The following is a 69441-nucleotide window of genomic DNA, read 5'->3' on the forward strand; positions in this document are numbered from 1 at the left end:
TTTTAGTTGTCGTTACTTGCATACAAATAAACTGCACGTTGCTTCCTCAAATGTCGTTTTTTATTTTCCCTATTTCATACGTGGTTGAAAACTTGAAAACGACGACCTTTAACGTTAAAGGTGTAGTCACAATTTTGTGGCAGTCATTTTCCGGGAAAGCCACCACTAAAATTCCCTAGGCGTAGTCACGCCGTGATGCTAATATTGATTATTGAACTACAGTTCTTTGTCAGCGTAATTTATCTACTAACAAAGAGTTCACACAAGTTATCTCACATATTCATGTCTGGTTCATTTTACCGATTCGAATTTTCAGTTTTAAGTTTCTACAGTAAAAAACTCTCAGAAAATATCACATCTAACTTTTTTTTGCTACAGTGAAAAGCTCTCAGAAAATGTCACATCTCAATTCAAATTAAAAATTCGAATCCGTGAAGTGAACGAGGCCTCAGTGATCGAATTAAAGGAAAGGTCTATTCTAAACTTGTCTTCTGTAAAGTTACAAGCAACGGTTTGTTATTTGCCAAAACCAATCCAATTACATTATTACGAGAATAATTCGATGAATTAGACCTAGAAGGCATACGTTCAATCTCCTCAGCCATGGCTTCTAATTCAACCCTACTAGCTGAAACAAAATTGGCACGTAGCAAGCATGGCCCCAACATTCCTACAAGGCTTTCGAAGCAACTTCACCTCACTGTCGTTCATCTCCTTGCCCATGCCCGTCAAGCTGGTTATCCCCATCTTCAGCTGCTCCATTTGCATCCCCATAATGGACCCATGGTAGCAATGATTCAAGCAGGACAGCTATTGCATTTCGGTTTGCAATGTTGCGAGGAGCGGGGATGCCGTTGTTTGCATTGGCAACCAGGCCCTCATTGGGCACAACGTCCCTCATCCTTGGGTCAACCATAAAATGTTGCAGATTTTCAGGTGGAAGGGTTGGCACTGAATGGGAGAAATCCAAAACCAATAAATGGCGATACCTAGGAAACAATAAGCAAAAGATCATTCTCCCTCGCAACTAAAATAGAAATTCCATACCTATGTACACCTTCAATCTAGTATTATGTAACAAAAATCATCGACACATATGTGGATTATGTAGTGAAAAACGAGATAAAGAATCAACTAGCCAGAGCAAAAGTAAGTGAAAATGAGTTCAAATTAAGATACTTACTCATTTTTCTCAGATGAAAAGGCTTCTTTTCTAACGCAAGCCCAATCATTCGCCTCACTACTATCATGTTTAAGTGTTTCAATAACCTCTTGGGCAGCATCCCTCAAAAGTTTTTGCAGATCCGGAAGCCTCCATATAAGATAACTTGTTTCAACGTACATGTTAATGAGGTGGTCCAAGGTTGGGATTCCAACTTGTTCTGATCGGAAAAATGCATGCTTAACGATACCCGTCCAAGCCTGGTCCTTCAAAGGTACCTTCTCAACCAACTTCTTTAAAACCGAGGGGTGAAGCATCAAAGCTTGCTTCATAAGATCAGTTGAGCTAGACTTTGTAGTAAATTCATGGGCACCTTCCGATGACTCGTGTTTCTCAAGATTAAAGCGGCAAATGGCAAGGGAATAAGAGAAATTTGGAAACAGCCATAAGGAGTTGTCACTTTGATAATCTTCAGAGAATTGTTCTAGCCATGCATACTCCTCCGCTCTCAACGATAAGTAGTCAATGTAGAACTTCGCCCCCATTGGATCATCCGAATCAAGAGAAAGCAATAACTTGCAAACTTCTAAAGCAGATCGATGGCATCCACGCCTATCCATATTCTTCATGTGAGCGAAGAGTGCCATAAATAGAGGTTTGTTCTTTTCATCGCTGAATTTCAATTGGAAATTACCCTGCAAGGGTGTGAACATAGGATGCCATGCGCATTCCAATGCATATAGACACTTTGAAATAGAATCTGTTGACATTTGGTGCTCACCCGCAAACTTAAAGTAATCCGCCATTGTTATAAGTGAATCTAAGTGATAAGGGTGGTACAACAAAATACTTGCAATACCGTTGAGGTCATGAATAGCTTTGGCAGCTTCAAACTCCCTCTGAGCTTGAGAATGGGATGATGAATGCACATATCTAAATCATGGCACAAAAATAAGTATAGATAAACAAGAGTTTTGGGGGTAGAAAAGACTTGGAAGAAAAAGAAGACGGCGCAACAAAGAAAAAAAAAAGAATGATTTTACCTAAAGTAATGGTACCCATCTTTCACTTCAAGAAATTCCATGGACAAAGAACCATCCCATCGAGGCCAATGTTCTGATGGAGTAACAAGAACAGTCTTTCTAGGATTATAACCTCCACGTCTTACACCACGAGCCTGTCTTGAACTGCCAGTTTGACTACTTTTCTCAAATGATTTTACCACCTTAGAACCAAATATTCTTCGGAGCTCATTTTCAGCATTCAGGAATTTTGGATCCACTTGTAATATTGAGGCTGCAGACTGTTTGACCAGGTTATCACGACGTCTTGAATCTGCCGCTTTGGTTTTTTCAGGAACATCGTGATGACTAGAATTGTTAACGTCTAAAGAAAAAGTTTCCAGAATCTCATCCAAGGACTCCTCAACTTTATGAGTACTTGCCGAGGAACCCTCCTTGTTGTTCTTCTTCTTTTTCTTCTTCTTTGATTTGTTATCAGATGTCAAAATTACGTCTATGGGACCTTTTGGCTCAGGCAAATTTTGTTTGTCTCTACTTCCCTGCAAGGAATCATCGGCAGTTTCTGACTCACCCTCCTGCACCAAAAACGACAATTAAAATCAATTGTATAATAGCACTACTAACCTTGTTATAACCATCAACAGTCTCAACACATGAAACATAGAACCCCAAACATGATACTCAATCTCAGTCGAAATCATTTGAACAATCTTGAATATCAAGCCATCAGAATCCTAGTACAAGGATGTGATCCGTGTAAGAAGGCTAAAGAAGTTTGAGTACGTCCAGTTTACTATTCTTCTCCCTTTTGAGGGCTACCACTTCGGATAAAATAGTTTATGACACCCTTATGCTTCCTAAGTAAATTTCTCGACTCCATATTATTATCAGCACATGAAACTCTTCTGTCAAGAGTTAGGAAATTGGGCCTAACGTATTAAGAGCAGGACAAATCCAAAGTAGTACAAGCATAAGGAGACTCGAGACATCATCTAACATCTAAACGATCTCTTTTTTCCGATACGACGCAAGAACAAGATGAATCTACGCCCTCCCAAAACTCACCCCACCCCACCCCCCATCAAAGTGAATTTGCTTCTTTTGAATATTGACAGCAAAAGGCCTTTGAAGCTTTCATTAGGTTGGAATGACAAAAGGAAACACAATGCTAAAATCCCCAAAAAGATAGTATAATCAACACGACACAACAAGAAATTCATTACAATAATCTTTAATCAATAATCTTATAAAGTATACAAATAACCAAGATAATAGAAATTTAATTCAAGTTCCAGATTGAAGATTTATGTGCAGATAACTGACAGTCTAAAACATCTCAAATACAGAGCTGAAGAATAAAGAAAACCCAAAATTCTCAAATAAAAAAGGTTACGGACCAAATAGCAGATAAGAGGAACGTGTTACACGTAGAAATTAGAATCAAATCCAAATCTTGGTCTTTTTAATATATATATATATACATGTATTAAAAAGAGAGAAAAAAAAAAAAAAGAAACCCATTAACTAGGAACTTCGTAATTACCGGCCAATGTGAAGTACAAAGGAAAAAAAAAATTAGGAACTAACAACAACAATGAACATGGAAAAGGAAATTTTCAAACAAAAAAAAGAATCGAGGTGCGGAGAGGTTGAAACCTGGTCACTGACACGGCCATCATCGTCATCAAGGAGGTCGAAAGGATTGATCGAAGAACCCGAATTGAGCTTCTGGTCCTCCTCGTCCCCGTCCACGTCCTCCTCTTCTTCCTCGGCAATATGTTGAGGGTCCTTTTGCTGAAGCTTTTGCTCTTGCTCTTTGAGAACTTTCTTCAGCAACCGAGCCGACATAGCCACCAAATCCCAAATTGATTGATGAGACGACGATTGATGTTTTAGGAATTCCGATGCAGATGCAATTCGATTCAAGAATGAAACCCTAACGTCAAGAAATGCGGTTTGGGTTCTTTCTAAGCAATAGATTCAAGAACCGTAAGGCGGTGGCGCGGCCAATACTGCCTCTTACTGGCTGCGCTTTCTCCCTGTTGGGCTGCGATTCTCGACGTTTTGGTCTTTCTCTTTCCGTAATTGCCACGTCAGTAGTCTTTTTTTTCCGATTAATTACAAAAATTCCCTGTGTGTGCCCCGCAATTTTTCATTTCACCTAATCTATGAAATAGTAAACAAGAAATCTCCCCGTTTTAGAATTTTTTTTATGTCAAATTGACATGCGGTAAATTGCACTTGTTGCACTCTACTTCATTTTTTACATAATTAGACCTTATACTCTCATTTCTTTTAAGTAAAATATGCCCTAAATTTTAAGATAATGGTATTTGAGATTCAATAGCTATGAACATTATCAAATTAATGATAGTCACGAGATTCGTATATGAAAAGTAAAGATCATCATTTTTCATACCATGTCGCGTGCAAATTTCATATTTTGAATTGTCAATTTGATAACATCATTAGTTATTAGACTTCAATTGTAACTGATTTTAAAGTTTATAGTACATTTTGCCTAATTAAGTGTAGGGTTCATAAAGCAAAATGCGAATAATTTGAGGTGCAATAATGCAATTTACTCACTAAAAACGTTCTTTTTTTTTTTAATAATAATCTCTTATTTCAGTTCCTTGAGACTGTCCAATAAGAGTTATTAAAGTAATTGTTCACAAAATTACTCCATAACCCTCATTCTTTGTGTGACGCATGTACTTTTGTTAAAAATTTTAATGAAAGGACTTTTTTCATAAATATTTCATAAATCACGAGGAATTATATTACATTTTACATATTAAGGACACAGTGTTACAACGAGTATAATTAAGATTTATAATAAATCTTAATTTATTTATTTATTTATTTATTTTGATTAGGGTATGTCTATATATAGAAACTAATAGAATTTGATACAAATCCACAATTCAAAACACAACATTATTAATTAATATTGTTTTTACTCATATCCTAACGTATAAACTTATTATTTTTGTTTCTTTTCTTATTTTATTATATGAAAATCAAATTTTTAACAGAAAGAAGTGATTTTTTTTTTCGTCTTTAGAATGTGTTGCCTCGCCTTATTGGTTGAGCGAGATTTTTTTAATTAATTTGGTTAAATTTTAACGATGTAATCCATGAACAGGAACATTTGTATACTATAGGATGTACTATTTTTGACTTAAAGCCTTATGGTTAAAATTTAATTTAATTATAAAAAAAACGTATCGGTAAAACAGCACAATTTTCTTCCATAAAGAAAAGCACAATTTTCCTTATTTTTTTATATGAAAAAGATTTTAATCTAGAAAAGCAACAAATCGTTTTCGCGTAAATTATCGATGAAATTTATTTGCTAATGATTTGTCGTTTTGTAGTTATAACGACAGCAAACTTATACGACGAACTCCATGTAGCCCTCGCAATAAATGGCACCAAAGGCATGCAGAAAAATAATTGATCGTTTATTTACGAAAATTCAGCACAAAAATTACATATCGTATTAAACCAGACGGTGTCGTTTTCACTAAAAAATATATCATGTTAAAGCGCTCAAAACGATGCGTCTTTTATTGACCCAAACGACAGGGAACTTGATATAATGACAGACAGACAAAAGGACATGTCATTTTTTCATTAACGACAAAGTTTGAGATGGACGCGGCTTCTACTTTGCAGGCACACAAATTGGAATTTTAAAGAGCAAAACAAGTCGTTTTTCTTTTTTTTCTTTTGAGTGAAAGATGAACTTCAATAAAAAAAAAACGATTAAATTTATCTTTTATTTTATACTAAATTAAAAAATTATTTTTATTTTTATTTTTTATTTTTATTACACCAAACGTTATTTTATAAATATTTTTATTTTTTATTTTTATTACACCAACGTTATTTTATAAATATTTTTATTTTTTTTTAAACATAAAAAATAAAAACAGAATCATTTTCCAACAGACCGTGACTTCACAAATCGTCAATAACAAAACATCAGAGGTTCTTGACTATAGAAGGCAACAACAGTCAATCATTGTAAATAATTTATCATTATTGTGGATTGAGTCAATTGCCTAATTCTAAGAATTAGAATAAAGTGTAAATAGCTGTCAACTAGCTACTGATTGTAAGAATTAGCAACCAGCTGTCAATTCTTAATTCCAGGAGATTAGTATTGATTTGCTAAAGATTGACTCCATCACAATTGTATATATTTACTTCTCGGAATTAATGGAAAGCTGCCATTGCTCCACTATTCACAATATTGACGTCGGTCAACAAACAACACCAATTATCTTAACCGCATCCGACTCAACAACCCAATTACTAAAACCATTTTTCATTACAAACTGAACACCTTCTCTAAGTGCTAAGCTTTCTGCCATATGGCGGCTGAATTGGGGTTAAAATTTCCAAATAATTTTAAATAGCTACTGCTACATCAACACTAACCTTCACAAAGCCGGGTTGTGGCTGGTTCCAACGGGGACAAAAATGATATTAACCTTCAAAAAGGCGGTTTTTTTTTTTTTTTTCAAAAGCCGTTTTTGTTGACACATCTGCCATGTTTGGTTACCAATAATATATCATTTAGAGGACGTTTGGTAAAGGAATTTGTACCCTGATTCGAATCATAATTCATGATTCACTACAGTATTTTTTCTCATAAAAAACACACGTAAATAAAAAATAATTCTAATCTATGAACCAAACGTCTCCTTAGTTGTTCTAAATGACAATAAAATTATTGTGATAAATTTCTTGTTGTTTCTTTAGATGAAAATAAGCTCTTTACAAAACATGTCATGTCGTTTCCTTCATGGCCGAAAATTTCTTTGGTATTTCTGATGAAATTTCTGTAATTCTAAGGTCCCAAAATATTTTTGAATGCTAAAGAACTTCTCCGATATTTACCGAAATTTAACGAAAAATTTGAGAGAAAATTCTTTTACACCCAAATGATATTTTGTGACTTTAAAAAAATTCTGAAATTTTGGTGGAAATCTCGAACATATCGGAAAATTTTCACAAACTTTATCAGAATATATCAGTAAAGTTATCAATATTATAGAGGTCCTATTGTATTATTTTTGTACAAATTTATTTATTTATGTATCTTTTTTATATTTAGCGTATTTTAGGATATCAAAAAGAAATATTAAGTATTAAAACAAGTATTCTAAGCTTCCATAATTTTTTTTTTTTGATATTTCCACTGATATCAATAATTTCTCTAAAATTTCTTTAAACTTAAAGCATTAATATTATAGAGGGTGAAATCTACTATTAAATTTGTTAGGAGGCCAATGAATGAATTCAAATTATTAGAGAGTTAATATCGTGATCGCAGAGAAAATAAATAGACAAAAAAAATATAAAGAAAGCGGGACACAAAGATTTAAAGTGGTTACTCTGATAACCCAAAGTACGTCCACTGAAGGAAAAGTGGTGGAAAAGCTCCTAGGAATGCAATGGTGTAGGTGGCGTGTAAGAACGTGTGTGATCATGTGTCTCCCTCCTTCCTTGGACGTGTATTCCTCCATTTATAGGCCTTGATTGCTGAATAAGTGATTTAAGGCAAGTTTCCCATTTGAATTTCAATTGAAGATCATTTTCTTGTAGAGAAATTGCTTAGGAAGCAAGCTTAGGTGAAGATTGATACAATGATGATCTCCCTAAATGTCGGGAGAATGCTATAGAAAATACTGAGAAGTATGTAAAAGTAGTGAAAAAGCTCATAGGAATGCTTGAAAATGGTGTAGGCATGAAAGAACGCGTGTGATCATGTGTCTCCCTCCTTCCTTGGACGTGTATTCCTCCATTTATAAGCCTTGATTGCTGAATAAATGATTTAAGGTAAGTTTCTCATTTGACTTTTAATTGAAGATCCTTTCCTTGTAGAGAAATTACTTAGAGAGCAAGCTTAGGTGAAAATTGACTTTTCCTTTTGCTATTTTGAGGCAATATCCCACGGAATATGGCTGTTGTGATGGTGGAATTGTTTGGGTATCAGACCACTGGACTGAACGTTCAGGCAGCTGACCCTGTTGACGACTAGCAGGTTATTTCTCGCAGCCGATTTCGTGATTTAATCCCATTCTTCAAGAGTGTGTTGACATGTCTATGATGAGAAATGAAATGCGAAATTTCACCTCAACAGATATTTTCATTGATATGGATATTTTCAGGTTTCCTTACAACAATGGAGCAAAAAAGTTTTTTGAAAAACTTCATGTCATTTATTTTATTGAAGTTACAATATTTGTATAACAAACGACATAGCTTTTATCGATTAAAACAAAATAAGGAACTGAAACGACAATGACGAACGGACGCAAGCAGCCAGGCAGACTTGTTGTATTCTACTCTTCTTTATAAACTACATAAATTCTTAAAAGGGACAACTTATTTCTATGAGACTTTATGTCGTTCTATTTTCATGATATGGACATTAAACTTGGGGAACGCCTTGTCGTTTATAAGATAAGCCCCTTGTTGATTTTTGCTACGACAAATACAGCTATTATGACTTAAAACGATATGCCATTTCTGTCATTTCAGACACGTCAAACATTTCAAGATACAATGACAATTCGTTTTTACCATTAAAACGATAGAATATTTGACGAATCAAAACATCGTGTAAGACGGATGCAAAGACATGACGTTCTCTTCATTAATTAATGAAATAAATTGCGAATGATGAACGACACATTGGTTGTTTTAGATGCTATCAATTTCTTTCCTAAAACACCACTGATAAAGTTTTTTAGTGTACACTGTAACTTATCGACGTGTAGATTTTTCAGGAAAAAAAAAATACTCTTATAAACATTACTACATTAGTTAGGTTTTTATGCATTCGCTAGTTCGAATCACAATTCAAGTTTTTATTACTGTATTTTCTCTTATAAAATTCAAACTCTACCTTTTCGTTACAGTATTTTTTCTCATATAAATTCACTTTTTAAATCAAATTCTTAACTCGGACGAGCGAAACGATCTAATTTCCCATAACTACAGAAAATAAATTCTAATCGTGTGTTGTTCGATAGTTCCACGCGGTAGCAAATTCATACAACAAGCACTTGTCGTTTTTGGAAACTAACGACGACTAACTGTTATCTTTAAATCAAAATATCGTTTATGTATAAAATGAAGCATCTTAAACATTGTGCTATACTTATAAGTTTGGTGGACAAATAAAATTTTTAATGGAAACAACTAGAATTAGAAAATCTTAAACCAAATTTTTAATATTTCGTTTAACCATCAGTTCACGTTCATAGGAGTATAGCCTGAATGAACTCTAAGCCTGGACATTCACTCTATTTAGTTGGTGGGATGGAGGACAAGAAGAATGAGGAGTTTGGAAGAATAGCGAGTAAGAAGGATAGAGAGGATAGTAGTTCTCTTTCATGTTGTTTAGCATATTGTTTAGTAAAATAGGAGGGAGAGAAATTAAGGCTCTCTTTAGAATTGATCCCGTTTTTGTTTTTTACGTTTTTTGAAAAAGAAAAAATAAAAACGTTTCTAAAATGACATTTGGTGCAATAAAGATAAAAAACAGAAATGAAAATGATTTTTTAGTTTAGTGTTAAATGAGAGAGAAATGAAAAATGACTTTTAGTCATGTTTTATTTTTTATTTTCGTTTCTCCTCTCTCGAGCAGAGAAAAACATTAATGAGTTTTTTTTATACTGAAAATAATATCTTAATAAAACTACCAAACACATTTTTAAAAATGATTTATGTTCGAGATTGAAAACGTTTTCATTTTCATTTTCATATAAAAAATAAAATTATTTTAGAACGAGTTCCAAACGTGTCTTTAAGTCTCCATTTTTTTTGGTTGGAATTGAAAAGAGAATAAAAAGGATGGATGGAAAATTTTACAAAATTAATACATTACCCATATCATCTATATTAACTGTGTAAACTTTTTTCAATGCTTTTTTCTTTTTAAAATAACCCAACGATCAACAAAGATTTATTTTCCCCAATTGTGGCTCTGAAATGGAAGTGGAAAATGCAAGAGGAGGACAGAACGTTAGGTTTCTATGGTGCAGTGGGTGAAAGGGGAATAGATATATAAAGAAGCTAACAAGAAAAGAACATACTGGAGGGCAAAACAAGCTTTTCCTACTAAAGAATTCCCTCCATTTTTTCACTACCATGATCTGTCCATTGAACGAGGGATGTATTTTGGTGGGCCCAGAAGGATAGGTCATCCCCCGACATCTCCTCCCTCTTCCTCTGTCCTTCCAATCAAACAACTGATTTAGCCTCTCCTTCTATTCCTCTCCATCCACCCATTAATCCCTCCCTCCAACTAAACGAAGGGTTCGATTTCGAGCTTGAGTCTACTAGAAGGATTCATCGGGTTATTCTTTTATAATAAAACTCAAAAAAAATTTAAATTTGAGTTACAATTTTATTTAAGTTCATATTTTTTTTGTAAAATTTGAGTTTGAACTTGAGTTTGAATTCGAGTTTGAACTAGAGTTTGCAGCTAAATTCGAGTTCAAGTTTCCCCTTTAATTCGAGTTTATAAACTCGAACTCAAGTTAATGAATAATATTTTTTCTATTCTTAAAAATGTCATAACTTTTTCGTTTTAATTGTGATTGAGATGATTTTTTTTCTATGCATTCACAACGAAAAGACGAATAAAACCTCACCCATATACCCTATTAAAATTTTTCATCATCATTGAGTTTTTATTAAAATACTATCTAAATACAAATTTAAGTTTTAACTCACCCAAACACAAACTTAAAAAGATTCTCAATTCAAATCATAACTCAAATGTGCACATATAAACACAAACTCAAGTTACAATTTCAACTCAAGTTATAACTCAAACTCAACTCATTATTATCACTCAAGTTACCATAACTCAAAAATGCAAAAGAACAACCCCAATTAATGAAACTTGAAACTTATAAGGAGCTTTCTACAGAATGTATCCTTATTAATTGTTGAAAAAAGTGTGTGTGTTGTCCCACGTGGAAAGTAAATGAGAATGTATAGTGATTTATATACATAGAAGGACTCAAGACCTAATAGATTAATCTTTTGAGGCAAGCTGAGCTCCTAAAGTGTGTTGAATCAGTTTCACATGTGGTGTCTCTCCAACATTAATAAGTACGTGTTTATAAACATTAAATATGATCAAATTATGTTAACATAAAAATATATAATTAATAAAATTTGATACATATCATTAGATATGACACATAATTAAGGAGTATAATTATAATAAAACATAAAATTTTCCAACTTATAGACTATCTCAGATTCTCAATAATATTCCCCCTATTGAGAAAATTGTAGAGCTTATTAATCAAAAGGATATTAAAAATAAAAAAATAAAGAGTAAGAGGTAAAAATTTAAATCAATGCACTTTAAGGAGCATTTGTTAAAAATCTTTCTTGAAATAGAGTCTATTTTTATTTTCAACCCTTAATATTAGTTCATATATTTATACATTTTATATTAGAACTAGTTAAGACATATAATTTTTTAAAATGAATACTTTTAACAAGTCATGTACTTAAAATATGTAGAATCTATAGGTGTGTTTATTTGTACAACTCAAGTTATGATTCAAATATTGCTACAATATTTTCTCTCACATAAATTTAAATTTAATTTTTTTATTACAATATTTTTTTTCTCACACGTATGACTCAAGTCATAACTTGAATTGTACAAATGAACAAATCCTATAATTTTCTCTTTTCTCTATCCTATTTGAGGGGAAAAAGTTGCACCTAGGGCCATATTTATTCTGCACTTGACATTACTAAAGGGTTGTTTAGTTGGGGGATTCGTACCCCGATTCGAATCATAGTTCATAATTCGCTACAGTATTTTTTCTCACAAAATATACACGTAAATCAAAAATAATTTTAATATTATGATTCTAATTCATGAACTAAACATATCCTAAGGCATTAAAATTACATGCTTGGAATTTCATGGCAATACCAACTCACGGCAAACAAAGGCAAAAGAGATTATTGAAACTTTCATTAATTTTTCGCCGACCTATATATGCATGCTAAGGAAAAGGAAGGAATATATATATTAACAGCGTCATCTCTAACGTAGACCACGCCTGCATGCGCTCTTACGTGCACAAAGTGAGCTTTCTTTTTCATTTTCTTTTATTATTTGTCTTGATCATAAAGTGCTCGTTTGAGGCAGCGGCTATTGATGTTGATCATGGCAGCACTGTTTGGTGTCAGGCTCTGTTTAATTCCTTTCTTCTGCGCAGATTGCGGAGACTCTCAAGGGTTTACAGCTATTGGGGGAAGGGCAAAAGGGTGGGCTCCAAAGGCAAAATCGTGCATATGAGGAAAAAATACGCGGATTGAGTTCTTGTGTCCCCACACTTCTGTTCTTTGCGTAACTTTTAATGCATTTAGAAGACGTTTAGTTCATAAATTAGAATTATGTGATTAAAATTATTTTTAATTTATATGTATTTTTTATGAAAAAAAATACTGTAATAAATTATGAATCATGATTCAGTTTAAATCATCCAACTAAATATCCTCTTAAATTAAAAAGAAAATATGTGGAGTCATCACTGGTACTAAATACCACTATTAATAAAACATAGACTCTATATGTAGATTTTACGCTACGAGACTTACGTTCTATTAGTGAATGGTGTTGAGCACTACCGGTATTATATAACAGGTCTGTTCAGTAAATAAGTTCAAAATTATAGTGGTTTGCACTTTTTTTTGTTTGAAATGAAAATTTGAAAAAACGTAGATTAAATTTCTAGTTTAAAATAATGTTGGGATATGCATATGTTTGAAAAGAGAATAAAATCTAGACATCAAAGGTTCAAAATAGGCATAAAAAAACTTACCTTACACTTGCTCAGCTGCTATTTTTGTTTTTAGATGGCTGAATCACTTTCCCATTGACACTTTAATTGATATAAAATGATTTATTTTATGTAGTAATTTTATTAACAAGATACAATATTATTATTAGATGGAGATGGACATAAATAAATAAATAAATGGAGGAAGAAAAGGACACAGAAGTCCAATTCGAAATGTTTTGGAGTAACCTTAAAAAAAAATTATTAAGGGGGGTGCTTTTTCCAGTTGCCATGTGAGTGGACTTGAGCCTATATCATTAGGCACACTACCATAGGCTGCAATCATCATTAGAGACACCACGATCCGAGTAAGATAGTAATTATTCGATTAGCAAAAAAAAAAAAAAAAGAAAAAAAAAAGGAGATAGTAATTATTCACATAAAATCTTTTGTTTGGGATTGTATAATTTTTAACTTAATTTCACGCCCACTAATGATTGCTCTTTGCTTTTTTACTCAATAACAAGTCAAGCTTTAGAGTATAATTTGAGTGTAATTTTTGAGTTAAATTTGAATTATAACTTGAGTTGAAGTTAGAACTTGAATAAAGTTGAATAAAATTGAATAAAGTTGAAACTTAAAAGAACGTGAACTTAAATAAAATTAAAACTTGAGTTGTCTTTTTTTAAATTTTTTAGACAAAAAAAACATGCCCTTAGTCTTTAGCCAACAGAAATAAGAAGGAAAAAAAGAGGGTCAAGCTTAGCCATAGTTCCCTCCCTTGGTGACAAAAGCTACGACATTTGAAGTATGTCCAAGAAATGAGGCCATTTTTATACAGGGGTTTCTCTTGCATGGTGAAAGTATTAATTTTTCATACATAACCATCGTAAGAGAATCGACTCATTAATAGTATAATGTCATGTTAATTAAAACATCAGGCTAATTAAAATATTTCAATTGACGTGGTGAGATCTTATTAAGGGACATAAAAGCTCAGTTCCATTGTGAGCATTCATATTATCTTCAATTTTTATCTAGCACTATATAGTCACATAGAGATAACACATGCACATAGTGATGTACTTGGTGTTGTGAACCTGTTCAATGAAAGAGGTAGAACAAAAGGCTTTTTTTTTTTTTTTTTTTTTTTTTGGGGGGCAAATCAATATTGACAATTTAAACCGTCTAAGAAGATGCCGAGAATCTCTTTTCTGGGCCCTGTCTAATGACTATGAATTGAAAAAGAAAAGGAAAGGAAGCAAAAGAAAAATGAACAAATGATGAACAACTTCAAAAATTAAAGCAGCGGATCAACTAGCACGCCGCAGGGATTTCACATGATGGTGAGTGCTCTAGAATATTTGGTACATCTTTCCCTTGATTTTTTTATGGTTGAGAATTTACCTTGAATTTTTAATTTCCACATACTATCTTCTAAGTTTAACAAAGTGTTACTTGTTAACACGTCCTAAAATCTCTTACAATTGTTAAAATTTGAAAAAAAGAAAGAAAGAAAGAAAAAAACACTATTGTACACTTTACATAAGGTGTGTTCTTTTCATAATTTAAATTCCAATTCAAATTCTTTTATGTGAGAAAAAACACTTTAATAAAATAGTTGAATTTATATATCTGTGAAAAAAAATATTGTAACAAAAGAATTTGAGTTATGAAAAGAATAAAGTTATAAACTCGTTTAAAAAAAAAAAAGATTTCAAGTGCAAACATGTTATGTTAAAATATCGTATTAAAAAGAAAATAAATTTAAAGCGAAAACTGTCTTGTTAAAATATCTTATTAAATTTTACAATAATTTATCAAAACCTTAAATTCATATTGACACGTAAATTATAACCTATGATCAATTAGTAGTAGAAGATCTCAATAATCTCCATCGCATCACCAAGCGGAAAGTAACGAAAGAGCAAAAAGGTCAAAAAAAAAAAATAATGAAAAATAAAATAAAAATTAAAAAGGCGCAGAAAGTGATAATGTCGTTTTTATAGTATCATGAGCCATGCGGATTTGGCTGTCCAGTGTGGCCACTACTTCTTCTACAGTTCTACTACAAAACGTTAACGGAACAAAAAGCCAACAATGGCTTCTTAACAATCAGTATAAAAACACCAACTTGCCGAATAATAACCAACACACAAAAAGAAAAAAAAAATAGCGAGCGCCAAAAGATCAAGACTTTTGGTCGATAAGCCAACGAGAACAAGAAAGAAAAGACCCAATGGGAAATTTCACTCGCAATTTGAAGAGCGCGGTCATTGCGTTTCTCGTTCCTCTTCCCTCCATTCTCTTCTACATCTCTTTCCTCAACCATGAAAGTAATTCTTCATCTCCTCTTTGGAATTGGTGTTACAACCACCCTCTCTTGTTGGCCAACGTCCTCTTCTTCCTCAACGTCAATGTCCTCTTCTGGGTCATCAGCCAAATCCTTTCCAGCCATTGGGTTCGTTGACTTTGACTCTTTCTTTCATTTTTTTGGCTAATTGTTCAGTCTTATTCTTTTCTTGATCTGGGGTTTTCTGTTTTTTGGAAAATGGTTCAGATGATTGACTTGTATTGGACAGTGATACCGGTGATGCTGGTTAACTACTATGCGAGTCACCCGTTGGGTGACTACAATTTGTGGAGATCGAGAGTGGCGATATTGCTGATATGGGTTTGGAGTCTTAGGCTTACTCATAACTATTTCAGGAGGGAAAAGTGGCAGTGGGGCGCCAGGGAAGATTGGAGGTTCACTGATATGAGCAGCCAGTATGGTAAGCATTGGTGGTGGATTTCCTTTTTCGCCGTCTATGTATCACAGCAGGTAACAGTAAATTTCTCTGTTTCTATTTGCTTATTACTGCATCAGATTAGGAAATTTTGAAGCTTGACTTTATTGCCAAGTGACTGTTTGATAAAAGTCCGCTGTGGGATTCTATAGCTCGTTACTGAAAAGTGAGAGATATCAAGGGTGGTGGGTATGACAATTAGTCAAAGATGGAAATGTAGTGTTGGTACATACATAATGTGCAGTGTTACTTGGCTGAGTGGTGCGGGGAGTGGCGGATTCGTTGGCGCACAACATAAAACCTGAAAACGTAGAAGAGATGATGCAAATTTTATAACGATTGATTTCAATATTTGTCAATTTTTTAAGTGGGGTCACAACTAGAATTTTGTTTACTAAGTAGGGTTACAGTTATGATTTTATAAATTTAGCAAAGCACAATTATAATTTTTCAAAAACTTACGTGCATCGAAGAAAATTAAAATCTTAACCCCGCTGAGTTGAAGGTGGCTTTGTCACTGGTGTCAGACACCATTACTCATAATTGGTAAGTCTTGCATGTAGCTGACTTGCACTAAGACCTGAGACTACTCAGTTATGGTGACGTGCACCACCAGCGCTCTCAATTAGCTTTCCAAACTAATCAGAAATTGTCACAAAAACCAATCTCAAAGTTGAAATGTTTTTACATAATGGGTAAAAAATTTATAAATCAATAGTTGTACATAGCGTCACTAGCCAACTAATTGGTGCTTACTGCTTTTATTTTTACCCAACTATTTCAGGTATTTATAATTGGTCTCTCCCTTCCACTGTATGTGATCCACACAGTGGATGAACCATTGAACATCTGGGATTTTGTTGCCATCATAGTTTGCGTCTCCGGCATCGCCATTGCTTTCTTTGCTGACACACAACTCCACGAATTCGTGACTAGGAATGAAAAGTTGAAGGACCTTGGGAAGCCTGTGGTGGCCAATCTTGACAGGGGCTTGTGGCAATATTCCCGACACCCGAACTACTTTGGAGAGCAATTGTGGTGGTGGGGGCTGGTTGTTTTTGCTTGGAACCTCGGACAAGGGTGGACCTTTGTTGGTTCTCTCGTCAATAGTATGTGTTTAGCTTATGTGACTAAGCTCGTGGAAGACCGGATGCTGAAGCGGGCCTACAGGGCAGAGGCTTACAGGCTGTATCAGAAGACAACATCAGTGTGTATACCTTGGTTCAAGTCATCCGCAATAGCAGAAAAAGATAAGGACACATAAATTAACCGATTTTCTTTGCTGTGGCGCTTCTGTAGATCTTTCTATGTGTATTCTCTTTATAATTTATCTTCTTTGTTATGTCAGCGCTTGGTCATGAACTCCGTTGTTTATTTGAAAGAAGGGTTGGATCATTTTCGTTTCATGCTTTGCAATAGATCATCGTATGAAATTGTATAGAATTGATCTTAACTTGTTTAAGATGTTTTTCTTCAAAAACTTTTCGCTTTAGAGGAAGGCTAATATTTAGAGTGGGTTTAATTACGATAGAGATCTAGGATGCTCTTGTGTCGTTTGGTTAGAACAGAGGTTCTTGCTAGTTGAGTTCATAAGCATGTTTGATCTGGAGACCACTAGGGAAAAGAAGTGGTTTCATTTGAGAGACATCTCATATAGAAACCCAACAATGGCCCAATTCACTTAATCCCCTTTGTGGTGGGGTCAAGTGTAAAATTACTATTAGATTATATCGGCAACCACACGAAGACAGCATGTATTTTTCGTATCCAATATGTTCACAAATTTGTCTAATCATTAGGCAGTGGTACTTCCAATTTGAAGAGTTTAGTTGGGATATGTTGATAAACAAACCAGTGACCGGATCATAAGCCCTTTACACCCCTTCCCAGCCCAAAAAAAGGGCCCCATTCTTCTAAGAGAGAGAGAGATAGATAGATATATATATATATATATATATAGAGAGAGAGAGAGAGAGAGAGAGAGAGAGAGAGAGAGAGTGTGTGTGTGTGTATGTGACAGCTATGACAAGGTGTTTGGAATGTGTATGACAAGTGTAACCGTTGAACACCACTTAGTCGTTTTGACATGCCAAACGAAATGAATGTTGCTATTCAGCATTTGAAGCCAAGCAATTAATCGGCAAGAATTTCCTGTAATTATCATCTTCTACTCAACGCCCAAGTGCTTTACATTACATGGGTTAGTTGGCAGCATCACAATTACTACTATCAGCCTTGCTTTTTTTTTTTTTTTTAAGTCTTCTCTTGAACATGGTTATCTACCTAGCAAGTTGAAAGGGAAGAAACAAGGTGGGTGAATTAATAATGTCCAATATTGTAAGGACAATAAATGATTCGCTGAACTTTCAGGGGAAGTAAACGCTTCTGAAGCTGTTAGTTGGAGGCTGTAAATAAGTGTTTTCAATTAGTAAAATCCGAATAAACCACTTCAATTTATGTCAAAGAAATATTTTAGCAAAAAGGGGAAAAAGAAAAAGTTAACAGAAATAAAAAATCACTTGCTCATTTTGCATTCATGCTCATGGACATGGTCCAATTGCAAGCGCGTTAGAAATTTGAATTTTGCTTTAAACAAGTCTTTATTTAATGCTCTTATGATTTCTTTGACTTTTCCCTTGGTAATTAAAATCCTAAGTTCCTAAGCAATGTACAAGTAAACTAAGAATCGGTAAAACCACCAGTTATAAGTTTTTTTTTTTTTCCTTAAAAATGTTTGGTAACATGTTCCGAATACGATCATATACTTCTGACATTTGAGAAAAGAAAATAAAGCAAAAAACAAAAACGCAAAAAAACCAAAAAAAGTTAATTAATGTCTGTGTACTCTTTCCTGTCCGTGAATACATATATTATTGTGTTTTGCTCGTTTTGGTTGCTCACATGTTCAAGATAAAGATTGACATATCTAAGGAACGAATTTATCTTAGAAAATACTGTACGGTTTATAACAGAGGAATTCCAAAATATGGAAAAATAACTGGTATTTTACTTTACTTTGTCCATAAATTTCCACGTCACGTGCTATTTATATAAAAAATAAAATAAAATAAAGCTTGGACGAGCATGCACAACACTTCTTGTCAAAGTTCACGTATATCACTAGGTATATACTCTAGAAACAAATATTAAAATCGTTTTATTAGCAAACAATAATAAATAAAAGGAGAGATATTTTTGTTGTTATTAATGACACGAAAGTAAAATCCAGACAGCTATGACTATGAAAATAAGATGAGACCGTGACATATTCGTTTGATTTGTCAAAAAATAAAAATAAAAATAAAAATAAAAACTAAAAATAAAGCACCTTTATGTTATTCTATTTACGCGTTTTCTACTCTTCTTCCCTCTCTAGAAAGAAACGTTTTTGGTGCAATCCCTGGTCGGTGGTTCACAAATATATACAGATAAGGAAGTGGTAGTAGGAGTCTAGTAGAAGAAAGAAAGAAACGACACAAAGCAGAGCCAAAACAAAGGCTTAATGACGTTACCTCTTAAGTCTTGTTCCATTTCTGAGAATTTTGATACGAAGAAGAAGAAGAAGAAAAGACCAATAATTTTGAATTCTAAAGTTGGGTTTTTGTTGTCGTTGATAGTTTTGCTGTCTCTGCTTCCGATCTGTGTGTTGGGCGAGAAACGTCAAGAAAAACATCAAAAGAAGCTGTCCTTTGGGTCAAATGGAGAGTTCAAGATTCTTCAAGTGGCTGACATGCACTTTGCTGATGGAAAGTCCACTCCTTGCTTGGATGTTCTTCCGAGTCAAGTCAAGGGCTGTTCTGATCTCAACACTTCGGCTTTTATCCACCGAATGATCCTTGCTGAGAAACCCCATCTCATCGTTTTCACCGGTAATCTTGTTCTTCTTCCTTTTTCAAGCTTACCCTTTTTCTAAAAAGTTTTTGTTGTTTTTGATTTATCTTGTTGTTCATGTTTTTGGTGTGTGTTTGTTGATTGTTAGTGTGATTTTTGGGAAAGAGAAATGTATGTGCTTGAAATTTTCATTCTGTAGTTGGATTTATCTTAGAACTTGTTACTTTACATTCGCTATTAAAGCCCAAGATTTTGGCAAGATAATTAGAAGAAGTTTGGGAAATTGGGGCATGAACCTTTCATTAACATTAATCACATATATATACAAACTCTGAAGGCAAAAACTAGTGTCTAGATACAATGAAGTAGTTAGTTTCTTAAAACAATCAAATCACCTGAAATCATGAAATGAGCAGTTTGACTAATTACAAATTAAATGTAATAATCGTACAAATAAATAAGTATCTTATATCCTTAATATTTAGCTCGTTTTTTTTGGTAGTTGGTTTTGCTGAGATTAACTTTGTTGTAGCTCTGTCATATATTTTAATTCTTGCCCAATTGGTCAGTTCACATTAAATACAATTTTTTAGCACATTTCACTGTCTCTTGAGCTTATATAGGGAGCTATTGTAAACAGGGGATAATATATTCGCAGCGGACACCACGGATGCTGCTAAGTCTTTGAATGCTGCATTTGCACCGGCGATCTCGTCCAACATCCCATGGACAGCAGTTTTGGGGAACCATGACCAGGAATCCGCCCTCTCAAGGGGTGGGGTAATGAAGCACATAGTTGGTTTAAAGAATACTTTGTCTCAACTCAACCCTTCAGATGTTGAATTTATTGATGGTTATGGGAACTACAATCTTGAGGTTGGTGGTGTCGCGGGCTCTAGTTTCGAGAACAAATCGGTGCTCAATCTCTACTTCCTTGATAGTGGGGATTATTCCACGGTCCCATCCATCCTGGGATATGGTTGGATCAAAGCCTCTCAACAATTCTGGTTCCAACGTACTTCTAGAAAACTTAGGGTCCTTCTCTTACTTCGTTAAGTCTTTTTGGTTCAATTGAATTATCGAATTTCATTTGTTTATAAGCTTGATTTCTATAAGCTAGCCTTGGTTACAATCTGTTTATAAGTTATTTTCCGCGTTATCCTGCAGAGAGCATATAGGAACAAGCCACTAGCTCAAAAAGGACACGCACCGGGGCTTGCATACTTTCACATCCCATTGCCTGAATTTGCTAGTTTTGACTCGTCAAACTTTACGGGTGTCAAGCAGGAAGGCATTAGCTCTGCATCTGTGAACTCAGGATTCTTCACAACCATGGTTGAAGCTGGGGATGTGAAGGCAGTTTTCACAGGCCATGATCATCTGAATGACTTTTGTGGTAAGCTAACCGGTATACATCTATGTTATGCTGGGGGGTTCGGATATCATGCTTATGGGAAGGCTGGGTGGGCAAGGAGAGCCAGGGTGGTGGTAGCAACATTGGAGAAACTGGACAAGGGTGGTTGGGGAGGCGTGAAGTCGATCAAAACGTGGAAACGCCTTGATGATAAGCACCTCAACGCCATCGACAGCCAGTTCCTCTGGATCAAGCATTCTTCTGGTAAGGCATCTCTGAAGTTCCATAGATTTATGAAGTTTTAGCAGTATGGTATTTTGTTATCAGAAGATGCTACCTAGGCGTATTCAGGGCTCTTTTTATTATTCAGAAAGCATAAAATTAGCAGAGGGTGACTACTTAAAAATTTTCCTCTCAGTCCTTTTGTTGTTTCATATGTAAACCTGTAATACTTAAAGTTTACATTTTTTTCCCCATGTTCATTAGCATGTAATCCTTTTTTTTCTCTCTCTCTCCTATCAATACAAGAACTCAGTCTTCATGTTCGTACCTCGCATGTATTGATCAAAGCCAGCTAGCTAGCCTGATTTTACCTTCTCATGGCGGTAACTTCATATACCTAAGTTCAATCTCCATAGAGGGAACACAGCCTTGTCTAGTCCCGTTGCATTTATCATGTTACTCCTTGATAAATGACAAGGAGAAAACGTAAATGTTGAATCTCTTAACTCGTTGTGATGATGATTAGATGTTGTGCAACTTATGAGTACTTAGGCCCCGTTCGTTTCGCATGTTCTAGTTGAGAACTTGAATTATAAAGTGAATTAATGCGAGAGAAAATACTGTAGCAGAAAAAGTTAAACGTGACTTTTTGTGAGAGAAAATATTTTAGTAAAAACTTGATTTGTGATTCGAACTAGCGAAACGAACTGGGCCTTAATTTCTTAGCTTCGCGAGGCCTTATTTCAAATATTAATATTTATTTGTAGCTTTTATATTCTCTCATTTGTCTCTTCTAATTTACTTGTTTGGTATTTCATGAAACAGGTAACAGAAGAAAGAAGCAGATCCCTAGTGCTTGAGTTATGGCTTTAGGTTGGATGTAGACATGGATTTTGTTGAATAAACTCTATCTTGAGGCTCAACTTTGTACACGTATTTTTAGTTTTCATAAAAGCGATAAAACAAAAAATTGGTATTACGATGGAATCAACAATATACGTAATGATCATATGCTAGCACCGTTGGTCTTCACTTGTGCATTCTGGGTGTATTTCATTATTCATTGTTAGTTCAATATTTTTATTTTATATTATTTTATTTTTGTTGAGGAGTAGTTCAATATTTTAGAGATGGTGCATAAATTCTTATTATACTTTTATCAGATATGGCGATCTTGTAACATGAAATTACTATAATCAGAAATGTGCTATTTCCTATCCATAAACTCTAAAACAGCCGCTTGTTTAGTTGCCAGTCTCTCCGCCTCATATTTGACAAGAGTTTTTTAGGGTTATTTGTACATTTACCTTCTGAACTTGTCGGTAACTTACTCTTTGAACTTCTAATTTTAGTAATGTATCCTCCAACTTACAAAATAATTACAATATGTCTCATTTTAATAATAATTGTGTTAAATTAGTATTTAAAAATTACGTTCATTTTAATAATAATTGTGTTAAATTAGTATTTAAAAATTACGTTCCGTGAAAATTTTCAACATTCTAAACTGTTTAACACAAATCTCTAATAGGCCTCCACTGAGGTTCACTTATGCAAGGAGAAAGAAAAGGCAAGAACAGTGTTGAGCAGCACCAGAAGTAGGGTTTGGCAGAGGTGGAAATGGAATAGGCTTGCGGGTCGGGGTTGGAGCTGGTTTCGGACCAGGCAGTTCGAGAAGGGAATGTTGAGCTGGCAGGGGTGTTTCCTGATGATTGGGATTTGGGGTGATGTCAGCAAGAAGGTCTAGAAGTTTGGGGAAATTCGGTTAGGATTGTTAGAGAGTGGGGATTAAAACGTGAGCTGAGAGCAGGCGCGGAGCTATTCATTGTTCACTTTCTTAATTGAGAAATAGTAGAAAATAGGCCAATATGAAAAGTTTAAGAAAGTATATAGGTCAATTTTTAGTTATAAAAATTAATAGGCCATAACTTATCAAGTTATGGTTCATAATCAGATAAGTTATAGACAAATTTGTCAAGTTATGGTTCATAGCCAGACAAGTTATGGATAAAAACTGTGAATAACTTGTCAAGTTATGGTTCATAACCTGACAAGTTATGGACGAAAACAGTAATTTGGCCTATTTATTAACTTATGTAAATTATTGGCCTATTAATTTTAATTCATCTCAAGTCTTGACCTATTTTCCTCTTTCTCCCTTCTTAATTTTATATTTTTATCTCTAAAATCCTATGACATTTTTATTTTATCCCCACTAAAATTTAATATTTGTATACATGTCCTCACTCAACCTTATACTTTTTAATATTTATTCTCATATATGTATTTGGTAGTTATTATAAATATCGTGATACATATTTCTTTATTATTTATTATAAAAAATTCAGTATACGGCCCCACTGAGGTAGAATGTTAGCTCCGCCACTCGCTGAGAGCAAGTGAGAGGGTATTAATCATTTGTGATCAATGAGCTTCAGAGCCTAACTCTGTGGAATGCAGTGGTTCTCTTGAAAAACTACCTATCTTTCTTTGTATTTCTTCCATTTTCACTAATTTAGTTGAATTTATCGATCATAATTTACTCCAAGTTTCTCGTTTTCTAGCCTTAATCCATGTTTTGTTACCAAATTCTATCAATCTCTCAATTCTAACTCGCAATCCTGTAAATCTGACAAAAAATCAGAGCAAAATTAATTAGGTATGACACATTGTAACTGTTTTGTAAGTTGGAAGGGTAATTTAACAAAATTATAATTTTATGAGGAAAGTTGTTAAAATCTTGCAAATTCAGGAGGCAAAAGTGCAAGATACTCTTTTTCTTTTTTTTTTTTTTAATCATATTCACCCTGTTCAACTTAAATGAAAGCCTTCTCTTTTACATTTAAATTACAGATCAATTGCCATTGTTTTGAAAGTTCAACTCCTAATCATTACAAAGACGCCATTAATTGTTATATTTTTTTTAGGGAACACATTTATAGAAGTTAGAGGATTATTTTCTTTTGACAGTTGGAACAATGTTTTTATTTACAATTTCTTAAATTTATAATAAAAATTGTTTAAACAATAATAAAACAATAAAAATCATAATCAGTTTAGAACTATGATGATTGAGATTGTGATAAAAGTTGTTAAGATTAAAACTTTAGGGAACTAACAAATAAAAACTTTACATTCTTTTTGGTTTTTTTTTTTTTTTTTTTTTTTTACGCAAGATTTTAATTAATTAATAATTTGATGAGTTACGTCCAGTTAAAAAGTAAAGTTTTGCTCTAAGACAAGAAAACGTAAAATGTAATGTAACTATAAAAAAAAAACATTTTCTATTTAATCATTTTGGATGCAAAAGAAATCTTGTAATTTAAACTAATTTTAAGAAAAAAATTAATTACATAATTTTGGAGATGTCAGTTATTTTCCAGGTTAAAAAAAAAAAAGGCCGTAGATTGTGCTAGTTTCCTCTCCAGCGACTACATCTCAGAGCACTAAATAAATATCTCACAGCACTAAATACATTATTTACAATACTACATCTCAGAGCACTAAAAATTATTATTATTTACATTGTTTGTAATTTTAGTAAATACATTGTTGACAGTAAACTCGTTTACTAAATGGGCATCCGAAGCACAAATATGAAGCGGTATAAATTGAAAGGACAACTCTTTAAAGTACACGCTTCAACTTATTATTATTTTTTTGTGGACTAAATAGGTTTATAATTCATACAATTTAACCAATGTGAGACAAAACCTATATTGTTCGTTTTCTCATCCATTTTACCAGTTTCCAACTCAATAACAACAAGCACCAAATATATATGTATGTGTATATATATATTATATATACATAATATTTTCACTCATTTTATCAAAGTTATGTGTGTTAAATGTTATAAGTGCCGTTATACAAGTCCTCGTATACATTTTCTTTTATTTTTTCCTTTTTCGGCCATTGAGGAAAAAACCACAGAAGAAAGAAGCAGAGCTTGTTGCCTGATTAAGGAGAACGTGTAAGAACTGTGTGTTGAAGCATTAAGTTCCATGTTTGATGGCCACATAGGTTTTAGTATCCACGAAAGATGCGTATTGCGTAGAAAAATGTGAGCGAGTTTCCTTACTTGTCAATGCAAAGCACTAACTTTTTTTTCTTGTTTTTAGACTTTCTTTTATATGTTCTCTTGGGAACACCGGTGTTCCTTATTTATCAGCCGTTAGATCTGTATTAAATCTGATTGAAAATCAAATCAGATTGAAAAAATAATACAAATCCGACGACTGATAAGGAACACCGATGCTCTAAAAAAAATACTAAAGAAATTTCCTGTTTTTTTTTTTTTTTGCATAAAAAGCTTGTAAAATTTTATTTTGATGTAAAACATGTTTGCTAACTTAAACAAGAGATTCAGCTCTAATGTCCCTTTTGAGTATCCTTAAATAATATTAGGTAACATTAATTATTTTAAGTGACACAACTATTGGCATGACATGATATCGTTTGAGAAACATGAAAGAGGATATAAATAAAAACACACAGAGGTCAAACTCAGTCTAAAAATGACGAGACTATTATTAATTTAATGAAACATTTATCTTTTTTTTTTCTCACTTTCTCCCGGTGCCAATCTGGTTTTTTGGTTATGGATTGTATTATTATCACTATTATTGTCATTGTTGATATTGCTGCTGCTGTTGTTGTCATCAACAATAATTTAAAACTTACCATGACAAAGTCAAATCACCATAATAACTTTGCCAAAAAATAAAAAAGAGTTTGAGATTGTTTTTGCGAACAGTGTAATTTTTAGTACTAAGTTTGATGTAATTTTCTGTTCCATAAACAAACCCCATAGCAAGTGCCCAAGAGACTCTTTACTTTATTGTTGGCTTTCGAAAATGACATTGAGGACCCAGTCAGTCATACATAGCTTCAACGATGTAAAAATAGCCTTGATGAAGTTTTAGAGAAGGATTTTGTTGACTTAAACTGAAGGAAAAAGAGACCTTCTCAAAATCACATTATATTTAAAAAAATATGCATAACAGACAATTTATGATAGGGCTGACAATCCGAGTAGCGACACGACGACACGATTCGAAACCCGCACGAAGTTAGCGGGTTTGAGTTTATCATAAATAGGTTTAGGTCAAAATCAAGTCGAACCCATGAACCACGATTAAATAGCGTGCCGTTTTCAGGTTGACCCACCAACCCACAGTTGACCCGCCGTAACCCGTTTATTAAACATGTCATATTTAGGTAACACAAATACACAACACAATTACAACCCGTTTGTTACCTATGTTGAGAAACATGTTGACACGACCTTATTATCACTCATTTTAAAAAGATGTTAATAAACGGGTCATTAGAAATAAGTTGACACGACACTATTATTAAATGTCAACCCGCCAAAATACAGGTCGTGTTTGAGTTTTGTATTTCGACACGAGTAATAAATGAGTCGTGTTTGTATCAGGTCTTACTGTGTCAACTGAGCAGGTCAATACGGCAACACAAATTGGCACCCTTAATTTCTGACGGCTAAAAAGTTGAGAACTATTAATAATTTATTTTTTTCCAGTCGTACTAGAGAAACTCCAAAAAAAAAAAAAACATTAAACTATCAATATTTGGAGGAACGTATACGCTTAATTTGTTACTTTACAAAATTAGAATTGTATTCGATTGCCAAAGTCAAGGTGGAGGCTAATGTAGTCGTGGTAGGATTGTAATCAAACAGTAATTTTTGTGTGGTTCCAAAATGAGAATATTTTAGAGAAGATAGTGACCTATTTGCACCATATTGCCACAAAGGGCACAAAAAGTTATTTCTTCAACTAATATCCCGAGCTATTCATTCATACTATCCTCATATCATATTCATATCAACTTCAGGGTCAGTACTGTTCCAATAGGTTAATGACTGTCTTTGTATAATACTGACCACTCCTTTTAATTTTTTTTTTTTCCGAATATAAAACAGTGACATGCATGTTTGTTTATAGTTGCAGAATGAAGCAAAAAGCAAGTGGACAAGAGATGATAGTTGTAATCAGAAAGTGGCACTGCTAAGTGATGAAATAAATGCTAGCGTACAGAACTAAGAACACTGGAAAAATTTATGAGAATTTTTAGATGTCCTAATCCTTTATCACTAGAGGCCTCTTATTCCAACCTGTTGGCTGCCACACGCCCCACCAGTTTGTGTCGGGTGAGGTAGCAGCCCGACGTGACTGAAAACCATTTTTTTTTTTTTTTTATTGCTAAGAGCAATAAAAATCATAAGAAAAAGAATGAATCCAAATAAAAACACACATAAGACGTAAATAATACTAATGATGAATAAAAATATTACAAGAGAAATCGCATAGTTCTCAAACTCATAGTGGTTTTTATTTTTATTTTTCCCTATAACCCTTCACTTAATCTTAGAAATGGTGCCCTTCAATATAAATAAATCTAGGCCAACTAAATTTAGTGTGAAAACTTCATAATACCCTTAATAAAATTTTACGTCAAGGCAAATAATTAGGCTCCACATACTCAATGAGTCAAGGCTGAAGACACGGAAATTTCTTTGGGATTGTGACTACACGTAAAAAGATATCACTCTCCAAGAGTCGTGTTTAAGCAAAGAGCAGGCAGACATTCAACTAAGTTATATATTCTTCAATAGTTTAATAGTGCAGATTCAAGAAAATGACCTTGCTATGAGACATTCTTTTTGCATTTGCTTATTTCTTTTCTTTGTGGGATTTGACACATTGTTCTTATGAATAATGCATGGTTTTACAAAAAAGAAGTATAAGATACCGTATTTAGAGGAAAGAGATGCCACAATAAAATCTCCTACCACTTTCTAAATATGCTATTTGCCTCATCGAAGTTGTTTCATTTCCAATAATAGAGTTTTAAGTGTGGCCAATAGAGTTGAAAGAAATATTAGATAAAGACTTCGAGAGGTGTAATATGACATTTATTTTATATAATAATAATTTTAAAAGGTATAACAATAAGATTCCGATTTTACATCTTTTTAATATTACTGTTACGAATAGTAAATGACATATTGCACTAATTTTTACATGTTTTAGCGCCGTCACGTCCTTGAATATGATATAAAAATCTAAATTTTTGGAATGTTCTTTGTGTGACACGTAATACTGATGCATTAATGTGAGCTAATTCGAAAAGGATTCTTCACTGTCCTCCCACTGAAAAGTTCCAAGAAAAGAAAGCAAAATGGAGGTGAATTAATTGTTTGATTGGTGAAAGCATTGACGTGATTCCATGTTCAATCCGGTGTGTTCCTGGTCTGGAATGCCTATATAGTAGGCCTACTTAAGTTCAAAATTCATTGTCTATTCGGTTACTCTAATAACAAACTATAAAAGATATAAAACACAGAGAAGAGATGAGTTGTTCTTCAGAATGGAAGCTTGTTGCCACTATGCTGGCCGTAAATTTCGCCTTTGCGATTGTGAATTTGCTTCTCAAGAAGACGCTTGATCAAGGGTTGAATTATTTGATCATCGTTACGTATCGGCAGGCTATTTCTGCTATTTTCTTGACACCAATTGCCTGCTTCTGGGAAAGGTAAAACATGCTTAACCTGATATTCTTTAAAAGAGAGTTGCACTTGTAGCTTGTATTCAGTGGCGGAGCTAGAAATTTTCTTTCAGGAGGCGAAAGCTGGAGCAAGATTTTGAACTAAAACAACAATACAACATTCTGTTACCTTCGTTTTAAGTTCAATTGTGATGTTAAGGGACTCAAAGTAGTTGATTTTCTTTTTGCAGGAAAAGCGGAACTGAGATTACATCTCGGCTGCTGTGTTACCTTTTCTTCAGTGCTTTAGTGGGGTTAGTTTGTGACACCTTAATTTTGATGAGTCTTTTTTAACCCCTTTTTTAGTAGTTTTAACTAAGAACTCTATGCTTTTTTTTTTTTTTCTTTTGCAGGGTAACGCTCACACAATTCTTGTTCCTTCTTGGACTTGAAAACACATCTGCTACTTTTTCCTGCGCATTCCTCAACATGGTGCCCGTTTTCACATTCATACTGGCATTACCATTAGGGTAAATTACAATACATTCTATATTTTAGTGCATTATGATCAATAGTTCTTCCATCCATTTGACTCTTAAAAACTCAACGTAAAAAAAACAAAAAAAAAAAACTTGACGTTAAGGATACATGTGAATCATCGTGCGCTTATTGGGAGTTGATTTTGTAATTTTTTACATATTAGGGCCATGACTATTAAGAAGAAAACGTGCCTTTTTCTGTCGAGATTTCAACAACAGAATGACTAATTTTGAATAATTTAGTAGCTAGAAGACTCATTTTGAGATGTTTTAAAGTCATGGATTCAAATGAGATTTGGCTATAGTTCGTAGACTAAAAATGGAACTAAGCCTTTATTTTTATCAAGCTAACCTAACCATGGCATTAATATTCTTTCCAGTCTAGAAAAACTGAACCTGGAAAGCAAAAGTGGGAGAGCAAAGATCTTAGGCACTCTAATATGCATCCTTGGAGCCTTGATACTGACATTCTACAGAGGAACACAGCTAACTCATCCACACTCACAAGCCGTAGGAAACATCGTTAATGCGAACTCGCCTCAAAAGCCAAAGAATTGGGCCCTTGGCGCGGTACTCCTGACTGCAGGCTGCCTCATGTGGTCCTCATGGTTTCTCATGCAAGCAAGGATTGGCAAATCATTCCCATTCCAGTATTCAAGCACTGCCATCATCTCCTTTTTCGGAGCCATTCAGTCGGCCATTTTGAGTTTGATCCTCGAAAGGAACCTTTCCATGTGGATTCTGAAGGGAAAGTTGGAGATCATCAGTGTCGTGTATGCGGTGAGTATTGATGATTTTGTGTCTTCAATTTTGATTATCATTCATACTTGTTCAACTTCAGATTTTGCATATGGCTATTACTTAATTTCCACATCAAGAAACTTGATTTTTTTTTTTTTTTTGGACACAGGGAATGGTGGGATCAGCCTTGTGCTACGTAGGGATGTCATGGTGTGTCAAACACAAGGGTCCAGTCTTCACATCAGCATTCACCCCCTTCACACAGATCTTCGTGGCGATTTTCGACTTCTCCATCTTTCATGAACAAGTCTACCTTGGCAGGTTTAGTCCTTAAATCATTGTCTTTTGATGCTTATTGAAAGATCAGAAGGGAAAATGACCTATTTTTAGAGAGGCCTAAAAGTTGAAAAAAGTTAGACGATGTTGATAAATCTTATATTTACTAACAACATATAGTAAATGTCATTTACTAAGCAAATCTCATATCTGCATAGTAAATCTTTTATCTGCTAACTAAAATACAATATATCTTTATTGATTAATCAGCTGATTCACTTTAGTCTGCTTTTAACTTTTGCCATTGATGACCAGTTTGCTAGGATCTGCCTTGGTGATAATTGGGATGTACACTCTTTTGTGGGGTAAGAACAAAGAGGCAAAGGAATGTCTTGTGAAGCAGAGCCAAACAACTGAAGAAGGAGAAGATTGTAATTCACAAGTCATACGCGTCACAATCGAATCGAGAGGCTCGTGAACAAATTTTAGTAGATTAATTTCCTAGCATCTTAGGTGTGTACTTGTTAGGGACTGACCTTTTTAGTCAGTTAATCCAACTAAATGTAAGGCATTGATCCATTGAGAGACAGATAGAGGAACATAAAAAGGCATTGTTATGGTTCGACCATGACCTATGCAAGTTTCATTAAGAGTTTATTTTTGAATGTTTTGCTTCAATACATTTATATGATATGACAAAGAGCTCCGCTATACGGACTCCGCACAGCATCGCATTTCACATTGCACAAGAGGACAAAAAAGCTGTCGTAAATTCTAAGTGGTAGGACTCTACTGTTAAATTTAATTGAGAAAAGTAAAGGCGTCATTTATTTCGCTTATTTCAGTTGAGAATTTGAATTAAAAAGTGAATTTATATGAAAAAATACTGTAATAGAAAAAGTTAAATATAAATTTTTATGAGAAAAAATACTATAACAAACAACTTGAGTTATGATTCGAACTAGTAAAATGAATAGGAATTTCTCCTTATCTTCGTGTCATGCGGAGCCGTATTCCGGAATTGAAAAACAACACCGATTATTATTTCGGAGAAAACTAAGTGGCATGCCACAAGATTAGTGGCATGAATTGGAAGCTGAAATTTTTGTAGCGTTCCTCAAAATTTGTCATGTGTGGTTGGAATCAAGAGGGATGAATTATAATTACGCCCCATTTATTTTAGGTTTTTAGGTACAAAATAAATTGTCCCGGGTTATGAGAAATTATACAACGTTTTATTTGAAACTTATGTTGTGGTGAATATCCTTGAAGCAACAAGACGAAAAGTGAAAGCTTAGCTACAAACGACTTGAAAAGATTTGATTCTTCTAGCTGCAAACAATCAAAATAATGGGAATCACACGTTTTTAGGTTTTTAGTGCGTTTGGAATTGGTTTTAAAATGATTTTGTTTTCAATAAAAAGTAAAAATGAATTTGTTTTGAAAATCATTCTGTGACCGATTGTGAAATTGTATTTGGTTGGTTTTTTATTTTGAGTATTATAAAAAAGTGAAATAATGTTTATTAATTAATATATTATAATATTGTTGATAAGTATTACAAAATGAAAATAACTTTCAACTGTTTTCTAATTCTTTCACAAAAATCATTCTCACTATTTTCGTTTTCGTTTTCAAAATATTTATTAAACAAACGTCATTTTATTTTCATTTTCATTTTTTACTTCTTGAAATACGTAAAAACTGTTTTAAAAAACGATTCTAAACACACACTAAACGTTTTAATAAGGTTTTCTTGTCCTATTTACTATAGTTTAAAAATGAAAAAAATTGTCTTAGATACCGTTTTTAAAGTCTACTTTTAATAAATATCATTAATTTTGTTAAATTAAAAAAGGATAAATTACTTAAACTTCAGAGCTTTTTCAAATTTTCCCTTTCTGTTCAACCTTAAACGGAAATGGACAGATAGCGCTAATTCGCAGCAAGATTTAGGGGTAACGGATGTGATATTACGAAATTGCCCCTTTAATTAGTGTATTATGCAATTAAAGTTGTGAGCGTTCTTGCTAACTTTCTCCTTTAATTGACCGACTTAAGTATAGTCTCGTTCGTTTCGTTAATTCGAATTTAAAATTTGAGTTGAGATGTAATTTTATGTGAAAATTTTTAATTATAATAAAAAAATTAAATGTTAAATGTGATTATTTATGAGAACTTTTTACTATAACAAAACTTGAATCAACGAAACAAAGGATGATGGTTCATTGCAGCCACCATCTCTGGCTTCCCCACTGTTAAATCCCCCACCACATGGTAAAGAAACACCGATGCCATATCTACAACAACAACAAAAAAAAAAAAAAAAAAAAAGAACTCAGTTCTTCATTCTTCAATTCTTAATTCTACTTTTTTTTTTTTTCCATTCTTAGTCTGATTGATTACCAAGATGAAATTGTGGAATATAATAGAGAAACTACCTTGATTGTCTCAACTGACCACGTTTTCCCGGCAATTCCCCATTCAAAAGAAATTCAAATTTTCCGTTGAAACTTTATCCCTTTTTTTCTCTCTCTTTTCCGCCTTTTCAAACCCAACAAAACAGAGCCAAAGAGGAAAAAAAACAAAAAGGCAAAAAAGTTTGGTTTATTCGAATGAAAAGAATACAAAAGGTTAAAAATTAATACAAATTTTAATGATTCAGGAGAGCATACGGAGATTTTCTCATGAACCAAACAGAGACGAGAGGAGGAGAAGGAGCGAAAGCTATAAGCTATAAAAGGGTGTGAAGGAAGATGAGGAGGATGTGAAGTCCGGTGATAGTCTGTAAAGATTCAGGAAAGTGAAGGGCGTGAGAGAATTAGCCATGGATGAAGCTTAATGCCCATCAAAGATAGATATTTCTCTAACCTTGATCTTCATCCGAAAAAAATGTTCTCTCTCTAGGAAACAACAAACGACGATGGGTCTCTCTCTCTATTTGGGGGATTCTTTGAGGTTCGTACTTGTATACCGTGTTTATTAGTGCATTTACAATAATACCCTCAAAATTTCCATCACGTGACAATTTCTGTCTAAGATTTAACAGAAGAGGGAAATTTAAAAGAATTCTAAAGTTCGGGATGAACAAATATTACAAATTAAAGTTCGGAGGGCTAAAGTTTAGGGGAAAAACCTGTGACTTGTCCATTAAAAAATTGACTTTGATAAATCGTTGATTATTTTTGATAGATTATTGATTGATCTTAATAAATGATTGATAAATCGATCGTTGATTAATTGAGCTAATCAATTTTCGATCAATAATTTTATGTGATTATTGAACTCTTAACGAGGGAATATCTTTTTTTAATTGAACACAAACTAGGCATTTACTGAACATATCTTTTCAAAGGATATATTTTCATATATTCTTATTTTTTTGAAAGATATGTTAATAGTTTTTCAATGCTGAAAATATTAAACTAATGTGAAAAACATTTGTAAAGGTTTTTCCAAATTGTGCAAAAACATTTTTTAATGATCAAAATAGAATTTCTTGATGCCACCTTTTGATTTTTTCTAATTCCAACTTTTTCGAATATATTCATTGTTCTTATTTTCTATTATTGTTTTAAGTTGATTGAGGAAATTACAAAACTGCAACCAATATTTGTGTTTAATATAAAAAGGCCAAGGTTGAGCGGCATCTATGTCGTTTTTCAATTCCGAATGACTCCACTTTTTCAAAATTTTGACCCAAAATAAAAAATCTCTTTTCCTTTCCAAGTAAAAAAAAAAAAAAAAAAGACTTTAGAATCTTTAATTGAAAATCCTATTACCGTGAACGACAACATATATGGTTTAGATTGTTGTCGTTTTTTCCTTTACCATGTAATATCGTTTTGAAAGGCCATTGTTGTCAGGTTCGGGTCCCATCACTTTTACCAGTTGATGTTTGTTTTTATTCAACTGGATTTATACCAGTTGAAGGTGTTCTACATTAATGTTATTGTCATCTTCTTGGTTGTTGTCGTTTCCATTCAATGTCGTTTTTTGAAGTTATAATTGTTTTCATGTTTGATGTTGTGTTTTAAGATTGTTATGATTACTCTCGTATTCTTAATGTGGAGAATGAGGTTCTCCTCTTTTTTATACTTATTGTATCATTTTCGTTTTCTATCTCATGCTGCTATGACTTGTGAACAATTGCTGTCGTTTTCTTGATATTATTGTCATTTTTCTTCACTTGTCGTTTTCCAGTTTATGTTGTTTAAAATCCTATATTTTCATTTTTTAAGGTGTTCTTTTCCACTTCATGTCTTTTTTTTCACATGCTATTGTAGCTTCCTCATTTAATATTTTTTAGGTTATCATGGCTGTCAGTTCATTGTTATTTTTTTATTATGTGGTTGTCAATTTAAACTGCTATTATTGTATTTACTATTGCCTCGATTCGTATGACAATGTCGTTTCGTGATTTTGATTTTTCTTTTTTCTTGGAAGTTCTTCGTGATGATGTTTAAAGTGACACTATTGTTTTTGTGGGAAGTTTTGTTTCAATTTGGCTAAAGTTTCTTGAAGTTAATGTCGGCTTCTAAGTTGTTTGGTTTATGTGGTTTCTACATTGATGCGTTCAGGGTTTATAGTCCTTTTTCTGTTTCAGTTTAATTTCGGGCCAATCAATGTTGTAATTTTCATTGAAATGTCGATGTCGTTTCTCCCTTGGTGACGTTCGTACTCTTTATTGAAATCATTTTTTTTAGTAGCAAGTATCTAAAAATAGATAGAATGGATGGTGAAAGTAAATCTAACTGTATAATGTTTTTTTTCTATTGAAAGAACAAGCGGGAATAAATTATATGATGTTAAAGAATAACACAAAAGATTATCTAAGTGCCTGAAAGAAAAAAAAAAGGCATATTTAATATCAAAAAGATCAAAAAGTTGTTGGAGACAATGAATTGAACCTCAAAAATAAAATATTATATATAAAAAATATAGAAATCATAATCAAATATTATAAATAAAAAATACAGAAATCATAATCAATATTAAAAAGAGAGTAAGAAAGATTGTCTTATCTTGATAAAGAAAAAAAATTCCTGTAAAACAGTGTAGTGATTAGGTTGACACAAACTCTGAGGCGTTAGAATGGTGTATTCAACTAAGTTGATTACTGCTCAGTTAAGGTATGATGTAATCATCATTAATTCCTTAAGGCAAAAGGATTAAGAAAATGTAAGTTGTACAATCTCACATTGCATGGGGATGAATATATGTGATGGTCTATAAGGAGACTCCACTGTACAATGGTATGAAGTTTTTGGGGTGAAGCCTAAAGGCAAAATTGTACAGACTCAGGCTCAAAGCGGATAATATCATGTCAAGTAGAGGTGTGGGTCGTTACAAGTAGTATCAGAGCTTGTATTGAGCCGGAAGTGTGGCTAATAAGGATGTTGGACCCCAAAAGGAGGGGCGATTGTGACAGTCATCAATCTCTTGAGGCAAAAGGGCCAAGAAAGGATAAGTTGTATAGTCTCATATCGCTTGAGGATAAATATAGGTGATAGTTTATAAGGAAGAACACCATCTCTAAATGTTATGTGGCCTTTTGGGGTGATTCTCAAAAGCAAAACCATGCGGACTCAAGCACAAAGCGAAAAATATCATATTAAGTGGAGTTGCGGGTTGTCATAGGGAAAGTAAAGGAAGGTTGTTTAGACCTTCTATGCAAACTTCCATGTCTCATCTCTTTCAATTTTTCTTGGTCATAATAAAAATCTGGTTTGGGATAATGTGGAATCAGATGAAACGTCGTTGGTTTTTTGTCGTACACAGTTGGAAATCCGGGTTTCATTCGGACAAAATCATGTGCATTTTGTTTATAAACAAGAGGAGGAGAAGGAGATAGTTCTACCAAAATATCTTTGCCCTTGTCCAAAGTTTTTATTTGCTCACTTGAAGGAAGGTTAGAATCCAATTGGAGATTTTACTTTTTGATGTTATGGATAGCAATTTGAAATAGACGTGAATTAAGGATGGTATGAGTAGAATCACAGAAGTCAAAATGGTTATGATTCATGGAGTTAGAGAAACGAGGTTTGATATCTTTGAGATCGGTACCGTAATCAAAACAGAGATTGACTTATTTTTTTTTATAATTTCATTGCAGCAGAACATGATTAGTGAGTGTGATTAACAAGACTACAATAGTAACAGAAGTTCATAAAATCTTCATTGCGCGTTTTATCCAGAATTCTGTGTACCATTTGTCATCCACAATTCTTAAAGGACCTAAAGTTTTACCTATGATTGATCAATTAGCAACATTTAGAGTAGTTGGTAGATTGTAAAGTTGAATTCAGAAGGAACGTAGTTAAGATCTTTAGACTTATAAGTTGAAAAACCTATAGAGATTTTCAAATGCCATGGCTGACATACAATAATTCTTATTCTGTCTCTTTCACTGTCAAAACAGACAGAAAACATGTTATCATCAAGAAAAGTAATTTAGAATTTATTGTGGATGAACCAAATTTTGATAAGGAGGTTTTGAAGATAGGTTTTATTGTAATGTTTTCAAGAAAGAACCTTCCTATTAGGGTGAGTGAAAGACTATCATCATCATAAATAGATTTTCAAGGATTCAATGAGCTATTTTCTCCTCATCTATGAAAGAGAGAATCGTAGGCTCATTTTGTTTTCCATAAATTTTGTGGGAGGAGAAAGTATGTAGTACTGTGAATGGAAGGGATAAGTGGTATAAATACACTTAGTTGTACAAAGAAGTAGGACTGTACAAAAAAATCGTAAAACTGAAACCGACCGAAACTGACCGCTCAAAACCGAAATCAACGGTGCCACATGGAACCGAACACAATCGGTTTGATTAACCGACTGACTGCCTGAAAAGTCAGTTCGGTTTCAGTTTTGCGTGTAGAGTGTCGGTTAAAAACTAAACCGACCGAGGTGAGTTTTTTTTTTTAATGTTTTCATTTTGTTTTGTTTTGTTTTTTTAAGTTTATGTTATCGTTTTGCCCTCTATAATGTCATTTTTACAAGTCACAAAACACAAACACTCATTTCATTTCTGATTTCTCTCAGTCTCTGCCTCTTTCACCCAGACACCCACGACCCACCCTTACGCCTCACCTCTCTCACTCTCACCCACCCTCACGGAAGCCCTAGCCGCCGCCTCTCTCCTCAGTCGTCCTCGGTCGCACGTCCGCCTCCGGCCTCCGGCTCCACTATGGTTTCTTGGTTTTCTCTCTACCGCTCTAACTCTCACGGTGAAAAAAGCCCTAGCCGCTAGCCACCACTCCGCCGATCTCCTCAGTCCTCCTCAGGCTCACACGTCCACCTCCGCCAAGCTTCGCCGAGGTTTGGCTTTTGTTTCTCCACTTTCTATTTGCATCAAGCTTGGTCGATTGGATTTCTATATGCTGTTGTGTTTGATATATTATATATATATGCCACAGCTTTTAGAAGAATCAGCAGGTGTTGCGAGCAATTTGTCTAGGAAAGCCAGGAGAAAGCAACCTAAGAAAGCGAAGCACTGAAGATCAGCAGCAATTTTGGCAAAGCTGTAGGGAGGTGATTCTTTTGTGAACTCATGAATTATCATGCTTATATATTCATTTCTTCTTTTTTCTCTGTTTCACAATGACTAAATTTGCATGTGTTTTCAGAAACATATTGTGGAGTTGATATAGAATACAATCCTTGTTCTGGTAATTGTTGTGCCTTCTCAGCTTTGATAGATCACAGAACCAAGTTATTTTGTACAATCATGTTTTTGGTAATGCTTCTTACTTGAGGAATAACAATTAAATTTGAACTTTGGTTCTGACTATGCTGCCTATATTTTGGTTCTCGATTCTGTTCGTGTTCAATGAGTAAACACAGCACCCAATGCCAACAATTTTATTTTTTAAGAGATTAAAATTATGTTTAATCTATGTTCCATCTAAGATGGCACATTTAGAACTCTATTGTCGTTACATTGCAAGCATGTTCTAATTCTGGTTTTGTGTTTGGATTTATGCCACAGCAACAAAGTTTAATTCTTATAGCTTAATACAAATAGATAGATATAATAAAAGTTCATCATTAACATCAACAAGAAAGCATGTTGTTTGTGAGTTTTTAACTTTTAGCTTAATTCTTATATATGTCTTCATCGGAAAAATAAAAAGAGATAAAGTCTCAGTTTAGTAAAAAAAAAACCAAAACTACTGAAACACAAGAGACAACTGAGGAAGAAGGGAAATGTACTAAGAAAAGGAAGAAAGGCCAACAAGTAAGCCCGGTTTGGTAGCATTTCACGAGGGATGAAAAAACCAAGAGGGCTACTTGCAAGCATTGTGGTGTCACTTATGCCGCTGATTCGAAAAAGAATGGCACGTCTACAATGAAAAGTCATATAGAAAGTTGCTTGATGAATCCAGATAGTGAAAACAAACAAAAGACCATCCAATTTAATAGAAAGATCGGAGCACATGAAGAGGACACTACTACTAGTACTATGACACTAAGAGCTTGGTCCAATGAGGGTTATAAGAGAGTCGTTTTGGAGTATATCGTATTGGATGAGTTACCGTTCTGACACGTGGAAGGTAAAGGGTTTAAGCACTATTCGGCATACTTGAATCCTAGAGTGTTTGACATTTCAAGGATAACAATTGCGATTGATGTTTATCAAATGTTTTTAGAGGAGAAGAAGAAGTTAAAGAAGGTTTTAGGAAAGCAACGGGTGTGTTTGATGACTGATACTTGGACATCAATTCAGAACATCAATTACATGTGTTTGACCGCACATTGGATCCATGAAGATTGGAATATGCAGAATATGATCATTAATTTCATCTAAGTTTCGAATCATAAAAGAGAAACATTTGTACAGGAGATTTTGGTTTGCCTTAATGATTGGGGCATAACAGCATTGTTCACAGTTACAGTGGACAATGCATCGTATGATGTGGCTATGGACAGGTTAAAGAGAAAAGTCAAAGATATTCCTAATTTTCTCGTCTTAGATGGCCAGGCGATACATATGCGGTGTGTCTGTCACATTCTAAACTTGATTGTTAATTATGGGCTCACGAACTTAGCATATTCTATTGCAAGCATCCGCAATGCAGTTAGGTATGTGAGGTCCTCACCTCAACGCCTCAAGAAGTTTAAGGAGTGCATGAAGGAAGAAAACATCAACTCAATTGCCCTATTGTGTTTGGATGTGAAGACGAGGTGGAACTCTACCTACCTAATGTTGGAGACTTCTTTCAAGTTTGTCCCCGTTTTTGAGAGGTTGCTTTTGGATCAAAACTATTGTGCTTACTTTGATGAAGTTATAAAAGACAAAAAGATGGAGGGTCCACCAAATGAGACGGATTGGGACAATGCTAGGGTTTTTCTGAGGTTCTTAGGAAAGTTTTACACTTTGACGAAAAAGTTTAGTGGTTCATATTAAGTCACTTCAAACTTCTATTTCAAAGATATTTGTGCTATCAAACGAGAGTTGATTAAGTTAGAGGAGTGTGATGATCCTCTGTTAAATGAAATGGCAACGATGATGAATAAGAAATTTGATAAGTATTGGGGAAATGTCGAGAAAATGAATCACATGATGTTTCTTGGCTTGGTTTTTGATGCAAGATATAAGTTGGATTATCTTGCTCTTGCCTTTAAGTGTATCTATGATGATTCGATATCTGACACGTTGTTAAAAGGGGTTGAGGACACATTGCATAGATTGTATAAGGAATATCATGATCGGGCTCCTCCTCCACCTTTGGCTCCCTGTCGTCCCCCCCCCCCTACCGCAATTATCAAAGTTGGCCAAACCTCGATTTAGAAATACAAGGTAAGCTCACTCAGTAGAAACTTATTCTGGTTGTAATGCAAGTCATTCAACAATTACGGCATCTTGTGAACCCACCTCAATGCCGGTTATTGATGATGAGATAGAGGCCATGTTTAGAAAGTAAAATATGAGTAGGGATGGTGTAAATGTGCTAAAGAATGATGTGGATAAGTATTTATCTGAGCAATGTGAAGAGCTAGTGGATGACAGTTTTGACATCCTTGGTTGGTGGAAAGTTAATACTCCTAGGTATAAAGTCTTGTCCCAAATTGCTAGAGATGTGCTTGCAGTTCTGATTTTGACGGTTGCATCTGAATCAGCTTTTTCTACCGGTCATCGTATTCTTGATCCTTTTAGGAGTTCATTGGCTCCTAGGATGGTGGAAGCACTTATTTGCTTGAAAAATTAGTTGAACGCGAAGGATGAAGAATATGAACCCGTGGTTCTTAGGCAATCAATATATGGATGAGGTTGAATCTTTTGTAGATTGCTATTATGTTGTCTTAGGTAAAACTAATCATGATTGTATATACTACATATATTTTTAATTATATCTTTTTTAGGCATTTCATGTATTAGGTAAATTAATTTATAATGGATTTGGATTCGGATGAAGATGGAGGGGAATAAGAGGTTTATGAGAAGTTGAACTTTTTAATTATGCTTTGGACTTCTTAATTTCTTTACTTATGACAATTTAGATGTTTTTTAAACTTGTGTTTGTGCAATTATCAATTTTGATGTTGTGCTTTGTATTCATTTATTGTGATTACGTGTTTGTAACTTTGCATTGAATAGAAGTTTTACATTTTTTCGTACTTGTGGGTAAAAAATGCAACTAAAGATCCTGGTAACCTGATGGTTAACTGAGGTAACCTTCCTGATTACCAAAACTGAAAACCGACTAAAACCGAACTGAATCCGAACTTCGGTTAACCGAACCGAAAACTGTTAGGTGCGGTTCGGTTTCGCTTCCAACTTTTAAAAAATCGACACGGTCGGTTCGGCCACCAAACCGACCAAAATCGATGGTTTTGAACCGACGAACACCCCTACAAAGAAGTATAACAGCTATTAAAAATTTTAAAATTCAATATAAATGTATGAGAATAACTGAATATAGACAGGTATCTTAATTAGAGGTAATTTTTAAAATAAATTATTTTAAATTTCAAAAGTCAATACAGATGTTTAAGAGTAACTTAATATTTATCTTATTTAGAGATAATTTTTTAAAAGTATTTATTTTATAAAAAATTATAAACCTGCATTTAAAAGGAAACGTTTTATGTTTTAAAAAAAATTTGAGTGAAATAAAAAACTGTTTTAATAAGCATAATTGAGGAAAATTTTGAAAAATTATATAAACGTATTTTAAAAGGAGATTAAAGAGAACGAAGAGAAAATAGCAAATGGGTCTAAGACATCAAAATTTATCAGTACAATAACTTTAAAGAGAAATTCAAGGATGAGAACTTTTCAAACTCCCAGTAAAGATGACAAGAAGAGACTGATGAACTCGTAAGAGATTGTAATGAATGACTAAAAAAAACAATAATGTAAGGAAAAGTAAAGGAATCAGGAGAGCAAGGAATGAGAGAAAGAAAATTGATATGTAAGAAAGATTCTAGGAATTTATAATTATAATATAAGGAAATTAGTCAAACAAGTAATAACAGTTGTGAATATAATAAAACTTGAGTAATCAACACAAATGGTCCTTGCTTTCATGCGTGAAAATTGGTGATTTTCAGTTTATTGTCGTTTTTAGTTCATTGCCGTTTCTACGATCTTATCGGTTTTAAAATTATTTTTCTTTTTTACTTTATTTTCGTTTTTTTAATTATTGTCGTTTCTTTATAATGTCGTTTCCGTGCCATTGTAGTTTTTCATAAATTGTGGTGACGGTTTCGTAATTTTGACTTTCTTAACATCAAAATTTTCACCCCCAAAAATAGCCGTCAAAGAAAAACCCTAACGTCAAACTAAAAGATTTAAGCGCCGCCGTCTCTTTCTCCAAGACGGTGGACTACAGCGGGCGCAGACGCAGAGAACGAGTTCAGCGATCAGTATTTTCAGGAACAATGGCGGGAAAGAGGAAGAAGAGCGATGGCGAAGAAGGAGGAGGAGGAGAAGACGAACCAGTGATTAAGAAGGAGAAGACGAAGAAGGAGATTCTGCCATCGATGATCAAGAACAAGGATAAGAGGTCGGAGATTCACGCCAAGCTCCAGCACCAGAAGAAGCTCGACAAGCGCAAGAGAGCCAAGGCTCGCGACGCCGCCATTAAGCGCGCTCTCGAGCTCGGCGAGGAGGTAAAGTCTAAATCCATCGCCATTGTTTTTTTTTTTCTCTTTCTTTCTTTTTTTGATGATTGAATTTGGCGATTAATTTTTCATCTTTTGATTGTATTTTGTAGCCTCCTGCGCCGAAGATTCCTCGGACGATTGAGAACACGAGGGAATTTGATGAGACTGTGTGCATGCCTGACGATGAGGAGGTTCTTTCTTTTCCTTGCCCTAGCTAAACTGAATTTATTGAATTTAAGATTTTATTCTTTTTGTTTTTTTGTTTTTTTTTTTTTGGAGAAGTGAATGGTTTAGGGTTCAAAAGTTGAGGTTTTTGAATGTGGGAAGGGCTGGGAAATAGTTTTCTGGGAATTTGTGATGTAAGAATGGGAAATTTTGGCTGAAGTTTGTGCAGGTTTTCTATGATAACTTAAAAAGTTCCACAGTATTGGTGGATTATTTTGCTTAGATTTTCTCTCTTATTATTGGCTAATTTTTGCTGAATTAGTGGTTTTCTATGAATCACTTAGATTTTCTCTCTTCCCTTTTTTCGCTTTTGTGAATTGAAGAATTTTTTTTTTTTTGGCATGAATTGTTTAAGGGTCAAAACTTGAGATTTTTGAATGTGGAAAGGGCTGCAAAATCGTTTCCTCGAAATTTGTGATGCGAAAATGGGAAATTTTGGCTGAATTTTGTGCAGGTTTTTTATGATTTACTTAAAAATTTCAAAATTATTTGTGGGCTATTTTGCAGTTTTCCTCTTCCTCTTCTTCTTCCTAAAAAGTTGATAAATTATAGCATTGCTGAAGAAGATCCTTCACTGTCTTCATTTGCAGCTATTTGCTGGAAACGATGCTGATGAATTCAGTTCAATTATGAATCGTGAACGTACTCCAAAGATATTAATCACCACTTGCCGTTTCAATTCTACGGTATATCTTACCTCTTTCTTTTTTTTTTTGTGTAAATTTTTTCCCAGATATCAACTTTTTCAATTATAGGGGCATGTTACATCTACGACATATATATATAGCTTTTTTTTAAGAAATAAAAAATAAAAAATTTATGCAAGACGTTCTCTGACATGTTTAGGTTAACTCTAATGTATATATTGATTTTCAGAGAGGACCTGCGTTTATATCAGAACTACTCTCTGTAATTCCAAATGCACATTATTACAAGAGAGGAACCTATGACTTAAAAAAGGTGGTTGATCTTCCCCTATTTTTATTGGTACATTTGGTTGCAGATTGTTGAATATGCAAATAACAAGGAGTTCACTTCTATTATTGTCGTTCATACCAATCGGCGGGAGCCAGGTTGGCAGTGCTTTCTGCTGAAGCTTTCTATAGAATTAATCTTTTAAGTTTGTGTCCCAAGCTTTGGTGTTGAACAATTTGAGGCTTATCGTTTGTTCTTTTATAAAGATTTAACATTCGCTTTTTTGGTTATCTTTCAGATGCTCTTCTAGTTATGACCTTACCCAATGGGCCTACTGCTCATTTCAAGCTATCGAATCTTGTTTTACGCAAGGATATTAAGGTCACCTCTCTCTCTCTCTCTCTCTCTCTCGCGGGGGTTGGAGTATAAGAAACAAAATAATTAGACTTCTAACTTTATATACTAAACAGACCACAATCCATTTGTGGTGTGTTCATACACTGTTCTATTTTGGCTGTTTTCTTTGTTTAATGGATTGGACATGCACCATTTAGACATGAAATCGGTATAATAACCAAAGTAACACTTCACCTCTATCTAGTTAGGGTGACATGTAGCAATTTCAAGAACAAGAGCAGTTATAACTTCCATGCCTTTGTTTTTGAGCATTATCATACCGGATTTAGACAGATTAGTGATTTGGAAATTCCTCAAATGGAGAAGGAATGAAAATTATGTTGCTGATTACCATAAGCGCTTAAGTTTATTTTTATAGCTTTGTTTGTTGCTGTGGTCAATCGCATCTTTTACCTTCCCCTTTGTTAGATGCCAATTTGTGAAGAATAAGTGTTTCTTTGCATCTTTTGGCAAAAAGAAAAAGAAATTGTGTTTTTGCTTCTTTTTTTACCCCTTTACTTGCTTGATGTGTCTGCAGAATCATGGTAATCCAACAAGTCATGAGCCCGAGCTTATCTTGCATGGCTTTACAACACGCTTGGGTCATCGCGTTGGAAGGTTATCTTAATTTTGCACTAATAGTTGTGGTCTCTGATTTGATGTGATTGCATCTTGGAATCAAAGGACCTTGCCTTATATCTTGATAAGATATCTATGATCTTAGCAAAAATAGAAAAATAATTAAATATTTGTGCATGTTCTTGTACGTTTTAGCTTTAATTTGTTGTTGATATTTCTGTGTAATAATTTATGTCTATGATCATCATACTTCATCGCCCTTATATTTAAATTTTTTTCCCTGATGCGTTTCCTTCAGATTATTTCAGTCACTTTTCCCCCAAGACCCTGATTTCCATGGTCGAAGAGTTGTAACTTTTCACAATCAGCGAGATTTTATATTCTTCCGGCATCATCGGTATATGCCTTTCGTGCGATTAAGTTATGCCAAGCAATAGAACTTGTTTCATTAGTAGCTACATATTCCTAATGGAAAGTTTTTGTATCCCTTCTCAGATACGTTTTTGAAACAAAAGAAACTAAACAGACCGACTCAAAAGGTACAAAGACCAAGGATGCAAAGGATAAGGTCTCTCAAGAGAAAATAAAAGCTCGTCTTCAGGTTAATGTCTATGTATTGATTTTTTTTTCCTGTATTTATGCGAGTTCTTGTCACATTTTTTACGTTAATGTTCTGATACATCTTGCTTATGCATGTTATGAAGTATCACTAATATTGTTGTATTCATTTAGTCTCAACTTTGCCATCAATTTCTCATCTAGAAGCATAGTTTATGAATGTCAGTTCTGATACAATGTTTTATCTTACACACACAGGAGTGTGGCCCTAAATTCACGCTGAAGTTAATCAGTCTGCAGAATGGAACATTCGATACAAAAGGCGGTGAATATGAGTGGGTGCACAAGGTATTCCACTCCATCCAATATATATATATATATATACACACACACACACACACACACTGCAGGTCTGATAGGTTACATTGTTTATTCTGACTCTTTAATCTCTCTCCTTCCCATTTGAATATTAGCCGGAAATGGACACCAGCCGAAGGAGATTCTTCTTGTAACAAGCTTTGGAATATTGCTTTCAAGTATCTTTGCCATGGAACGGAAGAATTCTGTTGAAGACTTTCCTATAAAAAGCACAACATTTTTGTTCCTTGCAACATAAGTTATTCCTGAAATTTCTCGCTGACCACATGTTGGAGCATTTTTGACGTAAAAGCTTTCTATATATATTCATATATTTTTTGTTTCTTTTGATTGTTAGTAAGCTTTTGTATTGAATAGTGGTAAGACAACATACTCTTTTCTTTTCCGTCAGTGTAATTCATATATTTACAAAAAATATACATATAATGCTTCTTCTGGCCAGTTATGTCTCTTCCATCTTTCCTGCAAAGTATATAGCACGTATCCTTTTTTTGTTACACTTTGTATACAATCGTATGATCTGAGAGCATACCTTTTTGAGTCCGTGAAGGCAAATCAAAACAAAGATGCCTCCAAAAACAGCAACATGCAATGTTAACTTCTCTGGTGGAGAATTTCTGGAAAGATATATAGAGTCTTTGGTTATAAGAATCCAACCTAGACCCTCCAGGAAGGACTTGACTAACAAGATATGTCCTGTTCTCTCCCCAGACACCCTGCAAACTATCCTCAAACATAGGGCACCCACAACCAAAAATGTGGTCACTGACCACCCCCTGTATGACACTAATCTTCCTCCCACAATCAAAGTGTCCTTACGGCACACGCAAGACAGGCACTCTCCTGAAAAGCTTGACAACATTAGAGCATCAAGACCTGTATAGTATGGTAGCAAAATGGAGTCCAAGTACAGGCTGGCATGTAAAATGCCAGAAATTGTCGATGCCTCAAAAAAAACGTACTTGATATCCTTGACAGCTTTGCCGTCGAAGCTGAGTGCGGAAATGTGAACCAATTGGAGAATTGCAGGACCAGCAAATGAGAGAGGAAAGATGGTGTTGATCCTGTTTCCCTTGGCTAGGACCAAGATGATTAGTGGGAGAGAAACCGGACCAGAAGGCAGTAAGTATCTTTTTGACAGATTACCAAGTTTCTCACTCCCTAATATGTCCATTACCATGACGAAAAGAGTTGCAAAGTATGAAGCAGTTGTGAAGATAAGAACCAGAATATCCACGGCAGGTGAATAGTTACCAGGATAAGCACTGTCACAGAAGTAGTGGTAAGGACAGTTGATTGGATCCATGGTTTCTTCAAACTGCCATTTGACACATTTGAAGAACATTAAGCGAATATCTTTGAGAACCCATTCCGGTCGCCGAGTCGGGTATTCTGGGAGTAGGAGTTGCCAATTCATTGTGCTGTTTTTGCCTTTCTTTTTGTTTGCTCATGCTTTGCCATCCTTTCTCAAAGATATACTCTATATATGGATGAAAATGTTGGATTTTATTTTGAAATATAACTATCTTGGTTCTTTTCCGTTGGTTGAGATCTTTCAGTTGAAGGCAATTTTGATGAAGAAAGATCAACTAATTGTTGTTTTAAATCCTTGTCCTTAAATGGCTCTTAGTTTATTAGGTTGGGTTGGGAGACCCTCATTATAAAGTGGGTATTTGCTTGTGGAGTGCTTATTGTCGTTTCTTTTAAAATTTGTATGCTCTAATACTGTTTTCCTTCAGGAATATATACAAATATTTGCTGACATATATGGAAAAATGTTAGGCAGAATATGATGTGCGCTTTATAGTAAAAGAGTAGTTTGACGTTAGAAGCAAAGTGGAATTGGTAAGAGGAAGCAATTTGCACAATCAGGTGTTCGAGGGAACTTGGGTTCAAAGGAAACAATGCTAGTTTGGTGGGTGATTGCTACTGATTTGGTGATTCATTAGTAGGCTTTGTTAAGTGACCAAGGAATAGGTTAGTATTAGTTAGATCCAAGCAAATAGGGCATGGTAAATAAATAAATAAATAAATAAATAAAGCTTTGTTCTAAGACAAATGAGTCATTAATTTTTAAGGTTTCTAGCACAATTACCCCTGAACTTTACATGCTTTAGCAAATTGCCTTTTAAATCTTTTATTTTGGAAATTTACCCCCTCAACTTGTTAAACTCTTGCAATGTAATCCATTTTGCTAACATCCGTTAAATCACTGACGGAAAATGCATTTGCCCTTCGTATGAGGAAAAGAAAACTCACCTCTAATCCAGAAATTTTCAATCCTAATTCAAATCCAACAAAAATCTCCCAATACCTCAAATCTCAATCCCAAAATCCTGGAATAACAAATAATGGCAATATATATGTGATAATATACCCAAAAAATTATTATTACACAATCTCATACTTCTAAGCGATATGGTCTTTAAAAATCTGCTCATATATGTGGAGAGGAAACCAAGCTCTCAAAACTCTTTTTGAAGCTTTGTCTTTACCCAAGCACATTTTAAAGATGAGCAAAAGAATCATATATGGTTCAGCACAAAGTTGCAAACAAAGCGCAATCCCCTTACACCTACATTAGTTTGGTAGATATTCCTAATTGGCTGCAACTTTGTAGCACAAAGTTCCTACCTAACTTGCGTAGGTTAGGAACTGATTGTGCAAGACTTGTGTCTCAGGTTTATGTCTTTGAGAAGCTTTGACCAAAATAATGGGAGTCTTCCTGCCGTACATTCCAGCTTTTGTCAAGTTCGGGTGCATCTTAAAAAGGATTTTTAGCACAATTGTCCTGAATTTGTCGTGATTTAACAGATTAATCTTTAAATTTTTAATTTTGACAATTAACTTCATGAATTTGTAAAACTATTGCAATGTGCGCGCTTTTACTAAACATGTTCAAATTTTTTATTAAATTTAAGGGATTAAAAGTTGATGAACTGAAAGATTCATATTACATTTAAATTTGGATGTTAGAATTTTTTATCGAACGTGTTTTTTCGACACTAATTTAACACAATAAACGTCAAAACCATGCATAATACAACAATTTTACAAGTTAAGGAGGTAACTTACAAAATTTTTAATTCAGGGGCAAATTATCAAAGTCATACAAATTTAAAAGGAAAATGTGTAAAATATCCTTTAAAAAATTAGCTATTGGATAAAATTGGACGTCTTTGATTTTTCTTTCCTTTCTCGTGGGAGATATGTGAGGCGTGAATTAGATTACGTATTACTTTTGTCTTTTTACGTCTAGTTATTTACTAGTATCATTTTATGTGCTAATTAGATTTAAATTTTTCATATTACACTTAAATATCAATTTTCTAAAAAAGCGTATTCCTTCACTTACAAGTTAGGAGATTTATATCTCAATTTAAATCATAATTCATGATTTATTACAGTATTTTTTTTATAAAAAATACACATAAATTAAAAATAATTCTAATATCATAATTTTAATCTATAAATTAACGTCACGTCAGAATAACGCAGTCTCCTTTTTGTTTGATTGATGTACAAAGGGCATAAAGATAAAAAAAATGTATATTTTGATGTGATTGGTTGGTTTCAAGGACGATATATCAGGCGGTACTAACTGATAAAGGCACAAATTTTGGGGGTAATATATGTTTTGCCCATTGTTCTTACAACCATTCGCATTCCGTAATTCTCACAATATAACAGCTTTTATGTGTAACACTTTTCTTGATATTCAATTTCAAACCAACCAAAAAAAACAAAAACAAAACAAAACAAAACATAAAGAAGAAGAAGAAACATGTTGGCGTTCAATTGTCATTAGACGATAATTGAACATCACAATAGCGGTAAGAACGTCTATTACGAATATTTTTCATTCACAATTTTGAATTTAAATCTTCACGTCTTTACAAGAAAGAATTCTAATTTTATTACTGGTGACGCTCGCTTTTGGTGGGTCAAATAATAGATTAATGAAATTTAAGGTTTTGTTCATTTTATTAATTTAAATTTTTAATTCTAATTTTATTACAGTTAAAAATTCTTAATAAAGTCACATTTAATTTTTTTATTACAGTAAAAAATTATAACATAAAATCACATTTTAACTCGAATTTATAAATTAAACGAAACCTAAATTACAAACAGATACATAATAGATTTAAACCCTTAACTACCACACTATTTAAGATCAATGGGTTCCTTCTATAGGTACTAGATGGGTCCTTTTTCGACTAACCAAAAAAAAAATTATGTCATTAATCAAAGCAGTTTTCGTTGGTATTTGTTAGAGGGATTCGTTCCCTGATTTAAATCATAATTCGTGATTCGTTATAATATTTTTTCTCATAAAAAATATACATAAATCAAAAATAATTCAAATCACATAATTTAAATCCTTCAACCAAACGAATCCTTCATGTTTCACGAATTCTCCGTGATAATCAAATGAAGACTGATCAAATGCGCTGATGATATTATGGCGAAAAAGGCAGTTAACAGTCGCAGGAAGGACAACTGCTCATTTATAGGCACCGACATATATTCATATAAGTTTGGCCGCTTTTTCTCCCGTATATTATTATTTGCACTTTGTGTGCCACCTGTCTACTTCATCTTTTTCTTTATTTTATTTTATTTTATTTTGACTTAAATAAGATAAGATAATATGTGACGCGTAGCATAACATGAAACAGGGGGACATGACTTACGCAGGGTGCATGAACGCAACCTGAAAAAAGAAAAGCAAGAGACATGGTGAGATTTTTTTTTGTTTTTTTCCTTTTAAAAATAAAAAAAAAGAGTAGTGGTGTCTTCACGCCTCTAGTTTTGACATAGAATTAGAATTTACCACCCTCATAATTTATGGTTCGCAAAAGAGTTGTTTTTTTTTTTTTTTTCCTTTTGCTAATCGCAAAAGAGTTGTTTATGCAAGAGTTTTTCCTGAAGCTTCTCTATCCGTTTGGTTCTTAGATTCACTCCCTGATTTGAATCATGATTCGTGATTCACTATAGTATTTTCTCTCACAACAAATACACGTAAATTAAAAATAGTTCAAATCACATGATTTAAATCTATGAACCAAACGGACCCTAAGTAGCATGTTTCTAGTCAAAATTTCATCGAAATAAAAAAAATAAAATTACACAAGGAAAAAATTGATAAAAATTTAATGCATATTTAACAATTTAAAATAGAGTTTATCCCTTTATTTTTATTTTCCTTAAAAAGCTTGCCTTCTTGACGCAATTCTTGGCTACATCCACCCTGATACTATTAGTATTTAAATTTATTAATACTACTTTAATTTACAACATTCATCTTTATTTTTTTTTATTCTTCTATAATCAAATAGAACAAAAAATAAATAGAAACCTTTCTATTTTATTTAGAATGTAAAATTAAATAATTAAAAAAATATATTAAGAAAAAAATATTAAAAAAATTACTACATAATGAAATTAACGAAAATATGAATATATTGAAATAAAGAAAAAAAAGACTTATCTCAAGCAAAAGACTAATAAATAATAATTTATTATGAAAAAAAAGGAGCACTACCAAACTTCGTGATAGATTCGTGATTATTGATTAGTTTTTTGCACCATTTTTGCGCAAAAAGTCTCCTAAATGTTCCAAATATGGGGAAGAATGATGGATAAGTATGAGTTCTTCCCCAACCCAACCTTTTTGATTTTGGATAGAGTTGAAGGCTTCGTTCGTTTCGCTAATTCGAGTTTAGAATTTGAGTTTTGCTATAGTAAAATTTTTTTATAAACAATCACATCTAATTTTTTTATTACAGTAAAAAGTTCTCACATAAAATCACATTTCAACTCGAATTCTAAACTCGAATCAGCGAAATGAACGAGACCTAAGTTAATGAAGATAGGGTGTGGGCCCGTTTAGTTCACTGAGTCGAGTTTTTAATTCGAGTTTATATGTGATTTTATGTGAGTGCTTTTTACTGTAGTGAAAAAATTAGATGTTACTGTTTCAAAGAACTTTTTACTGTAGCAAAACTCAAATTCTAAACTCGAATCAGTAAAATAAACAGGGCCTCACAAGCAGAGAAGCAATAAATGTGACACTTTTTGTTGGTCGGATTTCTAATATCAGATTTAAGTGTGAAAATATTAACATAAAGTTTTGCAGAAGCCAAGCCTCACAATTCAAAATACACGTAGTAAACTTTTTTTTTCTTTTTTTTAATTGGGTATTTGAATATCACATGAACAATAGTACTAAAAATTGAAAAAAAAAAAAAAAGTCAGATGAAAAGAAGAAGCTTGATAACCGACGTAAGCTTTACCCAAGAAACAATACATAGCAAGATTTAGGATTGAGTTTTTTGCTCTATTTGACTTGGGGAATTTTTCTAAAAAATGCTCAAAATATGAGGAAAGAAGGATAAAGAAGAAACTTCAACCTCGCCCCTACTTTATTTTTTAATTATTATAATTATTTTGATAAGGTTGAAGTTAAATATTGAATTGGTTTGAAAACTTTTAACACCCGGACAGAAGTTTCATACATAACTTTCTTTTTTTCTCCAAAATACAGTGTGTCTAAAAGATCGGGTTTTAAATACCATATGATACTATAAAAATATTAGAATCATAAGTTACAGTTACTACACGTTAACCATTTATTAGTATAATAATAAATTGATCTGGATGAAAGAGATATTTTGAACGATTCTATGTAGTTGAGAAGGTATAATGATCATTTTTTACCACAAAAAAAAAAAAAAGGAATGGGTTGACATAAGTTCTATAATTAACAGAACATTAATAAAAATAAAATAGTCTTAGATTGTAGAGTAAAAATGATTGAGAAAGAATAAGGAATAAAAAGGACGAAAATGATTATAGTAATTTTTCATATTATTTAGTTAAATAGAATTAGAGTTAAAATATGGATGATAATTATTTATTTAATTATTATATTGTTAATTCTACTATTTTTTAATAATTCATTTTGAATAGTGGAAAAGTAATTTTAATTTAAATTTAGGTGGATTGGTTAGATTCTTCCATTAATAGAATAATTCAAAATGATAAGTCCGAATGGAGATTCTCTCTCTATATCTCCTCTCCCTCCTCTTCTCCTTCCTACTAAACAAGGGATGCACCCTCTCTCTCATACTAAACATGCCCTTAATAAAGTAAATAGTGTGCTCTTTGAATGTTAGCAAATTATAGAACATTTGAAATTTTTGCTGAGGAAATAAATTGTCCTTTTCCAAATATACCCTTTCTTTAAGATTTTACCTTTCTTTTCTTTACTCATTTCAGCAGTCGCGCCCCTCCTACATCCCTATCTCTCTCTAACTTTCTCTCTCCTCTCTCTTTCTCCCTCTATCCCTTGCTCACCATTCTCTCTCCTCTCTTCGGAACGGCCATCGCCGAGAAAGAAGAAATTCAACGAGATTGCATCCAGATTCGACTCGATCGTGAGCTCACCATCACCGGGAAGAAGGCTCAAGTCCGCCATCATATACGGTATTTATTAGTCACTGGAACCGTTTGTTGGATTTTTTTTAAAAAAATGTGGTAAATACAGTATTCATCAATAAGTATGATATTTATCGGTGTATACGATATTTACCAGTCGTCAGAGCCGTTTACTGAATTTTCAAAAAAATATGGTAAATATGTTATTTATCAACAAGTATGATATTTATTGGTAAATACAGTATTTATCAACCGTCGGCGCCGGGCCGTTGGTCACTTAAGCAGGCTGCCAGTCGTCGGCGCCGACCATAGTCTTCTTATTTTAGAAAAATATGATATAATATTCATATTTAAAAAATGCTATAATTTACTTTTTTTAAAAAATAATAGAGATTTAGGGGAAGGAAATAGATGAAAAAAATGGTTTAAGGGTATTTTTAGTTTTTTAATAATGTTTAAAACTTAAAGTATCAAATTATGCTATAATCTACGTGTGTTTTTTTTTTTTTAAATCTATAATTTACTAAACACCCGTACTAAATATGTTATTTCTCTAATTCTCCTTAAAAATAAAGAGCGGTCATTTAGGCAATCAATCAAAATTCAAATTCTTAATTTGGAATTGACTCCCCCTCTAAATTCAATATTCTAGATGGTTATGAATAGGAAAAACACAATTATTTTTTGTTTCTTTTTCTCTCTTTAACTTCAAGCTTAAAAATATCACAACTTATTCGTTTAAAATGATTTTCTTTCTATGTATTCACAGTAAAGAGAAGAACAAGTCCATATCCATATTGCATATTAAAATATATCATTTATAATGAGTTGTTATAAGATTTGTTGTAAACTTTTAATAACAATTTTAACCACTATATCCAAACACAATTCAAATTTTATTCTAAATTTAAATTATACTTTATTTTGCATATCCAAACACCGACAAAAATATCAATTTAAATTGCCACAGTTCATATTTTATAATTTAAATAAAAAGCATTCAAATCACCAAAATTTAAATCCGTGAACAAATAAGGCCAAAAGACTTAATGTTAAAAGGAGATAAATATTGATAAATACTCTTTAAAAATGCATAGATCTTAATTTTTACCTCTTACTCTTGATTAATACCCTTTATAATCAAATAACTACATTAACAAAAGGTACTAATTTAGAATAAATAATAAAATTTCAGACTCATATATTTTTAAGAGTAAATTCTTTAAATTTATCTAAAGAAAGAGGGTGAATCTAAAAAAAAGATATCGAGCCTTGTTCTTTTTGCTGATATGGGTTTTAAATTAAACTTAAAAAGTGACTTGTAACGAAAGATTGAATCGTAATTTAAAAACAAAATAAAATTATAGATTATATTTCTTTAACTAGTTAATTTACTAAAAAATATATTTTTAAAAAAAAATTATCTATCTATTAATTAGTTATAATTTAAAAAATAAAAATATATAAATTAATATTAAAAGTAAAAAAAAAAAAACTATTTTCAGAATTATTTTTAAAAATTGCTCGTCAAACAAACAAAACAGGCCCCTGAATTACAGCTAGAACGCCCAGCTGAGCTGTACAATCATTGGCAAAGGCAAAGGCAAAGGCCCTTCCAGTTGTTCTAGAAACGACACTTGAAGATGAAACGAAACACTGACGACGCGACGCTTAACTCATTCACATGTCCCATCCATAAATATCACTTTCAATTCTCTCCTCACCACCGCCAGTCGCCAGAAACAACACACCAACAACCACACAAAAACACAAAAAGCAAAAAACAAAGAAAGATTTCACGGAATCTAAAAAAACCCCAAGAACAAAAAAAAAAAAAAAGAGCTAATTCCCAATCTGAAACTTTTACAAGTCGAAATCCAATCACAGTTTCCAGAAACGGAAGCAGTGGCTAGCTAGCAAGCCAGGATTTTCACTATGGTGATTAACATTTTCGTTTTTGCCGTTTTTGTTTTGGTCCACAACAGCAAAAATGGTGGGGGGTTTTTTTTTTTTTCTTTTTAAATGTCGTTCTTCTTCAGGTAACGGCGGCAAAACGCCAGATCGATTCAGGGCTTCCGAGCAGCAGCTTTCTGACGGCGCCGTTAATGGCGGAGCCGACGCCGGAGAGGGAGGAAGAGGCGGCGGCGGGGCCTTGCTTGATATCTTGCACGACTTTCAATATTTTGGCTCCAATCTACAAGAGGCTTGATCAGCAGGTATTATCTTCTCGGGCTTTTTTGATAACCGATGGATTTTTTCGACTGATTTTTTTTTTTTTTTTGGGTCTTGTTTTGCTTAGTTTCTTTGAATGGGTATGAGTGAAACAGAACCAAGCTCTTCGCGAGAGCCATTTTAGAGCGTTTTGGCTTGCCAGGAATGAAAGAATTTTGGATTGGCTGCTCTATGAGGCTTCTTCCATTATATGTCTGCAGGTGATTTATTTGTTTATTTTTAGCAATAACAAAAGAAGAATTTTATAACAGGTACTGTTTTATTTACTTTTATTAATCAATACTTTTCTGAGTAATTGTAAAATACCAGTAGTAATTATAGAATATACGATTATGACTCTTGACAAAGAATTTGACATGATAGTAACCCAAAATAAAATAATCAAAATCAGTATTATTTTTAAAACAGTTTATAGTGATAAAAAAAAACCCACGTTATTATTACCCTTTTCTGCTCTTGTTAGTTGGATTTATTTCTATTGCTTTGCGTATTGTTGTAAATAAATGAACTTTTTGTAAAGATTTTTAAGGGTTATACTTTATACTTCTTTTTTAAACTTTATTTGCTAAGTGAGCTTTCTTTTCTTTTTTTTTTTTTTTTTTTTTTTTTTTTTTTTTTTTGGGAATAGGAATTCTGGGTTGGGAATGAGGAACTTGTGCGTATGTACTTGGAGAGGCTTGGTGATGCAGGATACGTGACTTTCAAGCTTGCAAGAACCAACAACCGTGGTGATGGTAATTCAATCTATATACTTGATTTATTTAGTGTCGTTTTTAAAATCTTGACCAAGCCGTTAATGTCGTTTTTTTTTAATATATATTTCATGTCATGAATTTGCCATGTGAGTTTTAGTTTCTTATGATTGATAGATAGTTTGTTCAAATTCACCGATTTGATTATTCAAATTGGTACTGACCTAAGTGGGGTGATGAGGAATTCAATATCAGTATGACATACTTAGGTTTGAGTCATCCCATGTCGCTCAATTATACGGGCCGTGCGTGTTCGAGTGTTATCTTGGAATGCTAACATCTTCTTCCCTTTGTAATCTTATTTTTCAGCACGAAAAAGAAAGTTTGGTACCTGAATTTAACTTAATCTCGTTGGGTTTTCTCATAAATTGCTCCATGTTAGTGTCTTACTTGCAGACTAAGCTTCAATTTTAAGTTGGAATTCCATGATTCTTTCATTACTACTATTAGTTCGTGTTTTATGATTAAAAAAGCTATCAAGTGAATTTCTGTAACTATAAGTTAGTGCTCTTACTCAGAGACATTCTGTTTGTTTGCGGTATACAGGTCTGCTGACTGCTGTACGGAAGGACTACTTAAGGGTTCTAGACTATCGCGAATTGCTGTTTAATGACTTTGGAGACCGTGTTGCTCAGTTGCTACACGTTCAGTTAGACGTACCGCTTTTGCAAAACCAGAAAGGCAACTTTGCACGAGAAATTCTTGTTGTGAATACCCACTTGTTGTTTCCTCACGACTCCAGTCTGTGTATAGTAAGATTGCATCAGGTACTTTACTTATCCTCGAGATCATGGAACTTTATGCTTCTTATTCATATTATGGTCCTTGGTAGCCACATAAACAGTCATCCTAAGCGAAGGTATCATATATGTCTTCAAGCAGGTTTACAAGATTTTGCAATATGTGGAATCATATCAAAGAGAAAGTCAGCTCAATCCCATGCCTATTATGCTCTGCGGGTAAGTTTCCTATATTGTATTATTTAGTAATGTGTCCGGAGTATGTAAATTATGTGGCGTCTTACCATGTATCAATACTCTCCCACCTTGACAAATACTGGAATGGTCTAAGGGATGTGAATCGTGGGATAATAGTGGCCTTTGCCAGACGAAAATAAAAATGGAAATCCTCATCTTATTCTATTCGTTATGTTGTATTTTATGCAGTGACTGGAATGGAAGTAAACGCGGCCATGTATATAAGTTCCTTAGGTCACAGGGATTTGAATCAACATATGATACTGCTCATAAATATAGTGACAATGATGTAGAGGCTCACCAGGTAGATATACTTGAATTCCAATATAAATTCCTAGATTGGCTGTTCTAATGTCACTTTGTTTATATGCACTTCTTCTTATGTTCTACAGTGGGTCAGCCACCGGAATCATAGGGGAAACATCTGCGGTGTTGATTTCATATGGCTTTGCAATCCTAATAAATCACGTAAGCCACTAAAGACTAGTTGGGGTGAAGCAGTTTTCAGCATTGTAAAGGTAATTAGTTCATTTACGGTTATCTCTTATTATGACTAAAATTTTCCTCTGTAGCCTTTTTGTTCATATTGAGAGATTTTCTTTAGAAACTAGGGGCTTGTTCTTTTGAGTGAAAAACTCAAAAAAAGGCAACTCGAGTTACAACTTTATTCGAGTTTATGTTCTTTTAAATTTAAACTCGAGTTCAAACTCGAGTTTAGGACTAAAACTCGAGTTCAAGTTTCCCCTTCAACTCGAGTTCAGAAACTCGAACTCAAATTAATGAACAATATTTTTTCTATTCTTAAAAATATTATAACTTTTTCGTTTTAATTCTAATTGAGATGATTTTTTTTTCTATGCGTTGACAACGAAAAGACGAATAAAACCCGACCCATATACCCTATTAAAAATTTTCATCAACATTGAGTTTTTATTAAAATGCTATCTAAATACAAATTCAAGTTTTGACTCACTCAAACACAAACTCAAAAAGATTCTTATCTGAAACCATAACTCAAATGTACACAACCAAACACAAACTCAAGTTACAAGTTCAACTCAAGTTATAACTCAAATTCAACTCAAGAATTATACTCAAGTTAAACTCCAAAAGAACAAGCTGATGTATAACATTTGTTAGCGTTGACATTTGGCCATGCCTGTAAAAACATCAAGAGAACCTATTGATGAGAAGTCTCAGGTGACAAATGCTATTCTCCGAGTTTAAAGTTTCCCAGTTTCACTTGTTCTCCCCCTTGAACCCACGTATTTGCTATCGGTTCAGGGATGTAATTTGCTGTTCTGTTTTTCAGTATCAGCTCCGGAAAGCCTCAATGACTGAAATTGATGCATTCGCCTTTTTGAAGGGTGACAACCAGGGTGATTTTATTACGTACTCAGCCTTCGTTGAAGCACTCCGCCAGGTTCGTTTCATTAGGAGACATATTACAGAATGGAAGATGAATTGTCTTTGTGGGAACATAAGATTCACTTGTTTTCTACTCTTTCAGGTTAATTTAATTGGCGTGCCGTGTGGACTGAGTTTCCAAGAAACAAGGGAACTGTGGATCCAAGCAGACATCGATGGAAATGGTGTTGTTGACTATGAAGAATTTAAGGTAACTTCCACACCTAAATTGTTTGGTGTCTCCCTATATTCTCAGTTGTCTTAGCTATGTCGTCCTGTTTATCTGTCATCCACTGTGCTTTCTCATCACAAATCTATTCTACTGAATTATATTCCCTAATTCTCCTTCCATGGATATGCTGATATTAGAACAAGTCATTTACTGAGTTTTATTTTAGAGGAACTAAACCAAAGTTTGATTACTCTACCGTTATTATGGAACATTCCAAAGTGTTTTGATTTTACATATTCTTTGTTTTAAGATTTTTTTTTTGCCTGTTAATATTGCAGCAGAGGATCTGGAATGCTACGTCTTCAGACCGAGATCGGCTAGAGGAGGACTACAATGGGAATTCAGATGGTTCCAAACAAAGTGCTGAGGAAGGAGCAGCCCTTGGATTCAAAGTGAAGAATGCATCTCTCTTCCCTCGTGAGGTGGAAAAGGGAATGTGGCCGGAGCATTACTCTCTCTCTGATCACGCTCCTCTCACTGTTGTGTTTTCACCGGTGAAGATGCAGTGTTCTCTGCCTAGAAGGCACTCCTTGTGACAAATTAGTTAGAAAAACGGAAACAGAACTCACTCAAATTTAGATACATGAAGAAAGAATGAAGTTTTGTAAAATACGTGTACAGCGCATAGTAGCAAATTCCGTCTTAGACTGCTATTTTACTCGGCTTGGAGTCAGTATGTGCAATTTTTCATCGCCAAAAAGAGAAACAAAGTTGTAAAGAAGTAGAGTAAAGAAGTAGTTCGTTCACGATTCGAATCACAAATCAAATCTTTTGCTACAGTATTTTATCTCGCATATATTCACTTTGTTAACTCAAGTTCTCGACTGGAACCCGCGAAATGAATGTGTCGGAAGTAATTACCTGTATTGTACTATGAAAAGTACTGATTTTCATTTTAGCCTCAGCCATTGTTTTTCAGGCAGTGAGAGGTTTGTGAAAGAAATGCTCAAAATAAGAAAAGCTTTTTCAGGACATCGTTTGGTATCAAGTCAACCAGCTTTGACATCTTAAATTCATTGTTATATATTATTGTTACTTTAATTGAATGACTTTACGATGAGAAAGCCATTCCTTTAAGCATTTTCTATCATCTCTTGGATGTGGAATTAGTATGACCTCCTACCTAGCACCTGTTATGTCTTTGAATACATTAATCAAGAAATCTTCTTTCCTTGTTTTAGCCTTCCATATAACTACCATATAACACCAGTACCGTATTATCCAATTATACGTATATTCATGCATATGTATGTATTCTCATATGTGTGTACACATATTAGAGGAAGCGCACCATATGATTACAAGCAATTAAATTATTATTTCTTTTAGTTATATGTATATGAACAAATCATTAGTCAGAATTAATAACCCAAAAAAAATCATGTTAGCATTTAAAATTAGAGGTCTTTTTCTACGTCAACATATTAATAGATTAAATTCAGATTTACATAAAATCACATAAAAATTAAAAAAATATACATATTTAATAATTAAAAAACCTAATATATTAATACAACATGACTTATTGATACCTAAGGATTACCAAGAATCCCCCTAACTTTAAAAGAATAGTTTCTTTTAACTTTTGAATTTTCCTCGCAACGGACGTGGATAAAAGTGATTGTTACGAAATCGGTATACTAAAAGGGAGCAGAGATTAGTGGGGAGCATAACAGAATAAAGGAAACGGAAAGCCAAAAGATAGAACAAATGATATGACATTCAGTTATACATAATAGACTTGGTCGCTAAGTTTCAAATCATTATTTGAAAAAAAATTCCAAAAGGTGCTTTCATTTCTCGAGCATTAAAAAAAAAAAAAAAAAAAAAAAAACTTCTTAATTTCTCTATAATTTAACTCAAATTTCACTTATCATTCTGGATTCTCATCGTCAAATTTCACTCATCATTGTGGATTCTCATCGTCAAATTTTACTTATTATTGGTTGGGGTATTCTTCTCTTAATTTGAATCATATTTCATGATTCGCTATAATATTTTTTTCATAAAAAATACACTTAAATAAAAAATAATTATAATATCATAGTTCTAATTCATGAATCAAACGTCCAGACATCGTTCATTTTATTAATTTCAATTTTTAGTTTTAAGTTTCTACAATTAAAAATTCTCAGAAAATATCACATATAATTTTTTTTACTACAGTTAAAAGCTCTCAAAAAATGTTACATCTCAGCTCGAATTCAAAATAAAATCCGCGAAACGAACGAGGTATCTTTAGAAGTCGGATTTTGTGGGGGAAAGAAAATTTGAGGGAAAAAGAAAAAAAAATAAACAAGGGAAAAGAAATAGAAAATTTTCACCATATTTAGAACCTTAAGAAAATTTAAGGTCGGTTTAGTTCGCTTATTTAAATTTTTAATTCGAGTTAAGATATGATTTTATGTGATAATTTTTTATTATAATAAAAAAAATAAATGTGACTATTTTTAAAAACTTTTTACTATAATAAAATTTAGGACCCGTTTAGTTCGCTGTTTCGAGTTTTTAATTCGAGTTGAAATGTGACGTTATGTGAAAATTTTTTACTGCAGTAAAAAAGTTAAATGTGACTGTTTCTGAGAACTTTTTACTGTAACAAAACTCAAATTATAAACTCAAATCGACAAAATAAACAAAATTTTAAATTTTAAATTTAAATCGGTAAAATAAACAAGACTTTATAAAAAAAAAGGTCAAAATCCACTCAAATTTGTTATCCCTTGTTTCGTAGTTGAAGAAATTTATTAAAAAAAAATTTGATTTTTTTTTTTTAAATACATCAATTTATCTCTACTCATTCTCTCACCTCACTCTATCTGGGGCTGTCGTATGCTCCCCTAAATCTGGAAAAGCACGGGGCTACATCCGGCTCACCGTCGAATTGGAACACAAACCTGGGATCCGGTTCGAACCGGACGACGATGTGCAGCTTGACGGCGTCTTCGCCGAGCTTCATCCACCCAGCCTGAAAAACTGCTGGCTTGGAGTCGGCGCCGGCGAGGGCAAGGGCGAGGGCGACGTGGAGGCGGCCGAGGAGCTTCCTGATGAAGACGTCGCAGTGCGGCCCATGCGGCCGGTGTAGATGGAGACACGGAGGGTGAGATGGCGTCGGGAGGAGAGGCAGCGCAGGGCGGCAGAGTCGAGGTGGAAGCCGGCGAAGGAGGTAGCGGAGTCGGCGGCAGAGGAGGTGGAGAGAGCGGTTTAGGAAGGGAAGTTGTAGAGGCGGAGCTTGCAGAAGTAGGGCGTGGCTGATGGGTGGACTCCGGAAAAATTTTTCCCATTTAAATTTTTATTTTCCTCCTAAATTTTTAAGGAAAATGAAATCCACCAGTTATGTTATACAAAATCCACCTATTTTTCTATGTTATTTTTTTTCCCACATTTTCCTCTGGCTCCAAACAAAGAAAAGCTAAAATCCATCGCAAATTTTTTTCCTTCCTCCAAATAATCCGGTTCCAAACAGGTCCTAAATACGTTGGTTAGATATCTTTACTTTGTTTATTCATCATGTCACATATTAATTGATGAAGACTCATTTCATCATTTAGCTCAGCAATATGCGAGAATAGCTTATTCTAATATGGGAAGATAGGCTGTTCATGAAGCAATCGAAGTTTAATGAGATGTAACAAATTTCAACCAAGTAGACTTCATCTTATGAATATATTTTAAAATTTGATATTCTTAATAATGTTAGTTTGTAATCGATGTAAAACTATATAGTCCGTTTAATTCGTTAATTTGAGTTGAAATATAACTTTATGTGAGAATTTTTTTATTGTAATAAAAAAATTAAATGTAATTATTTTTTAAAATTTTTTATTATAATAAAATTTAAATTCTAAATTTAAATCGGTGAAATTAACGAATATATTTTCTTTTTTACAATTACAATTGCATTAAACAAAACAAAACAATCACGGTCACGACTCAAAACTCAAGCCAAAACCAAAAATAAAATTTCTCATGCGGGATAATCACACACTTAACTACTTTGTGAGCCACTAAGCCTTAACATTCAATTCGCAACGACAGACACAATTAAATTTTATTAAAAACACAGACTATTAAAAAATAATTAAGCTAAAACGCAAGGTGTTAATGCGCTTTTAAAAAAAAAAAAGGAAAATCTTATTATGCCCCCTCTCCGTCCGCCACTGTCCCCAACAATTATTTGTTTTCCTTGTGACTTTGATGTCATGATTGTGACGAGAAACGGACGTACTTTATTCTCAAATAACAAACGTCCAAGGATTAGCAAAAATAAAAAATAAAAAAAATAAAAAAAACAAACGTCCAAGGAAGTCAAAGAGAGAGAACAAAAATAAAAAAGAGTGAGCAGGTGGGTCTACTTTCCGACGTGGCACCATGAAGCCACGTGGCAATTTTTGTGTCACACGTCACGCAGACAACTTCCATAGGAAGGGAAGCCAATTCCAATTATTCTATATAACTTGTAAACTGTAATAAAGTCCATCAGGAGCTACCCACTAACCCTGTTTCTGCTTCAATTTGTGTTCTTCTTCATGAATCACTGGTTCTCAATAAACCCATTTTCATATTTCTTCAATTCCTTTGTCACTTTAAACCACTAAAACCAGGAAAAAAAATTTAAAAAAAAAAAACTGAAGAGAGAAGGATGAGTATAATAACATTGCCACCAGGAATGGCTAAGGGGTTCAGATTCCATCCCACAGATGAGGAACTCATCACCGATTACTTGAGGCCCAAGCTTCTTGGAAGAGATTCCGACGTCGATGACGTCATCGCCGAGGTCGATTTCTGCAAGTTCGAGCCTTGGGATTTACCTTGTATGTTCTTTCTCGATCGGTTTTGTTCTTTAGTGTCCTTTAACTTTGTTGATCATTAATGTATTCATTTTTTAAAATTTTGTTTTCTCAGCGCAATCGAAGATAAAGTCGAAAGATCGGATGTGGTTGTTCTTCTGCAAACGGGATTACAAGTACCCAAGCAGTAAACGGTCGAAAAGGACGACCAAAGAAGGGTTCTGGAAGATCACAGGAAAGGAACGGATGATAAAGGATCAAGAAACGAAGAAGTGCATTGGAAAGAAGAGGACTTTGGTGTTCCACAAGGGTCCCACTCCTGGCCAAAGGACCAACTGGGTCATGCATGAATACTACATTGAACCTCATAATCTCCTCCCCAACCAGGTACTTTTGCTATATATACGTATACGTATATATATATATATATAATATGTATATATAACTTCAGTCGTTAGATAGATTTTGCAGTTACAAGTTCGTTTTAATACGCTCAGATTATTGTCAAGAGCGTGTATTAGTGCGGTTTATGAGCTATATAGCCTATATTGTTTATATTTTCTCTAGACCATAGATTGTAATCATTCATTTGCAATCAATGTGTGTAGAATGAGTTGGGGGTCCTCCTCAACATCAAGTGTTTTTGTTACATATACATATACATATATATTTTTTATTTTTTAACTAAAGTAGGACGTCCATAACTCTTAGTTCTGGTCATAGTTATAATGGTAAGTTTTCATGAATCTAATGCAATTTACTAATTCACGTTCATAGTTATAATGGTAAGTTTTCAATGAATCTAACGCAATTTACTGATTTGATATAGGTAACACAATAGTGATTCCAACTGGCAATTAGTTAACTTTTGTTCTATGAATTATGCAGCGGTCCTATGTTCTTTGCCGCTTGAAGGAAAAAGCGAATGACAAGGCTAATACTCCAGACAGCGGAGAAGGCAATCGAAGCGCGTCTGAAGCTGAAAATCCTGTAACACCTGCTGCAATTCCATCGGTGAAAAGAATCATGCTCTTTATACTTTTCTCAATGTCAAGTTACTCGTATAAATTATGAGAGAGTCAAACATATGCTTGTTTATGTTTCATAATTCCTTCCAGGCGGCACATGGTAATGAAGTGAATCAGGAATCGTTCTCACAGTCACTGCAATCACCTGTTTTCACAAACGAGGAGATCAGTTTACCATCACCGGTTGGCTCTTCACGCGACCGAAATGGGATGCAAGCTCCGTACGGAGCTGGTGAACCAGAAGAGCCTCCGGAAGAGATGGTGGATAGACTTATTGCTGACTCAGATGCTGACCCCTATCCGAAATACTATTGGGAATCGGCATATAATCCTTTCAATGACCGCATCCCGCAAGCATCATCCTGGAGTCCGTATTATGTGGATGGTCTGGTCAGAAGTGACACGAACACTGAAGGAGTCAACGAACAGGTAAAACGATCTCATTTATTAGCTCTTGGAGAATGCCTCCAATAGCTAATGAACCACTATAGGAGAATATCAGAAAGAGATTTGTAATAATGTGCGTCTCACTCACATTATTACAATCATATCAGTTGTCTAAAGGCATGACACTTGAGCTAAAGTGCTAATTAAGAGACCAGTACCTTAAATCATGAAAAGCGGCCAAGATTTCCCTGAGAAATAAAAGGAATCACTCTGTAAATAAAGGCAGCATTGATTCTTAAGAATATAGACTGCAGTGTAAGCCAAATGAATATAGCCTGACAGATGAAAAACTTCTGGTGGAAGGAATCAGGAAAACAACCCATGTGTGCGCACGTTCTCTCTCTTTATTTTTGTAAATTATTTTTGTTATATTTGTAAGAATAAAAATCAGAAAAGCTTACACTTTCGCTCATCTTTTTGTTACATCAGAAACATTCAAGCTTGTTCAATTCACCAGCTGGTTCAAACAAATTCAGACATTTACAAATGGATGAAACAACTTGTGGTGAACTACAATGCTGTTACGTTTCCATTCGTGATCAGTTCTCCGAAGAGGATGATTCCTATGTCAATATTGCATCCGGAGGATTTTCCACGGAGGAAAGTCCAAACTACGTCCCTTTTAGTAGGCGACGTTGTCAGAGAAGAATTCAACTGCAGGATAGAGATTCATCCACAGCAATATCTCGAAACAAGGTATTAAAAACAAGCTGAAGCATTGGAAATTCAAAGAGTATTCTTTATGCTTATAAAGTGAAAACGTATCAACGTTATTATATAGAAGCAGAAAAAAATAAATCAAAACAAAACAAAACAAAAGGATATACATTAGGAGCCAACTTTGTTGGAGCAAAATTTCGTCCAACACTTATCCAATATCCCTAGACTAATAATTTGAATTGAATAAGCAAATTATTCAAGGAAATTGGAAAAACACTCGAAGAACACAAAGAATCTCTGAAGGAATAACAAAAACAAAATGATGACAATCACAAGACAATTGTATTTAGAAAATGAGTGTCCGTCTTTTCCTCTCAAATTGAGAGAATTTATAGTACATTAGGATTGAGGGAGTTTAATTCTCCCATTAATTCGAGAGTTTATTCTCTCTTAATTATAATAAGGCTCTTCACCTTTGTGTGAGTAAAAACTGATAAATAATCAATGAGAATTAACTTTCAACCATTCAATGTCTTTAATTAGCGTCCGTTACTTCACTTGATAACATCACGCGACCTTTGAACTTTCGTCTCCGGCGAACTTGGGCTCGGGAGAGCTTGGGCTCCGGCAAATTTGGGCTCTGGAGAACTTGGGTTCGGGAGAGTTTGGGCTCGGGAGAGCTTGGGCTCTGACGAGCCTTTGGGCTCCGGAGAACTTGGGCTCGGGAGAGCTTGGGCTTGAAATTACTTGGGCTCAAGAGAGCTTAGGCTTCGACGAGCCTTTGAATTTATTGCACATTTAATGATTCCGGAAATGCCGGCCAACAAACTCTATCCTGGTAATTTGACCACCATATTATTTCTGTTCGCAGGTTAGAGAATCCGAGACACATAATTCACTTTCCCTGTCAGAATACTGCTTCTTTCCGGTACACGTTATCGTGGTTTTGCTGGCAGCTTTCTTTCTCCTGGTGCAAGAAGCCAGAAGAAAAAAGAGTTCATTTAAACTGTTCTGTTCTGTTCTGTTCTATTCTGTTCTGTTTTGTTCTTCTTGGTGTAAAGTGAAAGTCCCACGGCACATATGTTGCGGTGAATGATGAAATCGCATCGCTATTTCTTCTATTTTCATGACAATGGCGTCTTCATATAATCGAGTATAAAAGGCTTGTCAAATGCTCAATGACAAATAACTCCTTGTAGATTCTAGCACCTTCGCCACGTCATGGCAAGGGTTTTGTTATTTTGTCCAGATGCATTAGTCAAGAAATTCTCTCTTTATTCTTTTAGCCTCCAATTTTTAGTCACTATATGATCGTGAAAAGCCATGGAAAATTGTAGTGACACTCTGATTTATGTCTATAAGACACATCTGATCAACTTAATTACAGTAACAGCCATTTGACATGAACTTAATCACAATTAGATTAAGAAGAGAATGTGGCCGGAGCATCACTGTCTTCTTGATCATGCTCGTTCTCACGCTGCCGCCGCCATGTTTGCGCCCCCGTAAGGATGTCGTGTTCTCAGCCTAGAGAGGCACTCATTCATTAGAAACAAGGAAGGACAGAAACAGAACACTCATAAAAATGGATAGATGAATGGAGAAGAAGAGAAGAGTTTTGTAAAATGTGTACAGCGTGGCGACACACACAGGTGGCACACTGGAATTAGTGGATTGCCAAGTCAGATAGCCGAGTGGGATGCCACATGGTGTGTTAGTTAGTTAGTTACAAGGGGCGTTTTAGGTAAACCTTATTTGCAGAGAATTCAATTAGTTCATTGAAACATGATAAAAGGTTTTTTTTTTATTTTTATTTTTTTATTTATTTTTAAATGTAGTTTAGGCCCCGTTTGTTTCACAGGTTTGACTTGAGAATTTTAGTTGAAAAGTGAATTTATGTGAGTAAAAATATTATAATAAAAAAAGAATTTAAATTTTATAAGAGAAATGTCGTAATAAAAAGTTTGAGTGTAGTTTAGGCCCCGTTTGTTTCACAAGTTTGACTTGAGAATTTTAGTTGAAAAGTGAATTTATGTGAATAAAAATATTATAATAAAAAAAGAATTTAAATTTTATAAGAGAAATGTCGTAATAAAAAGTTTGAGTTGCGATTTAAATTATGAAACAATGAAGCCAAAGTTTTTAGTTTTTCAGCTGCATTCTTTACTGAGATTAAAGAGAACTCTAGTGAGAGAAATTACTCCGAGTGTACATGGATTTTTTTTTTTTTTGGGCAAAAATGCACGAGGAATTTGCGTGTGATCATCTTAAGCACTAAATGGTCTTTGAACAATGCTATGGGATGCCAGTAGAACCACCCACTTACTCTCTTCTATTGTAGTCGTGTTTAATCGGTGGTGTTTTTAAGTGTTTTTCATGGAGCACCTTTATTCATTCCACGAGACTTAAAACCACGCAATTCACATAAAATGAGTCTCACTAGGTGAATAGGTATGACTTAATCTAGTGAGATTCATTATTTTATGAGTGCGATATTTATTTTGAGATAAACGAATCATTTTTTTTAATTAATTTCACTGGTGTCTCTTAAATTTTGAGTTCATTTTCACTTTACCCTATAAATTTTAAAAACTCTCACTTTGTACCTAAACTTTGAATTTGTCCCATTTAAGTTCTTTTATAATAATTTTTGATAAAATCAGACATAAAAAAACAAAGATTAAATGTGACTGTGTCATTTTTATCTGTTTATTTTTTACAAAAATTTAAACAAAAAGATTATGTTACTATATTATTCTTTTTTTTACATATTTTTAACAGAAATTATAATAGAAAGAATTAAATGAGAATAATGTAAAATTTAAAGAGTAAAATAAAAAATTTTAAAATTTAAAAGGTAAATCGAAAATAACAATAAAATTTAAGGGTACGGTGATAATAAATTTTTTTTTCTTTTTCATGGTCCCTAGTTTACAATTCCAATCTTCCAAGCAGGTGGGATCCACTCATCCGATGTGGCACCCCGAACCAACGTGACCATTTCTGTGTTTACCCGTAGACAACTTCTTCAAGAAGGGAAGCCAAATACGCTTTTTATATTATTAAAAAAAAAAAAAAAAAAAAAGACAAACACTCTTTAGACGACTTATGATCAGCAGAAGCAGCACAAGTCAAACTGTACGGAACAATAGCAAAGACATACTTCATTAATAATATAAAATAATCTCCGCATTGTTCCTTCTGTATCTACAGAGAAATTAATGTCCGTTTATTTTATTAAATAAAATTTAAATTTTAAATTTTATTATAATAAAAAATTTTAAAAAATAATCACACTTAATTTTTTATTATAATAAAATTTTTTTATATAAAATTATATCTCAATTTAAATTAAAAACATAAATGAGTGTATTAAACAAGCCCTCAAATCTCAGCAAAAGTCCTTTTGTCACTGCTTCAACTTTGCTTCATCATGAATCAGTAGTACCCACTAAACACGTTTCGTTTTTTACATTCCTTTTGTCACTTTAAAAAAAAAAAAAAAAACTGAAGGGAGAGAAATTGATGGAAGAGAGAAGAATGGTTATAATAGAATTGCCACCAGGAATGGCTAAGGGGTTCAGATTCCATCCCACCGATGCGGAACTCATCACCGATTACTTGAGGCCCAAGCTTCTTGGAAGAGATTCCGACGTCGATAAAGTCATCGCTGAGGTCGATTTCTGCAAGTTCGAGCCTTGGGATTTACCTCGTATGTTCTTTCTCGATCGCTTTTGTTCTTTACTCTCCTTTAACTTTGTTGATCATTAATGTATTCTTTTTTTTTTTTTTAATTTTGTTTTCTCAGCGCAATCGAAGATAGAGTCGAAAGATCGGATGTGGTTGTTCTTCGGCAAACGCGATTACAAGTACCCAAGCAGTAAACGGTCGAAAAGGACGACCAAAGAAGGGTTCTGGAAGATCACAGGAAAGGAACGGGTGATAAAGGATCAAGAAACGAAGAAATGCATTGGAAAGAAGAGGACTTTGGTGTTCCACAAGGGTCCCACTCCTGG

At 33.7% G+C, this 69441-nt stretch overlaps 9 protein-coding genes across 11 annotated transcripts in view; 7 read left to right on the forward strand and 2 right to left on the reverse strand.

Annotated features, from left to right (window-relative positions):
• Positions 1 to 432: 432 nt before the first annotated feature.
• On the reverse strand, positions 433 to 4289 carry LOC21402523 (transcription factor 25). The gene is made up of 4 exons (XM_010108804.2): positions 3841 to 4289; positions 2206 to 2759; positions 1184 to 2095; positions 433 to 989 (listed from the first exon to the last, which is right to left on the reverse strand). The coding sequence occupies exons 1-4, from the start codon at positions 4030 to 4032 to the stop codon at positions 698 to 700; spliced, it is 1950 nt and encodes a 649-aa protein (XP_010107106.1). The 5' UTR covers positions 4033 to 4289; the 3' UTR covers positions 433 to 697.
• A 10803-nt stretch (positions 4290 to 15092) lies between these two features.
• Positions 15093 to 17212, forward strand: LOC21402524 (uncharacterized protein C594.04c). Its single transcript, XM_010108805.2, has 3 exons — positions 15093 to 15489; positions 15589 to 15852; positions 16602 to 17212. The coding sequence occupies exons 1-3, from the start codon at positions 15268 to 15270 to the stop codon at positions 17079 to 17081; spliced, it is 966 nt and encodes a 321-aa protein (XP_010107107.1). The 5' UTR covers positions 15093 to 15267; the 3' UTR covers positions 17082 to 17212.
• A 1971-nt stretch (positions 17213 to 19183) lies between these two features.
• On the forward strand, positions 19184 to 22388 carry LOC21402525 (probable inactive purple acid phosphatase 29). Its single transcript, XM_024172689.1, has 4 exons — positions 19184 to 19686; positions 20289 to 20683; positions 20816 to 21266; positions 22050 to 22388. Exons 1-4 carry the CDS (start codon positions 19320 to 19322, stop codon positions 22082 to 22084), a joined length of 1248 nt encoding a protein of 415 aa, XP_024028457.1. The 5' UTR covers positions 19184 to 19319; the 3' UTR covers positions 22085 to 22388.
• Positions 22206 to 39704, forward strand: LOC21402526 (WAT1-related protein At3g30340). Its single transcript, XM_010108807.2, has 10 exons — positions 22206 to 22223; positions 22854 to 22907; positions 28603 to 28784; positions 28988 to 29050; positions 29150 to 29266; positions 29656 to 30055; positions 30186 to 30337; positions 30608 to 30762; positions 38851 to 38987; positions 39138 to 39704. Exons 1-10 carry the CDS (start codon positions 22206 to 22208, stop codon positions 39702 to 39704), a joined length of 1845 nt encoding a protein of 614 aa, XP_010107109.2.
• A 2334-nt stretch (positions 39705 to 42038) lies between these two features.
• LOC21402527 (ribosome production factor 1) lies at positions 42039 to 45817 on the forward strand. The gene is made up of 11 exons (XM_010108808.2): positions 42039 to 42412; positions 42517 to 42597; positions 43222 to 43317; positions 43508 to 43591; positions 43635 to 43704; positions 43845 to 43927; positions 44481 to 44560; positions 44820 to 44918; positions 45017 to 45122; positions 45338 to 45427; positions 45553 to 45817. The coding sequence occupies exons 1-11, from the start codon at positions 42182 to 42184 to the stop codon at positions 45589 to 45591; spliced, it is 1059 nt and encodes a 352-aa protein (XP_010107110.1). The 5' UTR covers positions 42039 to 42181; the 3' UTR covers positions 45592 to 45817.
• Positions 45818 to 45890: 73 nt separating this feature from the next.
• Positions 45891 to 46874, reverse strand: LOC21402528. The gene has a single exon (XM_010108809.2). The coding sequence runs from the start codon at positions 46872 to 46874 to the stop codon at positions 45900 to 45902; it is 975 nt and encodes a 324-aa protein (XP_010107111.1). The 3' UTR covers positions 45891 to 45899.
• Positions 46875 to 54703: 7829 nt separating this feature from the next.
• On the forward strand, positions 54704 to 59467 carry LOC21402529 (uncharacterized calcium-binding protein At1g02270). Of its 2 annotated transcripts, none has more exons than XM_024172691.1 (11): positions 54704 to 54838; positions 54940 to 55116; positions 55228 to 55332; positions 55761 to 55866; positions 56431 to 56651; positions 56767 to 56843; positions 57051 to 57165; positions 57254 to 57379; positions 58174 to 58284; positions 58372 to 58479; positions 58779 to 59467. In XM_024172691.1, the coding sequence occupies exons 1-11, from the start codon at positions 54836 to 54838 to the stop codon at positions 59034 to 59036; spliced, it is 1407 nt and encodes a 468-aa protein (XP_024028459.1). In that variant the 5' UTR covers positions 54704 to 54835; the 3' UTR covers positions 59037 to 59467. The 2 variants fall into 2 exon arrangements, with proteins under 2 accessions (XP_024028459.1, XP_024028460.1); XM_024172692.1 differs by having other exon boundaries at positions 58782 to 59467.
• A 3527-nt stretch (positions 59468 to 62994) lies between these two features.
• LOC21402530 (protein NTM1-like 9) lies at positions 62995 to 66707 on the forward strand. The gene is made up of 6 exons (XM_024172695.1): positions 62995 to 63314; positions 63406 to 63677; positions 64179 to 64304; positions 64409 to 64747; positions 65195 to 65461; positions 66297 to 66707. The coding sequence occupies exons 1-6, from the start codon at positions 63143 to 63145 to the stop codon at positions 66519 to 66521; spliced, it is 1401 nt and encodes a 466-aa protein (XP_024028463.1). The 5' UTR covers positions 62995 to 63142; the 3' UTR covers positions 66522 to 66707.
• A 2095-nt stretch (positions 66708 to 68802) lies between these two features.
• LOC21402531 (NAC domain-containing protein 4) overlaps positions 68803 to 69441 on the forward strand; it is a 6997-nt gene continuing 6358 nt past the window's right edge. For both annotated transcript variants that reach the window (XM_010108812.2, XM_024172694.1), the window contains exons 1-2: positions 68803 to 69137; positions 69234 to 69441. The exon at positions 69234 to 69441 is cut by the window's right edge and continues 61 nt beyond it. In XM_010108812.2, coding sequence (XP_010107114.2) covers positions 68951 to 69137; positions 69234 to 69441 — 395 coding nt within the window. In that variant the 5' untranslated portion in view covers positions 68803 to 68950. The remainder of the gene's footprint in view (positions 69138 to 69233) is intronic.

Source organism: Morus notabilis, unplaced genomic scaffold, assembly GCF_000414095.1.
Source record: "Morus notabilis unplaced genomic scaffold, ASM41409v2 Scaffold1303, whole genome shotgun sequence".
Lineage (NCBI taxonomy): Eukaryota > Viridiplantae > Streptophyta > Magnoliopsida > Rosales > Moraceae > Morus > Morus notabilis.

What these genes read in the sequence shown, in the direction of transcription:
- LOC21402523 (XM_010108804.2), bottom strand. Translation starts at nt 4,032, where the DNA reads ATGTCGGCTCGGTTGCTGAAGAAAGTTCTCAAAGAGCAAGAGCAAAAG. An exon ending in ATGGCCGTGTCAGTGACCAG is followed by an intron (nt 2,760 to 3,840) that starts GTTTCAACCTCT and finishes TTTTTGGTGCAG; the next exon opens with GAGGGTGAGTCAGAAACTGC. An exon ending in TTTTCATCTGAGAAAAATGA is followed by an intron (nt 990 to 1,183) that starts GTAAGTATCTTA and finishes ATTGTTTCCTAG; the next exon opens with GTATCGCCATTTATTGGTTT.
- LOC21402524 (XM_010108805.2), top strand. Translation starts at nt 15,268, where the DNA reads ATGGGAAATTTCACTCGCAATTTGAAGAGCGCGGTCATTGCGTTTCTC. An exon ending in AAATCCTTTCCAGCCATTGG is followed by an intron (nt 15,490 to 15,588) that starts GTTCGTTGACTT and finishes AAAATGGTTCAG; the next exon opens with ATGATTGACTTGTATTGGAC. An exon ending in CCGTCTATGTATCACAGCAG is followed by an intron (nt 15,853 to 16,601) that starts GTAACAGTAAAT and finishes CAACTATTTCAG; the next exon opens with GTATTTATAATTGGTCTCTC.
- LOC21402525 (XM_024172689.1), top strand. Translation starts at nt 19,320, where the DNA reads ATGACGTTACCTCTTAAGTCTTGTTCCATTTCTGAGAATTTTGATACG. An exon ending in CCATCTCATCGTTTTCACCG is followed by an intron (nt 19,687 to 20,288) that starts GTAATCTTGTTC and finishes TATTGTAAACAG; the next exon opens with GGGATAATATATTCGCAGCG. An exon ending in GTACTTCTAGAAAACTTAGG is followed by an intron (nt 20,684 to 20,815) that starts GTCCTTCTCTTA and finishes GTTATCCTGCAG; the next exon opens with AGAGCATATAGGAACAAGCC.
- LOC21402526 (XM_010108807.2), top strand. An exon ending in AGGCAGTTCGAGAAGGGAAT is followed by an intron (nt 22,908 to 28,602) that starts GTTGAGCTGGCA and finishes CACAGAGAAGAG; the next exon opens with ATGAGTTGTTCTTCAGAATG. An exon ending in ATTGCCTGCTTCTGGGAAAG is followed by an intron (nt 28,785 to 28,987) that starts GTAAAACATGCT and finishes TTCTTTTTGCAG; the next exon opens with GAAAAGCGGAACTGAGATTA.
- LOC21402527 (XM_010108808.2), top strand. Translation starts at nt 42,182, where the DNA reads ATGGCGGGAAAGAGGAAGAAGAGCGATGGCGAAGAAGGAGGAGGAGGA. An exon ending in CTCTCGAGCTCGGCGAGGAG is followed by an intron (nt 42,413 to 42,516) that starts GTAAAGTCTAAA and finishes TGTATTTTGTAG; the next exon opens with CCTCCTGCGCCGAAGATTCC. An exon ending in GCATGCCTGACGATGAGGAG is followed by an intron (nt 42,598 to 43,221) that starts GTTCTTTCTTTT and finishes CTTCATTTGCAG; the next exon opens with CTATTTGCTGGAAACGATGC.
- LOC21402528 (XM_010108809.2), bottom strand. Translation starts at nt 46,874, where the DNA reads ATGAATTGGCAACTCCTACTCCCAGAATACCCGACTCGGCGACCGGAA.
- LOC21402529 (XM_024172691.1), top strand. An exon ending in ACAAGAGGCTTGATCAGCAG is followed by an intron (nt 55,117 to 55,227) that starts GTATTATCTTCT and finishes TGAGTGAAACAG; the next exon opens with AACCAAGCTCTTCGCGAGAG. An exon ending in GTATAGTAAGATTGCATCAG is followed by an intron (nt 56,652 to 56,766) that starts GTACTTTACTTA and finishes GTCTTCAAGCAG; the next exon opens with GTTTACAAGATTTTGCAATA.
- LOC21402530 (XM_024172695.1), top strand. Translation starts at nt 63,143, where the DNA reads ATGAGTATAATAACATTGCCACCAGGAATGGCTAAGGGGTTCAGATTC. An exon ending in ATAATCTCCTCCCCAACCAG is followed by an intron (nt 63,678 to 64,178) that starts GTACTTTTGCTA and finishes TGAATTATGCAG; the next exon opens with CGGTCCTATGTTCTTTGCCG. An exon ending in CTGAAGGAGTCAACGAACAG is followed by an intron (nt 64,748 to 65,194) that starts GTAAAACGATCT and finishes TTGTTACATCAG; the next exon opens with AAACATTCAAGCTTGTTCAA.